Genomic DNA, 72089 nt, shown 5'->3' with positions numbered 1-72089 from the left:
CAGGTGGGTATCCCCCTTGTTGTCGACCTGATTTTTGGGGCTTCAACATATTTGGCGCTAGAAGGAGGGCCTGAACATAGTTTCTATTGGAATGGTTTGAAATCGTAAACATTTGGATTAGGATGGCTGCTCACAAACTTCCCATTTGGAGTTGCATCCATGTTCGTGCCTCTTCCAACACTCCACCTGAAGTGGTAAGACTCTTGTCTCAGGTAAAATTCAATGGTAAGAATAATTCTTCTGCTTTTAATCATGACCTTCAATTTATTCAAATTGTTTCAAGTTCGAACTTTCAAAGAATTGATGAAGGCATTTTATGCAGAATTTTTACTCTCACATTCACGGTGAAAGCTAGAAAATGGTGTAGAACCCACCCAGTTGCCTCAATTCACAGCTGGGACCAATTCGTCAAGGCTTTCATTTGTAAATTTGATTGCTATGATTATGATCAGGTATATGATGAAATTGAGTATCTACAAAAAGAAGATGAATTTGTTAGAGATTTTAATATGCGATTTCATCTTGATTGTCTAAAATATGATCTTGAAAATGAACTCATGAATGAAGAATCTTTAGATTATGCTGAGCATTCCCTACCTCCTATGTCTGATCCATCAGAAATTAGTCCAAGTCTTGTTTTATTTTCTTCTAATAGGAATGAAAATTCCAATTTGAATGTGCAAATCGCTCATGATGAAGAAACTTCCCAAAGCTTAGGAAACACGCCTGCTCTAATGCAAGAAGACAAAAGCGAGAACGTTGAAAGAAAGCCTGCCTTGGAACCAGAAAGCAACTTGGAGACAAGGTTAGATAATATCATCGCAAGTCAACAAATGCAGATGCCAAGGTTAGAACAACAAATTAATTCTCTTTTGGAAAATACAAACACGCAAAGGTATGATCTAAAGGCCGATGTCTACAATGAATGTGATGAACAAGAATTTTTTCACGGTGATATTTTCAAATGCATTGTTTCGGAATCACATTTTTCTCTTTATCCTGATGTATTTAGTGATGATAATTTTTTCCCCCTCAGTATTAATGATATCTCAAAAAGTACAGAGGATTATTCAAATGAATCACCATTAGGTTTTCAAGATAAAGAGGCAGCTATAGAACATCCTTTGGTCATTTACAAACAAGAATGACTTGACCTTTCATTTCTGAAAATATTGGATGAAAAAGAAAAATCTAGAGAAACCTGTAAAATCATTTATGATAGCTACTATGATGATGATGATGATGTTGATTTATCTCAAGTAACTCAATAGAGCTCAGATAATGAGAGATATTCTAATTCGAGAATCATATCAGTCGATCCTCATTCCAGAGTGACAGATCATTTGCATGATTTTACTATCCAAAACAATATCCCGATCTATGATTCGTATCATGAGCAAACCCCCATGCCGTCCCCAATCATAACTTGTTTTTTGATTCACAAGACGTAATTCGAAATTACTCGGATCCCATAATTCTGGCCAGTTCTTGTGAAAAATAAGATATTTCAAGTCAATCCCAGTTGTGCTGTAACATTAGTTGTACAGATAATCATTGCATTCTTTTTCACTTACACTCATTTTGTATAAAATCAGACTGTATTTTAAATTTTTAGACTTTTGATAGATTACTATGGTATATTGAGCACCTTATCAAAGAACATTCGAAAGATGTATTACCATTTTGGAAAAATAAATTGTGTCAAGGAAATACAAAACTTTTTCAATTCCACGATCAATCAATATCAGCCTTTCAGAAGAAACTTCTATGTCATCCAATTCGTCATCAACGAAAGAAAGTATTTTTGGAAACTTACCAGCAATTCACGTTAATTGATAAATCTGTTTCCAAAAATTTCCATCTATTCTTCATTGATTTATTTAGTGATTTATATGTGGAAACTTTCCTTTTACGAGAAATTGCTAAAAGCTTGACTTTAACACATAGTAGATTACAGGCCATTAAAACTAAAAAATCATATCCGCAATCTGGCTTGTCGTCTTTCGTATTACATGATCACCAATCCATAACAGAAATTCATCCTGATTTTTATGATCCAATAGGTATCCAATTGGATAGAAGATTTCATAAGAAAGAAATTTTAGGCGGAATTCCTACTGAAGTTACACTTTCTAATCCTAGATTCAATATTCACAGTCCAAGAAAAGTTTTATTCTTAACACTGATGTTTAAAAGGTACATACGTGTAGGAATAAAAATGAAAAGATGGTTCCATTGGAAATATCATTTTACCTAGTTAATTTTTCTGTGTATAGTTAGAATAGGAGTAATTTAGTTTTTAAATATTGGTAGGCAAAATAAGAGAAGAAATTATCCCTATCATGTACATAATCCAAGGGAATAGTTACCTCTCATTTCTTTACATATTTTCCTCCCTAATAAAATTTGCCTCTGGTTAACAGAATTTGACATTTACTAAAGACACCATTTCTCTATCAGGTTTTGAACTTCTGCTTGTATAAATATCAAATCTTTTGGAAACTTGATCTTTATTATTAATAGATACATTTACAAACTTTAAACCAGATATGATACTAGTTTCAACTTCAAAAAATTTTACGAAAGCAATCTTAGTGAAGAAATTGTTTTATATCAATACAATGAAAGGTATCGGTAACAAAATGAGGATTCCCTGTAGAACAGCCATGTCCAAAAAACTCTATTATTGTCGTCCAGGGCTTTCTTAAGGAAAAAAATGACTTCCTCCCTGCTAAAGAAAATCGCAGCATTTAAAGAAACGACCCAAGGATACACTATATCTTGAAGAATAAGAGGTCTCATCACGAGCCGGCTTATCATGATCACAGATATTACAACTTTTCTGACTTTGCCAAACACTGTCCATCAAAACAGGGCAATGAATCAAGATTGTTGAAATCAAAAGACAAGGGGTCTCATCACGAGCTAGCTTGTTCATCGAAAGTGTAAATCAAGTGAATGACTGTGTCATAATTTGGCTACCAAACCAAGACATTGTTCTTTAAGAATAAAAAAGGGAAAAGTGTCAATATGAGTTTTTGTTTGAAAGTTGTAGATCACCTTCAGCAGGATAAAGGATCATTACTGGGTAATAGGTAACCCTGTGAAGGCTATGAATGCCTGCTGGCAGCAGAGGCTCTACATACGACAAATGAGCATATTTAAAAAATTGGTACATAGGGAAGACCTTATTTTATCTTTACAAGACCAAGTAATGGCTGATGTAAATGCAAGGACAAGTTGAGGAAGCAAATAATTAAAATAGAAAGAGGTTGGAACAAAATGTCATTGACAGTTTAGGGTATAATGCACTTTATCTTTTTATAATAAAGTTTAATTTTCTAAAAGTTTTGTTTTGGAAATTTGAAAATTTCAATAGAAAATCAGAGATAACTGGTTTTCCCAAGTGAATCGCCAATTGTTGTGGCCAGCAACAACCCCCAACTTTTTCATTTAAGTGTTGTCAAAAATACTAAATGAATGGGGACCCTTGATTAAAATTTATGAAAAGCAAGATTTTCCTTTCTTCAAAATAAGGTTACCATCGTAAGCTTGGGAAGATCTTTTGAATACTTTAAAACCTAAGTTTATGATAAGAAAAATCTTTAAAAAATTGCATCATAAAATGATAGAAAAACACCTCCATTTGGGTATAATCGTGGTATGTGCAAGAATTCTCGTACTAAGCAATATATCGCATCGCAATAAGGTAATGCCAATGAGAAAGACTTCAAGATTTTCCGATTTGTGATAACCGCGATCGCAAGATCGCATATCGTAGGGAATGGGCTAACAAAATATGGCAAGCATAAAACTTCTGCGATCTGCGATGTTGCGATATTGCGATAAAGCGATGGTTGCGATATTAAGCCAAATCAAATCTGTGATGTTATATTTGTGAGTAGGTGCGAGAGCACGATAGTGCAATAATGCGATGTCGCGATCTGCGACGATTGCAAACCAAATCACAAAATCACTCCATCACGAATCCTTCAGGCACGCTATTCAAGAAAATCCACTTACCATAATCTGACTCAAGATCATGCGCTTTTAATGATAATACAAGAATTAGTTGTCATCTATTAAATGTAGACGCGTGCTTTTGCAAAGAATTACTTCACGTAAGGTGGCATATTTGATATATCTGTTGCATTTAAGACTCTCCCATCACCTTTCTTGATCAGTCATTTCCATTTGTGAGCTGCAAGAACGAAGAACAAAGGGCGATACCAAGCCATACGGAGCAAGAAATGGGAAAGAAAAATAAAGCTCAGGGCTCTGAAGTGAAGGAAATGGCACCTTTATATACGAACACAACTTGTAGAAGAGACGCAGGGATATCAACACGAGAAAGCATGTACAGACTGCTTGAAGAAGAAAACCCCAGAATAATGAAGGTTACCACTGTCACAGACTCACAGGGCTCTTCCGAAGCATCCTTAGAAGAGCTAGCATGCTCATTCCTTCATCGGATAGCAGCAAGGCCTAAAATTCTCCCATATACGGATATGATAGAGTGGATACTTGAAAATGCAGAAATGAACGACAGAAAGTTCAAGATTCAAGGACATGGGCTCATCGGGTCATTCGCTGCACAAGACTTCATGCTCATCTATCATCTTCCTGAACCACAGGCGACTTACAATGCACAATTCATTAAAAAAAAATTGGCAGAAAACCCAAACCTATCAGAGACCACCAAAGATTGGTCCAGAAACGATGAACCGCTCAAGAAAGATAAAAACGGTATGTACAACACTGGTTTCCTCACCTCTCCGTATTGTTTTGCTGCGGCCATGCTTTGTAGATTATTTGGGATGCCAGATTTCAATAAGTTTTCATCTGAATGGTTACCATTGATCGATGCTGCCACAAATGTCATTATTATAGATTGGGACAAGATATTTTTTGATAACCCATTCACGGTTATTATCAATTAACGGTCTAAAAGATCCATGTCTCAAAGGATCTATCCTCCTCTTTACCTATCCACATATGTTATGGATTCTATTTGTTATGTGTCTAAATTTCCCGCTATGGGTTGGAAATGGACAACTCAGGACCCATTACCCATCCATGTTTATCATAATATATTATGGGATTCTCAGTTCATTCCACATTTCTACCAAATTTGTCACGGGCTTATCTTACCCATGTATAGAATGATGTATGATAAAGAACCCCCGAGGTGCTCACCTGAGGCACAGATAGATATCATCCCCATCGCAAGATGGTTTGGAGAAGAGTGGTTCACCTATATTAGAGTATTTGGAAGCACCGTCCCCCCTCATGTCCTGCCTTTGTATATTCTTGACAAACTTCTGGCTCGAGAAATTGCATATCAAACCTTTTCAGAAGGTGGCCTAACTAAAGACCTAAAAGATAAAAAGAAGGCCATATGGCCTCAGTTTCCTGTAGCTTATGGGGCATTTTCATTGTTTGATGTAGGTCACGTGTTCACCGAAGTAGAGAATATGACGTGTCTACAATTATTTAAATTCCCGGCAAGGCCATTTGACCCAAATGAGGTTGCCCAGGATTTCACAACGACATTCAAGATAAAAGTGTTCGTTGGAAAGAAGGATCTATTTGTTGATTTATTTCAGAGTAAAAGCTCAATCCAGGAAATTTTGCGTGAAGCTCAATCGCGATTGTCTCCAGATGACCTCCAAAGATTCATGGTATACAGGGAAAGAAGACTAGCTAGTGTTCCTCTAGAAAAGCTGCAACTACCTGCCAGAGAACCTACTCCAAGCATTAGCCTTAGTGGGAATTCAAGCGCTTCCGGATCTAAATCTAAGACTGGACAAGAGATGCCTGAGCATTCTAAAAGATCCAAAAACAACCAAGATATAGGCGAAGATCAGCTAAGGACACCACTCAGTCAATGGAATTTCCACAACAGCAAGTTATTACCTCCTCGTCAAGAGATGTCCCCCCTCTCGTCATTGAAGCACCACCCGTCACAACAGAATTAGATAAAGAATGGGAAACCTTCAACGAACTGATCAATCTTGAAGGACAGGCCCCAAAAACACCTGTGGGCAATACACAGGTAACACAAGAAGTGTGCTCAACCATAGTTAGCAATGTCACAGAAACGGAGCATATTCCTATCGCTCCATCTTCTGAGCTTCTACTCAATGTAGAAGAAATTCCCCCATTGGATATATTTTATAGTCCCCAACATAAAGAAGTTGTAAGAAGACAAAGAAAAAAGAGAAAGTTAGAAAATACACTTTCTCAAGATGTTGAGCAATTAGACGTCCTGTGGAAAGATCCTGTCAGTAATCCAACTGAAAACCTCACCAAACTGTCTTAGATCGCAGGGGCGTATGCCTCTGTGACTATTGACAAAGCGTCAGAAGTACAACAATTGTTGAAAGAGCAATAAAATCAGATACAGGTACTGCAACTACAAATGCAACAAGCCAATGCTAATAATCAGGTACGCAAACAACTTGAAAAGTTGCAGGAAGACTTCCAGCAAATGCAAATAAGTTATCAAAGAAGTTTGGACGAAAAGGGAAAACAGTTGCAGGATGTATAAGAGATGCACAGAGACGACCCCAAACTTACAAAGTTTATTTCAGAGTCTATTGCCTTGAATGAACAACTACTGCAGCAACAGGAAGAGTTGGACAAAAGATATCACAGTGGAATTATTATTGCGAACTGATTGATAAAATCGCCAATCAAGTGGTAGACTTGCAAAGTGACTATGATCAGATTGACAAACGAGTGACAGAGTACTTGGCTTGGCAGGAAGAAGACGAGGGAAAAAGAGCAGGCGCACCCAGGATAAATGAGAATCATAAAGAGTTGCTCTTCAACAAGTGGGACGATCAAATCAGGGAAGCGGAACAAGCAGCATAAACAACGGCCACGATAGCAAGCATTCTTGTCGACTTTTTAAATGAAAATTTGCACAGAGAAAACTTAATTGTAGAGACCACCTCGAGGTATTTACTAAATAAACTACAACTAGAAGCAGAATGGAAGCAGAAGGTGCAAGAAAAGAAAAAAGAGGTACAAGCACTAAACAGGTTAAATTGGGAGTGTTATTGGGCATACTTGGTGAAGCCACAGAGTCAGTAGATGACTGTGAAATGTATCATAAATGCGGCCGAGAAAGCGGTGCCAACTCTCATAGATTCTGTTTTCTCAGCCCAGCTCAAAGAAGAAGTCAGCCAGCCGACTCTCCTCAAACCAATGATGAATGCATGTAGCTTTAAAGATCAGATTCAGAAGTAACTTAATTTAGAATGTTGTTTTTTCTTAAAAAATAGATTAGAAAAAGGACGGTCATTTGAAAACCGCATCCTAAATTTTGTAAATAAACTATTATTAGAATTAGGAAGTAGTATTTAAACCCTTCTCATGCATTTAGAGAATGGTCCAGAAATTTGTCAAAAACTTGTCCTCAGAACATGCACTTTTGCACCCTCAGAGGAGGTTTTGATGAATGAATGGATCGAGGTTTATTAATGTTTGCATTTGATATCTGCTACTGATGTTGCACTTCAATACTCTTAGTAGATATTAGAACAAGTAGAAATAAATCATTGTTGCTTGAAGCTTATGAGTAGGACCAGTCATAAATGGTACTTTTATCTCTTGGCCATTTCTGCTTATATTCTTAAAGTGATATACAATTTTTAGTTGTTTATATGTTATTGCATGAATGTTTGAGTTACCATTTGGCACTTTTGTATGGTGGAGTCATTTATTTATGTTTGATATATGAATAACTTATTATGCGATATGTTGTTCACAACTGTTTTGCCTAACTTTTTATGCAAAGTGGTTCATCTTAATTGATTTCCATTCTTATAATAGCTGAATGATATTTATTACCAGTTATTATTTGAAATCTCTTTAGATCGCATAATATAAGAAATACACCCTGGGTTAGCATAGATTAGATGTGTTGTTTTCATTATATTACAATATCATAGAATTAGATTAAAGTAGCTTAGATTAAAACCCTTAGATCAGCATCATCCAACTCTGCACACACACACACCCTTAGATTGGGAAACTTGTCCCGTTATCCCCAATCGGACCCACTATACCAAATGGATAAGGAGCTCCCAACCAAGGTCTGGACCGGGTGGGTATCCCCCTTGTTGTCGACCTGATTTTTGGGGCTTCAACATATTTGGCGCTAGAAGGAGGGCCTGAACATAGTGTCTGGTAGAATGGTTTGAAATCGTAAACATTTGGATAAGGATGGCTGCTCACAAACTTCCCATTTGGAGTTGCATCCATGTTTGTGCCTCTTCCAATACTCCACCTCAAGTGATAAGACTCTTGTCTCAGGTAAAATTCAATGGTAAGAATAATTCTTCTGCTTTTAATCATGCCCTTCAATTTATTCAAATTGTTTCAAGTTTGAATGTTAAAAGAATTGAAGAAGGCATTTTATGCAGAATTTTTACTCTCACATTAACGGCGGAAGCTAGAAAATGGTGTAGAACCCTCCCAGTCGCCTCAATTCACAGCTAGGACCAATTCGTCAAGGCTTTCATTTGTAAATTTGATTGCTATGATTATGATCAAGTATATAATGAAATTGAGTATCTAAGAAAAGAAGATGAATCTGTTAGAGATTTTTAATATGCGATTTCATCTTGATTGTCTAAAATATGATCTTGAAAATGAACTCATGAATGAAGAATCTTCAGATTATGCTGAGCATTCCCTTCCTCCTATGTCCGATCCATTAGAAATTAGTCCAAGTCTTGTTTTATTTTCTTCTAATAGGAATGAAAATTCCAATTTGAATGTGTGAATCACTCATGATGAAGAAACTTCCCAAAGCTTAGGAAACACGCCTGCTCTAATGCAAGAAGACAAAAGCGAGAACATTGAAAGAAAGCTTGCCTTGGAACCAGAAAGCAACTTGGAGACAAGGTTAGATAATATCATCGCAAGTCAACAAATGCAGACGCCAAAGTTAGAACAACAAATTAATTCTCTTTCGGAAAATACAAACACGCAAAGGTATGATCTAAAGCCCGATGTCTACAATGAATGTGATGAACAAGAATTTTTTCACGATGATATTTTCAAATGCATTGTTTCGGAATCACATTTTTCTCTTTATCCTGATGTATTTAGTGATGATAATTTTTTCCCCCTCAGTATTAATGATATCTCAAAAAGTACAGATGATTATTCAAATGAATCACCATTAGGTTTTCAAGATAAAGAGGCAGCTATAGAACATCCTTTGGTCATTTACAAATAAGAATGACTTGACCTTCCTTTTTTGAAAATATTGGATGAAAAAGAAAATCTAGAGAAACCTGTAAAATCATTTATGATAGCTACTATGATGATGATGATGATGTTGATTTATCTCAAGTAACTCAACAGAGCTCAGATATTGAGAGATATTCTAATTTTAGAATCATATCAGTCGATCCTCATTCCAGAGTGACAGATCATTTGCATGATTTTACTATCCAAAACAATATCCCAATCTATGATTCGTATCATGAGCAAACCCGCCTGTCCCCAATCATAACTTGTTTTCTGATTCACAAGATGTAATTCGAAATTACTCGGATCCCATAATTCTGGCCAGTTCTTGTGAAAAAGAAGATATTTCAAGTCAATCCCAGTTGTGATGTAACATTAGTTGTACAGATAATCATTGCATTCTTTTTCGCTTACACTCATTTTGTATAAAATCGGATTGTATTTTAAATTTTCAGACTTTTGATAGATTACTATGGTATATTGAGCACCTTATCAAAGAACATTCGAAAGATGTATTACCATTTTGGAAAACTAAATTGTGTCAAGGAAATACAAAACTTTTTCAATTCCACGATCAATCAATATCAGCCTTTCAGAAGAAACTTCTATGTCATCCAAATCATCATCAACGAAAGAAAGTATTTTTGGAAACTTACCAGTAATTCACGTTAATTGATAAATCTCTTTCCAAAAATTTCCATCTATTCTTCATTGATTTATTTAGTTATTTATATGTGGAAACTTTCTTATTACGAGAAATTACTAAAAGCTAGACTTTAACGCATAGTAGATTACAGGCCATTAAAACTAAAAAATCATATCTGCAATCTGGCTTGTCATCTTTCCTATTACATGATCACCAATCCATAACAGAAATTCATCCTGATTTTTATGATCCAATAGGTATCCAATTGGACAGAAGATTTCATAAGAAAGAAATTTTAGGCGGAATTTCGACTGAAGTTACACTTTCTAATCCTACATTCAATATTCACAGTGCAAGAAAAGTTTTACTCTTAACACTGATGTTTAACAGGTACATACGGGTGGGAATAAAAATGAAAAGATGGTTCCACTGGAAATATCATTTTACCTAGTTAATTTTTCCGTGTATAGTTAGAATAGGAGTAATTTAGCTTTTAAATATTGGTAGGCAAAATAAGAGAAGAAATTATCCCTATCATGTACATAATCCAAGGGAATAGTTACCTCACATTTCTTTAAATATTTTCCTCCCTAATAAAATTTTCCTGTGGTTAACAGCATTTGACATTTACTAAAGACACCATTTCTCTATCAGATTTTGAACTTCTGCTTATATAAATAGCAAATCTTTTGGAAACTTGATCTTTATTATTAATAGACACAGTTAAAAACTTTAAACCAGTTATTATACTAGTTTCAACTTCAAAATTTTGACAAAAGCAATCTTAGTGAAGAAATTGTTTTATATCAGTACAATGAAAGGTATCACTAACAAAATGAGGATTCCCTGTAGAACAACCATGTCAAAAAAACTCTATTATTGTCGTCCAGGGCTTTCTTAAGGAAAAAAATGACTTCCTCCCTGCTAAAGAAAATTGCAGCATTTAGAGAAATGACCCAAGGATACACTATATCTTGAAGAATAAGAGGTCTCATCACGAGCCGGCTTATCATGATGACAAATATTATAACTTTGCTGACTTTGCCAAACACTGTCCATCAAAACAGGGCAATGACTCAAGATTGTTGAAATTAAAAGACAAGGGGTCTCATCACGAGCCAGCTTGTTCAGCGAAAGTGCAAATCAAGTGAATGACTGTGTCATAATTTGGCTACCAAACCAAGACATTGTTCTTTAAGAATAAAAAAGGAAAAAGTGTCAATATGGGTTTTTCTTTGAAGGTTGTAGATCACCTTAAGCAGGATAAAGGATCATTACTGGGTAATAGGTAACCCTGTCGAGGCTATGAACACCTGCTGGCAGCAGAGGCTCTACCTACGACAAATGAGCATATTTAAAAAATTGGTACACAGGGAAGACCTTATTTTATCTTTACAAGACCAAGTAATGGCTGATGTAAATGCAAGGATAAGCTGACGAAGCAAATAACTAAAATAGAAAGAGGTTGGAACAAAATGTCATTGACAGTTTAGGGTATAATGCGCTTTATCTTTTTATAATAAAGTTTAATTTTCTAAAAATTTTGTTTTGGAAATTTGAAAATTTAAATAGATAATCATAGATAACTGGTTTTCCCAAGTGAATTGCCAATTGTTGTGGTCCGCAACAACCCCCCACTTTTTCATTTAAGTGTTGTCCAAAATACTAAATGAATGGGGACCCTTAATTAAAATTTAAGAAAAGCAAGAGTTTCCTTTCTTCAAAATAAGGTTACCATCATAAGCTTAGGAAGATCTTTTGAATACTTTAAAACCTAAGTTTATGATAAGAAAAATATTTAAAAAGTCGCATCATAAAATGATAGAAAAACACCTCCATTTGGGTATAATCCTGGTATGTGCAAGAATTCTCATACTAAGCAATATATTGCATCGCCAATAAGGTAATCCCAATGAGAAAGAATTCAAGATTTTCCGATTTGCGATAACCTCGATCGCAAGATTGCATATCGCAGGGAATGGGCTAACAAAATATGGCAAGCATAAAACTTCTGCGATCTGCGATGTCGCGATATCGCGATAAATCGATGGTTGCGATATTAAGCCAAATCAACTCTGCGATGTTATATTTGTGAGTCGGTGCGAGAGCGCGATAGTGCAATAATGCGATGTCGCAATCTGCGACGATTGCGAACCAAATCACAAAATCACTCCATCACGAATATTTTGGGCACGCTATTCAAGAAAAGCCACTTACCATAATTTGACTCAAGATTATGCGCTTTTAATAATAATAAAGGAATTAGTTGTCATCTATTAATTGTAGACGCGTGCTTTTGCAAAGAATTACTTCACATAAGGTGGCATATTTGATATATCTGCTGCATTTAAGACTCTCCCATCACCTTTCTTGATTAGTCATTTCCATTTGTGAGATGCAAGAATGAAGAACGAAGGGCGATACCAAGCCATACACAGGAAGAAATGGGAAAGAAAAATAAAGCTCAGGGCTCTGAGGTGAAGGAAATGGCACCTTTATATACAGAAACAACTTGTAGTAGAGACGCAGGGATATCGACGTGGGAAAGCATGTACAGACTGCTTGAAGAAGAAAACCTCAGAATAATGAAGGTTACCACTGTCGCAGACTCACAGGGCTCTTCCGAAGCATCCTTAGAAGAGCTAGCGTGCTCATTCCTTCATCGGATAGCAGCAAGGCCTAAAATTCTCCCATATATGGATATGATCAAGTGGATACTTGAAAATGCAGAAATGAACGACAGAAAGTTCAAGATTCAAGGACATGGGTGTTAGATGATCCAAAAATACTTTATTATCATAGGTTATAAAATTGAAATAAAATAATTATTAATTTAAGAAATTAAATTAATAATTATTCTAGAATGATTAATTATTTTATAGACAATTACAATTAGTATATTGTTGTAACAAGATATGACTCTCCAAATGAGTCGTATCTTAGGCTCTATTATAGGAGATTAGTTAGCTAGTTGGTTTGAATAGCATTTATTGTAAATGGACACTTGTAAGTGATCCATAATTAGAGGTAGTTAGGACATGGAGCTTATAAATAGCTCATTGCAAGAGTGTTTAGTTGTTCGGGTGTAAGCTCTTGCAAATCAATTATGTAATTTTTTTTTCCGATTAATAAAATTACGTGTCTGAGGACACTTCTGCCATTATTGTGGTATCAGAGCTCCAGTAATGCTGCAGTGGATTTGAGGAGATTCTAGCTCTACAGGCACATGGAAAACTCCATTAATTTGGTCAGTTAATATTTGGTATGAAATTTATTGATTTGGTATCAATTTTTTTCCTGGAAATGAACTTTATTGAACTTTAATTTATATCATTGATTTTAGATTTTTAAATCTAAAAATCATTCTCTGTATTATTCCCCCTATTGTGCATTTGCTTGGTTGCCACGGATTAAAATTCATTTTCTTTATTATTCTCTCCTATTGTTCCAAAGAATGTATTTTCTCTTTGCCTTAAGACTGATTCAAGGACGCACATAGCTTTGAACTGTACCTGCCATACATGTGACTGGATTTTCACGTTAAGAGCTTGACTTAAAGAGGTAGAATCCAATTTTGAAGCCATTGCGAGGAAGTTTTGAATAGTTTCACAACCGGGTTGAAGGCGCACTCTGCCAGCTGTTGTTATAGTGGTATTTCTTCCCTTCCATTTCCTCTACAGTGATATTTCTGATCTGATATTACTAAGTGCGTCTCCAATGTCCTGCTGTTGTTCCAATCTTTGCTACTTTCACCGCTGATCAGGTTCTAGTTCAGATGGTCTAGCATGTGGCTTTTGGACCTTGCCTTTATCTTCATTTCGTTATGACTGTCTGCCCCTTGCATCCCTACTCTGCAGAATTCTATTTGCAGCTTCTACGTGACAATCAGTACTGTATCCTATATCTGAGAACCCAATTTCAAATCTATGACTGAAGATTGCTGTAACCCAGATAAGGCAGACATGTTGTGTTTATTTGATCTGAACTGAGCTCTTCAGATATGAAACAAGGAAATTTTAAATATACGTTATGGTAAACCGTAAAACAGGTGGAGGTAGCTTCAATTGCTTAAAGTTGTTCAATTTTGATGTCATTAGGGACAACAGAGTAAGAAATCGGTATCTTGTGATTGACATCAACTATTTTCTCGGCTATGCAAAGATGCCGGGCTTTGAATTGGCATTAACAAATTTCTTCTGTAATTTGTTCCATGAAAAATCCCAGGCTTCAAAGGAAAGGGTTACTTTAGATTGCCACTAAATTTGATGTCGAGGTTTTCCTGGTCGAAAGGGTAGAGGATATTTGAATGTTACCGACAGTATTATACATGATGTGGTACCGAGAGAGACAAGTAGAAGCAGCGTTGGCGATGTAATGCATTCATACCCATTTGTGTCATTCAAACCGAGAGGACCAGTCCATCAAGAAAGTGCAAGGCTGAACTTATGGAAGCCGAATCAAATTTGTAAATTTTGTGCTGAAATAAGGAATATTGTATTTTGCAGAGATATGGTGATTTTTTTTAATTTTGGGAATTTATTGTTAGTGGAGAAATAAGGTGCAATAGAAATTTGTAATTTTTGGAGCAATAAGGAGTTTTATTTGTAACTTGGAGAGATAAGGTGTGTTTGATAATTTGAAGCAATTTTTTTAATTGGGATCATCATATTTGTAACTCAAAGTAATTTTACTTTGAGGGGGGGTAATTTTTTTTTACCAGATTGTGCAAAAGCACCGTTGTAAAAAGTCAAATTTTGAAAGTTGCCCTGTAAAAATTTGAGAAATTGACTAGAGCCAAGTGCAAAGCTCAGTCAATATTCTCCTGTTTTGACAACTATTCGAGGGTCAAGGCCAAGCCCCGATAGCTCGTGTTTTTTGCGTGGTGTGTTGTGTTGACTATCTTGTACCTTCTGTTATGCTTCTTGGTGCGTCTCTTCAAAGATAAAATGTCTAAGTTGATTAACTTATTTTCTGATTCCGACAAACTTGAGGGCACTAAATCTTATAAAACGTGGCATCGTCTTATTGAAAGCACACTCATTTACAATGAATTATGGCAAGGAATATGTGATGGAGATGTAAAGCCAAATAAACCCACAGATGCAGATCCACTGGCAAAATGGGAAATCAAGAATGCTAAAGCCTTAGCTCTTATTAAATCGTCTGTGAATGATGAAATGTATGTACATATAGAGAATGCCACCGATGCATGGACTGCCTTGAAAACTTTTAAAGACCTCTTTGATACTCAGCCAGAATCAAAGAAGGTTGATCTACAGCTAAAATTGTTGCAACAAAAATTAACTGAAGATGGTGATATTCTTGAATATCTCTCCAGACTTAAGAATATTAAGCAGGAAATTATTAATGTTGGTTTTCCCGCAATTGATGATAGCTTTATGGTCACAGTTGTAATTGCTGGGCTTCCTATACGCATTTTATAGAAACTTTACAAGTAACTGGGAAATTAGAAAAACTAAATTTTGATGAACTTTGTGAAATGTTAAGTCAGCATGATAAAACTTTTGGGAAAAAGAAGAAAGTTGGTGAAGATGTTTTTCTCACAGAAGCCAGCACAAGTAAGTCTTCAGCAGATAGTTCTCGAGGAAGAGGCCGATGGAATCAGAATCAAGCAACACATAATCGAGGTCGAAGCCAAAGTAGAGGCAACAATTTTAACAGAGGAGGAAGAAATAATTTTCAAGGTAGAGGAAACAACCAAGGAAGAGGCAATTTTCAAGGACAAGGATATAATAGTCAAGGTAGAGGACAATCTCCAAATAGAGGTCAAAGCAGAGGTAGAGGACAATCTTCAGGACGAGGAAGAGACTTTAGTCAAATTGTGTGTCGAAGATGCAACAAAGTTGGCCATTATGCTGAAGATTGTCGAACTTCACTTAATAAAATTCCCAAGTTTCAGCAGCATTCAACGCAATTTGCAAATGATCAAGATGAAGATAGCTCAGAATATGTTTTTACTTCCTCACCAGCATCACAAATTTCATCTCATCTTAGAAGTGACTATGAAGATGCCTGGATCTTGGATTCCGGGGCAACTCAGCACATGACATGTCGACGTGATTTTTTCTGGAATTTTCAAGAATGCCAACTTAATTCAATTTTTCTTGCTGATGATACAAAACATACTCCTTATGGAAAAGGAGTCATAAAAGTTTTTCTCCCTGACATTGGAGAAAAATTGATTTCCAATGTATGGTATGTACCCAGTTTCAAGAAAAATTTGCTCTCTTTAGTCACGATTCGACAAGCACGACATCAGGTGATTATGGAAGATGGTTTAGTGAAGATTAATTCAGTGAAACAGAACTTGAAAACAGTTATGACAGGTTATGAAGATGGAAAACTGTTACAGATAAAAGGGACAGTTATTCCAAGGAATTCTGATTTTGCAGGGGCAGTGACTACAGGTATTTCACCTATCAGACTATGGCATGTAAGATATGGACATTTGAATTTTGAGAGTCTTTCTCAATTGAAGAAACAAGGAATGGTTAAAGGGCTTCTCACATTCAAAAGGGAAAATGCAAAATGTGAAGCTTGCATTTATGGAAAACAAAATCGAGAAATTTTTCCAACAAGTTCATGGCGAGCAAACAGGCGGCTACAACTAATTCACAGTGATGTTTGTGGTCCCCTACAAACTTCATTTGGTGGTTGCAAATATTTCTTACTATTCATTGATGATTTCAGCAGAATGACTTGGGTTTACTTCTTGAAGAACAAGTCAGAAACATTCGATAAGTTTAGAATTTTTCGCCAACTTGTTGAAAATGAAGTCAAAGAAAAGATAGGTACTCTCAGGACGGATAATGGGGGAGAATTCACTTCAAATGAATTCAAAAATTATTGCAGTGAAAATGGCATAAGTTTTGTTGGGAAAAGTATCCAATACGGAATGGCCCTATCCCACTCTAAGGGTGATAGTACCTCAGCAACAACCGAATGCAAAGCTATTCAAAATTACTTCTTTATGAGATGTAAGAGAGAGGAGGAAGAGATCCACTAACCGTTATCTTCCGCTAATGATTGATCCAATCTTCCCTCTTTGCTGCTTTCTCCCAGCTCCTTGCTCTTTCACTGGCCCAGCTACACAAAGATCCTGCAAAAGCACAAGAAAAGGAAACTACAAGAAGCATACATATATAATTGATTCAAGGATTAGAATAAATCAAATATACAAGCATCAATACGCCATTGAGACACATGCATATAGAAGAACCTCAAATGCTTTATTAATGGAAGAAGTAAAGTTCTGAGAGTGTTACAACCATAAGAGGCCCAATCCAGCAACACCTCCCAGCAGAAACAAATCTCCTCTTCACCTCCTTCAAGCAAATCACCCAATAGTTCTACACTCAAACCAACAGCACTTCCTTACATTCACAAGATTCCAGCCTCCTTAGACCTCATGAGATAGCTCTATATATAGGAGATTTGGAGAAAGGATGAGTCAGCTTGAGCTTGGCATGGAGCTGACTAGTGTCCTCTCCCACTTTAGTTGTTCTTCAGTTCTTGAGTCCACTTGGAGGTTCTTGCTTCCACTTGGAGATCTAGACCCTCTTACTCATCACAAGGCGAATTCCTTGATCCAAGTGTCATTTTGGAAGCTTCCTGGGCATTTGACACATTGAGGAATGACTGTGCCACTTGGCCAAACTCGCCCAGCGCAGGTAGCCTTCATTGCTTTTGACATTCAGCGCAGGTACAGAGTGGAGCAGTTGACATTCAGCGCAGATGCTCAGTGGAGCAGTTGACATGATCCAGAATTAGCTTGTTTTTTAGTGTTTTCAGGTGGAGAACTGATATTTAGTGTTGTGGTTTGCTGACCTTGTTCCTCTAGGGGTAGGAACAACATGTTTAGGGACTTTGGATCCCTTAGATTATTGACATTTCATGCTTCATGCTGTAAGGCACAAAAATGTCTATAACAGTTTCCCCCTAAAGTATGAGGTCGTTTATCGGGTGAAATGCTTTATCAGGAGGATCCGAAGTTCATTCAATCGCTGAGAGGTGCCCTGTAATAAAATACAATACAATACATTATTTTTCATTCTGCTTTCATGGTCTAGCTGAGGCGAGCATTCCCATGCTCAGCTTTATAAATTCATTTTGGTACATAGAACAGACGATCGTCTGATGGTAGACAGATAATTCTCTGCTGAAATTATCATCCTTTGAGTAGGATGATCATCTATTGTAATAATGTACATATCAAATGTCTTTATATTTCCTGAATATATATCGCAGCCCGGATGGATGAAACTAGATCCGGGGTCTTCAAACTCGTTCGATCTTCACTCTAAGTACAGGTCGATCCATGTGAGAATTGCGCTGAAGTCGAACATGGAAAGACATCGCTTGATTACCGGTCAATAATGTAAACCGTTAACAAGCGCGAGAGGAATCACCGATAATGATAATGACCCTCAAGGTACTGCAGTACAATTCACGTGGTGTGAATAAAGGACTTGGCGTCGAACACCAGGCAAAATCTTCTGGTCGAAGGTCATTGATGTATACCTGTCGCCGGAAGTGAGAAACTTGCCATTGAGGCATGCAAGCTTCAAAGTACTGGGGGGGTGTTCCTAGATCAACTTCTTGGATAATGAGCTGAGGTCGACAAGAAGCGATCCGTCAAAGGAGGGCCTTAATGAATCCCACATCAGTGACACAGAACGGAGCTAATGATTTTAGTGGAGGTGAAAACAATCTGTGAAATATGATTCAGGGCGGCGATCATGGGTGGATGAAGGATAATGTATGGCAGTGGATGGGACACGGTTGACTCTTTCTGAACAACATCTCTTGAACATATCATGACACTGATGTGATGGATCGGTAGCATTACCCAAATGTGGATGGTGTTGGATACCTATACCAATAGGTTTCATATTTCATGATTGGCAAGAGAAAAGCCAAATATGCTCTGCTCTGGTATCCCAAAGATCCCATATTTCCTAGAAAGCAAGAGCTGGGTAAAGTGTTTCAAGTATTGAGGACCTTATTTCAATTTTGTGGATGATTCAACAGTCTAATCTGGATCATGCCATGTGTTCAATTTTGAGTTATAGAATAGAGAAAGAAGTCTGTCCAAACTGTTTAATCTTGGCAGACAAGTAGTTTAGGTAGAGAAGCAAAGGTTCCCAACAGCTTAATCTGGGACCTTGGAAGAGATAAGGGTAGAAGTAGATAGAAAAGAAAAAAGAAAAAGCCAAAGAAAAGAAAAGGCAAGTAAGGGTTTGCAAGTCCAAATGCACCCTCTATGGAGAAACAAAAAATGCTAGGGAAATAGCTGGGTAGGCAGTTGTGGTTGCAGAAAGGGTGTTTTCACCATTACACATATGTCAATAGGTGTTTTGCCAAGGCAAAATCTATCAATAGAAAAAGTGGTTAATTCCATCATATTACAGCAAGGAGCATGACTAACTTCCCTCTTCCCCTTTATTCCATTACTAACACTCCCTTTCTTTCAGCTGAGATTTATGAAGAGAGATCATGGTTTTATGGTGGTTCTAGTTCATTCAGAATCCACATTTCTTGTCTAAGATCTTTTCATTTTGATCTACTCTCAAAACCAAGTCAATTTCAGATAAACTCAGTAAAATCCCTTTCATTTGCTCCCTTCATTCATATTAACCTCTAATTTTACTATATAGCTCCCCTATTTTACCCCTTCCCCTAATAATACTAACACTAAGGTGTATAAAGCCCCAAATCTTATATATACTCCCTCCCCTTGGCATTATAGCCATATGGTCTTCAAAAGGGACCAAAGTGACATCTGGTCACTTTGGTGAACCTGTCCCATCTCATTCCCCCTTGCTGCAAGTCAAACAGCTCCTCAAACCACCATTTGCATTGAAAAACCCTTACAAAACCCTATTCCGCCTTCAAATCCTTTGCAAAAGTTACCAAAGTTAAAAAACCCGCCTCTGGCGCATTTCCAAAGGGTTAACGCATTATGGGTTTAATGAAAAACATTCGAAAACCAACAAAAAACCCATAAAACCTAAAGTTCCCCGCCCGCATATAACCCGCGCACCTCCATACTCCGCCCACCGTCGGATCAAGGCCTGAAGATCTGACGATCCACGTCAATATCGGAGCGGCTCCCACTGCTGTACTTTACCGCCCGAGATGCTGACGTTGCGTCACGTCAGGGCCTCTCCACGCGTCAAACACTGAGGTATCTCGGAGCCGGGCCTGACAATTTCCGCGCCGTACCCAAACCGCCCCGAGAAACCGTAGCGGTCAGCTTTAACCGTAACCGCTACGGTCCTAACTGCCACCTATTTTCCGCTAATTCATCGCCACGTCGCGTCCGCTCGTACTCACCTCTGCTATTCGTCCACCTGTCCGCTGACGTGGTTGTCACCTCATCGCCCCTTGGACCAATAATCTACTGCCACGTCACCCGACGACGTCAGCTGACGTCACCTCACCGTGACCCACCAATGACGTCATGCTGACGTCATCATGAAAAAGCGCCAAAATGGTAAAAAACCCATATTTACCAAAAAAGCCGTGTTTTTCTCACTTTCGCTCCTGTCGCTATTGTTCTCCCTGCATGGCTGTTTACGTCCGAATTTCCGCCAACCTGTTGATTTAACCCGGGCGACCTCCTCAGCAGCAAACGTACACACCTGCTCGACCTCTGCTCGCCAATTTATAGGTATTTACAGTTGTCTTGCCCTCCATACCACTGTTATCGAACTTTAATTTGTTCAGAAGGATAAAGGCACCTCAAAAACTATATTTACACCGCCCATTTCCCTCTGCAAGTCCACATTTGCCACTGTGAAGTCGAAAAACACCAGCCGACCCATAATTCCGGTAAATTCACCCAAAAGCAATATTCACTGTGTATTCTCGGAAAATTCCTTGTTGGTCTCAATTTACCCACAACAAGAGGACATAGTCAGACCTTAAGAGGAGCTTTGCTCCTAAAAACAAACAGTATTTCAATTGCTGTTGAGAAATTTCCCCTCTGGTGTCCAAAATACAAACTGTCTTTACAGAGAATCACCTCTATTCTGTGTTGCTTCCACTTTGACTATTTACCTACAATTGTTGCACTTTGAAGAACTATGGAGACTCCTATTGCTCTAAATATCAAGCCCCTCAATGCTCCTCACCAGGAATTAGCATGGAAACCCCTGGGAGACATGGATTACCAAATGCTGGACTGGTTCCCTATGGGAACCAAATACAATATCCAGATGATGAATGAGTTAAAAGCCCAGCACCTGAGTGGGGCAGACATCTTGGGAATTTGGGACTCAAATTTACCCATCTTCAACCTTCCCCAAGTAAATCCTATGCCAGAACTCATCTACAGCTGCCAGGAATGTTATGACCCAACCCAAAGAGCTGTCATCAGCCCCACAGGCTCAATCCTGTTCCAGATTACCCCAGAAAGTATAAATGGAATGCTGCACTTCCAAACTGCCAAGCAATTGACTCCCCTCTCTATGCAGAATTTGATAAACAAAGGGACCAAGCTGTCAAATGACCAAATCATTAAAATCAATCAGTTGTTTGTAAGACCAGGCTCTGAATCAGTCAGAACCCCTCCTATTGGGTATCACTACTTGAATGATTTGGGCAGGATGTTAGTGGATTTAATCAGTTATGTCCTAGGATTCAGGGGGATAGAGGATGTGGATGATAGCCTAATGGCAATGCTGTCTATATTCTCTCCTGGTAAACCCCCAGCTGTACATTATGACTATGCAACCTACATTGCAGATAAAATCCATGAGCAGTTTATGAACTTGAAGAGGGAAAGACTATTCAGGTATACTTCATATATATACCATCTGTTCTTGTTCTATCAGCCAGCCACCTTCTCTGTTCCTTTGAAACCACTCAATGCCCAGGGAATTTCAAGGTCAGTTGTGTTCTCGACTTCTATTTTTCATCATATCTCTGTATCACCTTACACATACACTGAGTTCATTGACTTATTCATCTATCCAGTCATGACAGTATTGCATGGTACTCCTCCTCCTAGACTAACTGATGACATGAGGAGAATTCTCCATCTGAATAAGTCCTACAGCATTGGTAATTGGTACTTCTACCAAAACCACACAGTCATCAGGATATATGGCTGTGAGTTGAACCCATTTAGGTTGCCAAGGTATGTCCCCATGAGGCTTTTTGCCTTGGAATATTTCAGACAGTTTGGGAACTCAAACTATCTTCATTTTCAGAGCAACAACAAGAAGTCACAGTTGAAGGTAAGGAACCAGCTGGGTCCTTTCCTATATAACAAGAAAGAAGAGGGATGGAAAGAGGCAAACACTATCCTGGAAGGCCTCAGACTGCAAACCAGCTTTGAATGGATATCCTATGACCCCAATCATGCTATCTCCCTCAGGAGGATTAGATACAAATTGGGTAGCTATGCACACAAGAGACAACCTGAGATTGAACAGTATGCCAATGCATCAAATTGGGAGGAGGGTACCCTAGAGGAGGAAATTACTAATGAAGAGTTACTTGAGAGAGAGGCTAGAAATATGCAAAAGGAAGCTGACTTGGAAACTTGTGCACAGGTGCCTCTCTCCTACAAAAAGCAACTTGGAGCAGCTGCTACACCACAAACAGCACAGCAGCAAACTGCCGAGAAAGCACCACAGACAGCAAGCAGAGATAAAGGGAAGCAGGTGGAACAACCACCTCCATTGACAGAAGAACAAGTGGACACATTGGTACAGCAGCAAGAAGAGATGGAGCAGCAGGAATTCGGGCAGCAACAGGAAGAGGAACAGTTTAGTGAACAGCAGCCCTTGCAGCAAGAAAAAGTGACTGATCCTCCAAGCTCCACTGAGCAACAGGCTCAGACAGTGGTGCCTCCTAGAGCAGAAACCACTGTTGATACCTCGGTCCTCCAAACCCCACAAAAGGAGGACTTCACCAGGAAAAGGGATAGAGAGACTCCCCTGACTTCATCCATTAATCGGGGAGAGAAAAGACAAAGACTAAATGACTCCCAAGAGGATGACATAGCAGTGAGGAAAGCAATGGGCATGGGCCCACCCAGTGGAGAAGTTTCAGCCAGTTCATCTCAGCATGAACATGATAGAACTATAAGAGGAGAGGTCAGCTCCTCCAGCCAGCACAGAGAGGGACAGTCAAGCATCAAGCAGCAATTTATTGACATCAAGAGGAGGAGTGATCCTATTAAAATTCGGCTGTACGATCATTTGCTGAACCTGGCTCCTACAAATCAGCAAAGACTCATGTCTGCCTTTGATGTAAGTGAAGGCAAGATGATCATGAGTCACTTCATGCCCACAACACTGCATCCTCAATCCACCTCGGATTACCTAAGAACCAACATGGAGGTGCTGGCCAAAGACATACACCCTATGGATAAGATTGAATTACATAAACAAACTGGTGAAATGGTGTATGCCTCCTTGGCAGGTGAGACATTGGAGAACTACAAATTGAAGAGCAGCCTTGATAATACAGCCTCTCAGCTGGAATTGGAAAGAGCATCATCACAAGCCAAGGACAACCGGATCAAGTCCTTGGAAGAGGTAATTATCGAAATAGGACATGATCCTAAAGATGTTAAGGGTATCCAAGAACTCCTGAAGATAAGGGATGCAGACATGGCAGCTTTAAGAAAGAAAATCAAGCTCCCAGCTACCATCCATCCACAAACAGATGAGGTTGCCCAGCAAAGGCAGGAAAAGGATGCTACAGACCTGCTGGTATCCCTGTACAAGGAGCTGGTTCGAACTCAAGACCAGCTAGGACAATCAGAAGCTGCAAAGGCAGCACTACAAACAGCAATGAAGCAAAGAGAAGAGGGCCAACCCTCCCAGCCTCCTCCTGTGATAATTAATCTTGAGGAAGTCCCTCCAACAACTACTCCTCCTCCTCAGCAAACGGGAACTACAGCACCATCTACAGCAACGACTACACCAACACCAGGACAGACTCCCAGTCTGGATATGCAGAAGCTACAAGCTGAGATCCAAATTCTTGAATCCCAAATGAAAGAGCTTGATGAAGTCAAGAAGACTTTGGCCAAGGTAAATGATAAATTTGACAAAAGCAAGCAGAATGAAGCAACAAAGGAGAGAGAGATAAAAGCTCTAAAAAAGAGAATAGCTGAACTAGAAAAAGAGCTTGCACTAGAGAAGGTAACAGCAGAACTAAAGGCAGTCCTCTGGAGTAACATCGGTCGATCCATCACCAATCAGTGGCAGTACATTGAGACTATGGATGAGCAAATAGCACTCATCACCAAGGCAAACAAGGAAATACACAGAGCAAGAGCAAGCCTTGGCCACATGCCAGATGCTGCCAACAGAATGGTCAATGTTTTAAATAACAAAACTAGCTCTCAACTAGCTGCCATGGGAATTACTAACAGGACTGAAACAATCTCAGTAGTTAAACGAGTCCTGACACTAAGAAACCTAGTTGGAACACTGGAGAGGAGAACACAGGACATGCAGACTGAAATCAACAAATTCCTGGACAGATTCCTGGCATTACAGAACAGAGGCCTCCCCAGCATTTTAAGCAGTGTAGGAAGACTGCTCACCCTAGAAAATTACAACAAGAGGATTGATGCCTGTGCGGTAGCACAAATTGCAAAACAGCCCAGTACTTCAGCAGACACAGGGCCAGCATCGGGGCAGAATCTGTATGATAGGGTGGATAGTCTGTTTTTTATTATGAATGAAATTGATCATCTGTTTGATACACCACCGAATTTCTTTAAGTATACTGAGGCAGATGAGACTATGGGGGCAATCATAAGACACCAATTGCCCACACAGGAAGAGTGGAGGAATCTGACATAGGTAATCTTATCAGGTCCGAACCCGTGAGGTTAGTTTTTCTCCAGCACATGAGCAGTCACAATCACAGGTGACAAACACAGCATACAGCGTACAAGCCATAAAGTCGGGTTCTCCAGCATTCAATCAAAATATCTCAACCGACTCAGCAGATCCCAAAGGCCAAAATATCTTCTGACAGAACATTAAAGCGCCTTTATTTTGTATTCAATGCTGTAATAAATTTCTGATAATAATATCTCAAAGTTGGTACGAGCATTAAATCTGAGATAACTCAGGACTCAGATATTTTTGTAAAGAATCGCTAGTATATATTCGCCCCTCATAGAAGCTTAAGGGGTTGTTGTAATTTTCCTTTGAAGAGCTCTCACTCGCTGTAAAAATTCTCAGAGAAATAATACAAAAGGAGAATGGAATTTCCAAAGCTTGGTGTACTTTGATGCATTGTGGTGAATGGTGAATGTTGCAGGATTCCAGAGTGTTTCATAAAACAATAAGTTTTCTCAAATCTCTGTATTACATGTTTTCGAGTCTTTTGTTCTCTTTTATTGTCCAGATGTTTTACACTTAATAGCAAAGTAGAAGAATAGTTCCAGGACTTAATCCATGATTACCCTGAACTCAAACTGAGCTATTATCCATGTTTTCCTCAGATACAGTAACAGAAGTGTAATCCTTAGTTGCTGCACTTTGAAACTATATCTTTCGCTGTGATAGACATTCCCAGGGATTCAAGTTTGCCCCTGTGACATCTGTCTTTTCTCATAACCAGTTTGGTGGAAACAGTCAACAACGAGTGAAAATTCTTGAATGCTTTCATTGTTTGTCTTACCTGTTCCCTGTTATTAATCAAAATTTGTTCTATGAAGCATCCAAATGGCCCTGTAAGTTTCACCGGCTCATCTCAAAGTTTCTAGACACCTACAGCCACTGACTCCATTGCCCAATGATACTTGACTCTCTGAATATCACATCACAAGAGATCTGAAGGAAATTCTTCAACCAAAACATAAACAAAACCTGTGCATAATAGCTAGCCTAAAACCCTATCATAAACAGTTACAAATCATAAAGAGAGAGCCCTCTCTGATCACAGTTTGGCTAGAAACAGTGATCCAAAGATTGGTTAGTGGTTACCCCGGCCGTATTCCCTTGGGAGTCACAGGGAACAACCTGGGTGTTAACATAATTGGCGACTCCACTGGGGACTTCTTAAAAGTTTTTTAGATACTATCTATCTTCCAAAGCTACCATCAAGCCTGAAACTAGCCAAGAGGCCTTAGGACTGTTTCTGGAAACACAGGGACAGCTTTAGGGAAGAGCTAACTAGGGAATCTTCATCCTAGCTTTGAAACATATATAGTCATTCCAGAATTCTTACCTAGTCCTTGTACATATAAATCCTCCTGTATAAAGTTCTAAAAGAACACTTAGAAGCTGGCTCCCAAAAGAAACCCAAGGCACACTAGGGCAAACCCTGACCCTGATCAACCCATCATTGTTGATAACCCAAATATCATTCCAAAGAACATAAGGAGACAGCAAAAGCAGGAGAAGCCTGCTGATTCAGATATAAGTTCAGACCAACCTATCCTCATTCCAACTCCTTGCAAAGTCCTTTTTCGGTCCACCCCTAGTTCCCCTAGTTCATCATCAACACCTCAAAGCCCTCCTCTCCCATCTTCACCATCTGCACATACTCTTTCAACCAGTTTCCCGCTTGTTACCCCTGTTACACCTGTAATCCCAGCTGTCCCATTTGTTCCTATTAACCCTATAAACCCCATAAACATGGCTAACAGATATGCTCCTCTGCAGATACCAGCCAATGCACCGGCTCTACCTCAAGACTACCAAACCAAAATCTCATTTTTTGACTCCAATGGCCCTTTGACAGCTGTCCAGCATGCTAAGAAGATGCAAGATCACTTTGAGACCTTTGAAATAGATGATGACAGTGTCAGGATGAGAATTTTTGTTCAAAGCTTAACCGGGGATGTCAGAACTTGGTTTAGATCCCTGAATGCAAATTCCATTGCAACCCCTGAGTTCCTGTACCAAGAGTTTACCAACAGATGGGAGAAGAAGAAAGATCCTCTACACATACTCTGTGAATATAACACTATCAAAAGAGGTCCCCAAGAAACAGTCTTGGAATATTGTGCTAGGTTTAACAATGTATATAATGCTATTCCCCAGAACTTAAGGCCCCCTCCTGATTTGGCCCTGTATAACTTCCCTGACGGTTTTGACTCTGATATGGCCTATCAGCTGAAAGAAAGAGATCCTCCAACCCTTGCAGAAGCTCAAAGAGTTGCAGTCACTGTAGAGGCCAACCTAATTGCCAAGAGAAACAGGGCAAAGCTGGAAAAGAAGGCTGGTTTGAGAGAAGAGCCCTCAGGCTTTGATCAAAAGTTGGATGCAATATTAAACAGCATGAAGAGATTGGGTGAAAGAGTGGAATCAGTTGAAAGAAAGTCATCATGGGAGGCACCACAAAGCAATCCTCCTAGAAACCCAAATTTTAGGAGAACACAGAACCCAAACATAGGAAAAACAAGTGCAGACCAAGATATCAGACCCCCTTTTCAAGAAAATTATGCAGAAACTTCCTCAGCCAATCAGCTCAATGAAGATCCTGAAATCAACTTAATGGGTCTGGATGGTAAAAGCCATGTTTTCTTAACACAAGAAGACCATGAGGAGGATGAAAGCAAAACATTCCAAACAAAATCAGGAGAATCCTTTGACTTTAAACAAGGGTATGACACTGCTGTCTATGAAGTCCATAAACAATACAAACTAAGGAGTCGGACTGTAAATGTAAATCAGCCTGAAAAGATAAAGGAGAAACAGCAATCTAAAGAAACCTTAGTCACTGAACCTAATGACAAAACAAACTTGCCTACAAAAGAAGTAGTGGTTGAGGAAGTCACTGAATTACTGTCCCCACTACAACAGCCCACGGCAACCTCATCCTCCCACCCAAATCCGAACATTACCCCTCAAGACATGGGTATGAGGGGCAGGTTCCAAAATCAAGATGAAGTCCCACAAGAAGATTTAATGAACAGAGAAAGGACTGCTATCCGTGACTCTAAAATCCAAGTTGACAAACCCTTTGACCTAGGAGCAGAGATTGGCAAGTTAAAGATAACAATTCCCCTTTCAGAGCTAGCCAAGCATGACATATATAAGCAACAGATCAAAAAATCTCTTCAGCTCACCAACAGCAAAGATGATGTAAATGTGCTAGATGACACTCCAGAGTTACTGTTTGGCCCAGAGGTAGATGGAAAAACAGTAATCACAGGGGTTTTACCTTTTTATGTCAGCCTGCATGTTCATGATAAAATACTGCATAATGCAATGTTTGACTCAGGTGCCTCTCACAACCTTATGCCAAAAGCTGTCATGGAAAGATTAAACTTGGATATAACAAGACCATACAAAGACCTGTTTTCTTTTGATTCTAGTCAAGTCAAATGTTTGGGCCTAATAAAAGATTTATGTGTGTCCCTGGTTCAATTTCCCAACAAAACCATACTAATGGATGTTGTAGTTGCTGATATCCCACCCAAATATGGGATGCTCTTATCAAGATCATGGGGAGCCAAACTCCAAGGCTCCCTGCAATTAGATATGTCATATGCAACCATCTCTGTATTTGGGCAACCAAAAAGACTTTATAGGGAAACACTCATGAAGTATATGGTCAGCAGTGAAGAAAAGCCTCAAAATTTTCCAATATATGCTGTCCATTCGGACATAGACTCCTTCATCCTCTTCAATGACAGTGCAAGCCTCTCAAACAATGATATCAAGACCGAAACACTCATACAAGAACAAAACATTGATCAAACAAGTAGCACCTGCCAAACTTCAATCAACCCAACAATACACATAAACCCTCCTCTAATTGTCAAAGATTGTCAAACAAATGATGAAATTATCCTAGGAAACAAATGGGAAAAGAAACCTCAACTCATGCTCACATTGCCATCCCATGAACAGAATGTTAAATCTCTTATTCAGCAAGATATTCTGTGGGTCCTAGAGTTTGATGGCTCAGTTAACAAGTTAGGGGCAGGAGCTGGAGTATGGATACATAACAAAGAGAAAGGCTATGCAGAAGGCAGGGCTTACAGATTGAAGTTTAGATGCACTAACAACATAGCAGAATATGAAGCTCTGCTGTTGGGCCTAAAGCTAGCAAAATCACTACAAGCCCCTAAACTCTCCATCATGGGAGACTCTGATCTAGTGATTCAACAAGTGAAAGGAAATTTTGTTACCAATGACAAAAGATTGAGGTCCTATAGGTCTGCTGTAATTGAAATACTAGAGACTTTCTCCGAGTTTGTTATCACAAAAATTCCAAGGGGCCACAATCTCCATGCACACAGCTTGGCAACATTTGCCAGCACCTTCAAATTCCCATTAGAACCCAACAATTGTTTCACGGCAGAGGTCAAATATAGGCCTTCTATTCCAAACAATGTCAAAGAGTGGCAAGTATTTGAGAATGACATGCAAATAAACAACTTTTTAACCTTGCAACAAGAGTTTACAGGATTAAATATTGACCTTGAGACAGCAAGTCAATCACAAATGCTTGAGACAGCAAGTCAATCACAAATGTTTGATGGAGCAAGTCCATCACAATTACAGTTTCAACAGTCTGCCAACCCAATGTCACCTAGAACAGCCAAACAATTACTCAGTCCAACCATTTTCAACAAAGAAAACATTCAGCAAATTCACCAAATTGACTGTGAAGAGGTGAGCAACGCTGAAGATGAAATCATACAACTCAAAGACAATCTCCTTCCAGCAGGCCTTACCCCACTAGAGGACATTTTTGACTCAAATGATGTCCCCAGGAAACCAAAGATGCAGCCATTAGATGCAACAATTGAAGAATGTAACATTGGTACCACTGACAAGCCTAAAATAATAAAGCTATCTGCTGCTTTGCCCCCTGATCAAAAACCCAAATATATTGATCTCTTTAAAGAGTTCCAAGATGTCTTTGCTTGGGGTTATGAGGACTTGAAGTCTTATGATACCTCTGTTATCCAGCATACCATTCCCCTCAAGCCTAATCAAAAACCATTCAAACAGAAATTGAGAAGAATCAATCCTGTGCTCCTTCCTTCCATTGAAAAAGAATTACAGAAAATGTTCAAAGCTGGTATCATAGCACCAATCAGGTTTTCTGAGTGGATTTCAAATTTGGTCCCTACAAGAAAGAAAACTGGTGAGATTAGACTTTGTGTAGACTTAAGGAATTTGAACCAAGTGTCACTCAAAGACAACTACCCCTTACCCAAAATGGATCACATTCTTCAAAGAGTAGTAGGAGCTTCAAGAATATCATTGCTGGATGGTTTCTCAGGTTTCAATCAAATCCTGGTACACCCTGATGATCAAGACAAAACTGCATTTACTACCCCATGGGGCACTTTCAAGTATGTGAAAATGCCCTTTGGATTGAAAAATGCAGGGGCAACATTTCAGAGAGCAATGGACATTGCTTTTGCAAAAGAGATTCATGACTTCTTGGTCATTTACTTAGATGATCTAACACCCTTTTCAAAATTTGACCAAGAACACTTGAAACATTTAAGACAGATCTTCATAATATGCAGGAAATATGGTATTTCCTTAAACCCCAAGAAATCATTATTTGGCTTGGAAGAAGGGAAACTTCTAGGGCATATTATTTCAAAAAATGGCATAAGAATTGATCCAGATAGGATACAAGCTATCCTACAAATGCCTCACCCAAGGAATGTCAAGGAGCTGCAAGGATTTTTGGGAAAAATCAACTTTTTAAGAAGGTTTATCCCAAATTTAGCAGAATTAATCAGATTACTAAACAATATGCTAAAGAAAGATTCAAAGGTCAAATGGACTGTTGAAGCAAAACAAGCTTTCGAAAGTATAAAATTGGCCTTGACTCAAACCCCAGTGTTAACTAATCCTCAGTTTGACAGAGACTTCATCATTTTCTCCTTTGCCTCCCAGCATACTATTGCTGTTGTTTTATTACAGAAAGATGACCAAGGGAATGAGAAACCTATTGCCTTTTTCAGCAGAGCTCTTAGAGATGCTCCCCTAAAGTACCAAATAATGGAAAAACAAGCCTATGCCTTGATCAAAGCTATTAAAGACTTTAGGATTTACATTCTCTACTCCCATGTTGTGGCTTATGTACCAAGTCCTATTGTCAAAGACATTCTCACCCAAGAAAACTTAGAGGGTAGGAGAGGAAAATGGATTGCCAATATACTAGAATTTGACATTGAAATAAAGCCTACAAAGCTGATAAAAGGACAAGGTTTGGCCAAGTTAATGACAGAAGCAAATTTCCAAGCCTTAGACATTAACCAACTGGACAGTGAAACAGAGCTGGCGACTCCAAAGATCAATGTAGCCTTTGAACAATCTCCTTGGTACTCTGATATCTGTTATGTGTTACAAAACCTGTGTGCTCCCCCAGGACTGTCCAAAACTAAGTGTAGGTTCCTAAAAATGAAAACATCTAGATTTTGTGTGATGGATGAAAATCTACTGTGGAAAAACCATGAAGGTATTTTGCTGCACTGTCTAATAGAGAATGAAACTAACAAAATCATGCAAGACTTCCATGCTGGAGACTGTGGTGGACATTTGTACTGGAAGTCCACTGTGGACAAGATATTGAGGGCTGGTTATTACTGGCCTACTATGTTCTCTGATGTGAAGAAATTTACAGCCTCATGCCACAAATGCCAACTGTTTGAAGGCAAAAGACAGCTGCTGCCACTTCCTTTGAAGCCCATTGCAACAGAGAGACCTTTTCAACAATGGGGCTTGGATTTCATTGGGGAAATTCATCCCTCATCTTCAGGGCAACACAGATGGATTCTAACAGCAACAGACTACTTCACCAAGTGGATTGAAGCTGCCCCATGCAGACAAGCAAATGATTCAGTAATCATTCAGTTTTTGGAAAACAATATACTGGCTAGATTTGGCTGCCCAGACAAGATAATAACAGACAATGCTGCTGCCTTCAGATCCAAAAAGATGGTAAACTTCTGCCATAAATTTCACATTACTTTGGGCCATTCTACAGCTTACTATCCTCAAGGAAATGGCCTTGCTGAATCATCAAACAAAAGTTTGATAAATATCATAAAGAAAGTGCTGGAAGAGAACAAAAAGAACTGGCATAAGAAACTAGTAAATGCCTTATGGGCAGACAGACTAACAACTAAAAGATCAATTGGGACCAGCCCATATGAGTTAGTTTATGGATTAGAGGCCAGATTTCCTTCATCACTAGGAGTGCCGGTTATGAAACTTCTACAAGAAAGCCAAGCAGAGCCAAATGATATGCAAAGAAGGATTAACCAGATAATTTGTTTACAGCAGACCAGAGAACAAGTTTTCAGCAGAGTGCAGATACTACAAGAGAAACTGAAAAAGGCCTTTGATAGAAGAACCAAAGCAGAAGATTTCAATGTAGGGGACAAAGTTCTAAAGTGGGATGCAAGAAGAGAAGAGAAAGGGAAACATGGAAAGTTTGACTCTTTATGGAAAGGACCATTTGCTGTCCAAGCAGTACAAGGTAACAACACTTATTTCCTCAAAAGTCTTACTGAAACTGACTTGGATGAAGGTCCTGTTAATGGCAGGATGCTGAAGCACTACTTTGACTATTCCCCATGAGTAGAACCTAAGGATTCTTTGTATATATGCATTTGTACATATTGTTTTCTGTTTTAGATTGTAAAGAGCAGTTTTCCCAAGTAATTCACCAAGCAGCAAGAGGCTGATAGAATCAGAGGTCTTCCAAGAAAGAAGCACACTATTTTGACACATTCATGCAGCAGATTTCAAAGACAAAGATGGGCAGTCAAGGAACAAGGCAATCTGACCTGCTGTTCTTGGTCTTTCAAAAGAAAAACCATCCCCATGTGGAGCCACTGTTGGATACCTATACCAATAGGTTTCATATTTCATGATTGGCAAGAGAAAAGCCAAATATGCTCTGCTCTGGTATCCCAAAGATCCCATATTTCCTAGAAAGCAAGAGCTGGGTAAAGTGTTTCAAGTATTGAGGACCTTATTTCAATTTTGTGGATGATTCAACAGTCTAATCTGGATCATGCCATGTGTTCAATTTTGAGTTATAGAATAGAGAAAGAAGTCTGTCCAAACTGTTTAATCTTGGCAGACAAGTAGTTTAGGTAGAGAAGCAAAGGTTCCCAACAGCTTAATCTGGGACCTTGGAAGAGATAAGGGTAGAAGTAGATAGAAAAGAAAAAAGAAAAAGCCAAAGAAAAGAAAAGGCAAGTAAGGGTTTGCAAGTCCAAATGCACCCTCTATGGAGAAACAAAAAATGCTAGGGAAATAGCTGGGTAGGCAGTTGTGGTTGCAGAAAGGGTGTTTTCACCATTACACATATGTCAACAGGTGTTTTGCCAAGGCAAAATCTATCAATACAAAAAGTGGTTAATTCCATCATATTACAGCAAGGAGCATGACTAACTTCCCTCTTCCCCTTTATTCCATTACTAACACTCCCTTTCTTTCAGCTGAGATTTATGAAGAAAGCATCATGGTTTTATGGTGGTTCTAGTTCATTCAGAATCCACATTTCTTGTCTACGATCTTTTCATTTTGATCTACTCTCAAAACCAAGTCAATTTCAGATAAACTCAGTAAAATCCCTTTCATTTGCTCCCTTCATTCATATTAACCTCTAATTTTACTATATAGCTCCCCTATTTTACCCCTTCCCCTAATAATACTAACACTAAGGTGTATAAAGCCCCAAATCTTATATATACTCCCTCCCCTTGGCATTATAGCCATATGGTCTTCAAAAGGGACCAAAGTGACATCTGGTCACTTTGGTGAACCTGTCCCATCTCATTCCCCCTTGCTGCAAGTCAAACAGCTCCTCAAACCATCATTTGCATTGAAAAACCCTTACAAAACCCTATTCCGCCTTCAAATCCTTTGCAAAAGCTACCAAAGTTAAAAAAACCCGCCTCTGGCGCATTTCCAAAGGGTTAACGCATTATGGGTTTAATGAAAAACATTCGAAAACCAACAAAAAACCCATAAAACCTAAAGTTCCCCGCCCGCATATAACCCGCGCACCTCCATACTCCGCCCACCGTCGGATCAAGGCCTGAAGATCTGACGATCCACGTCAATATCGGAGCGGCTCCCACTGCTGTACTTTACCGCCCGAGATGCTGACGTTGCGTCACGTCAGGGCCTCTCCACGCGTCAAACACTGAGGTATCTCGGAGCCGGGCCTGACAGTTTCCGCGCCGTACCCAAACCGCCCCGAGAAACCGTAGCGGTCAGCTTTAACCGTAACCGCTACGGTCCTAACTGCCACCTATTTTCCGCTAATTCATCGCCACGTCGCGTCCGCTCGTACTCACCTCTGCTATTCGTCCACCTGTCCGCTGACGTGGTTGCCACCTCATCGCCCCTTGGACCAATAATCTACTGCCACGTCACCCGACGACGTCAGCTGACGTCACCTCACCGTGACCCACCAATGACGTCATGCTGACGTCATCATGAAAAAGCGCCAAAATGGTAAAAAACCCATATTTACCCAAAAAAGCCGTGTTTTTCTCACTTTCGCTCCTGTCGCTATTGTTCTCCCTGCATGGCTGTTTACGTCCGAATTTCCGCCAACCTGTTGATTTAACCCGGGCGACCTCCTCAGCAGCAAACGTACACACCTGCTCGACCTCTGCTCGCCAATTTACAGGTATTTACAGTTGTCTTGCCCTCCATACCACTGTTTTCGAACTTTAATTTGTTCAGAAGGATAAAGGCACCTCAAAAACTATATTTACACCGCCCATTTCCCTCTGCAAGTCCACATTTGCCACTGTGAAGTCGAAAAACACCAGCCGACCCATAATTCCGGTAAATTCACCCAAAAGCAATATTCACTGTGTATTCTCGGAAAATTCCTTGTTGGTCTCAATTTACCCACAACAAGAGGACATAGTCAGACCTTAAGAGGAGCTTTGCTCCTAAAAACAAACAGTATTTCAATTGCTGTTGAGAAATTTCCCCTCTGGTGTCCAAAATACAAACTGTCTTTACAGAGAATCACCTCTATTCTGTGTTGCTTCCATTTTGACTATTTACCTACAATTGTTGCACTTTGAAGAACTATGGATACTCCTATTGCTCTAAATATCAAGCCCCTCAATGCTCCTCACCAGGAATTAGCATGGAAACCCCTGGGAGACATGGATTACCAAATGCTGGACTGGTTCCCTATGGGAACCAAATACAATATCCAGATGATGAATGAGTTAAAAGCCTAGCACCTGAGTGGGGCAGACATCTTGGGAATTTGGGACTCAAATTTACCCATCTTCAACCTTCCCCAAGTAAATCCTATGCCAGAACTCATCTACAGCTGCCAGGAATGTTATGACCCAACCCAAAGAGCTGTCATCAGCCCCACAAGCTCAATCCTGTTCCAGATTACCCCAGAAAGTATAAATGGAATGCTGCACTTCCAAACTGCCAAGCAATTGACTTCCCTCTCTATGCAGAATTTGATAAACAAAGGGACCAAGCTGTCAAATGACCAAATCATTAAAATCAATCAGTTGTTTGTAAGACCAGGCTCTGAATCAGTCAGAACCCCTCCTATTGGGTATCACTACTTGAATGATTTGGGCAGGATGTTAGTGGATTTAATCAGTTATGTCCTAGGATTCAGGGGGATAGAGGATGTGGATGATAGCCTAATGGCAATGCTGTCTATATTCTCTCCTGGTAAACCCCCAGCTGTACATTATGACTATGCAACCTACATTGCAGATAAAATCCATGAGCAGTTTATGAACTTGAAGAGGGAAAGACTATTCAGGTATACTTCATATATATACCATCTGTTCTTGTTCTATCAGCCAGCCACCTTCTCTGTTCCTTTGAAACCACTCAATGCCCAGGGAATTCCAAGGTCAGTTGTGTTCTGGACTTCTATTTTTCATCATATCTCTGTATCACCTTACACATACACTGAGTTCATTGACTTATTCATCTATCCAGTCATGACAGTATTGCATGGTACTCCTCCTCCTAGACTAACTGATGACATGAGGAGAATTCTCCATCTGAATAAGTCCTACAGCATTGGTAATTGGTACTTCTACCAAAACCACACAGTCATCAGGATATATGGCTGTGAGTTGAACCCATTTAGGTTGCCAAGGTATGTCCCCATGAGGCTTTTTGCCTTGGAATATTTCAGACAGTTTGGGAACTCAGACTATCTTCATTTTCAGAGCAACAACAAGAAGTCACAGTTGAAGGTAAGGAACCAGCTGGGTCCTTTCCTATATAACAAGAAAGAAGAGGGATGGAAAGAGGCAAACACTATCCTGGAAGGCCTCAGACTGCAAACCAGCTTTGAATGGATACCCTATGACCCCAATCATGCTATCTCCCTCAGGAGGATTAGATACAAATTGGGTAGCTATGCACACAAGAGACAACCTGAGATTGAACAGTATGCCAATGCATCAAATTGGGAGGAGGGTACCCTAGAGGAGGAAATTACTAATGAAGAGTTACTTGAGAGAGAGGCTAGAAATATGCAAAAGGAAGCTGACTTGGAAACTTGTGCACAGGTGCCTCTCTCCTACAAAAAGCAACTTGGAGCAGCTGCTACACCACAAACAGCACAGCAGCAAACTGCCGAGAAAGCACCACAGACAGCAAGCAGAGATAAAGGGAAGCAGGTGGAACAGCCACCTCCATTGACAGAAGAACAAGTGGACACATTGGTACAGCAGCAAGAAGAGATGGAGCAGCAGGAATTCGGGCAGCAACAGGAAGAGGAACAGTTTAGTGAACAGCAGCCCTTGCAGCAAGAAAAAGTGACTGATCCTCCAAGCTCCACTGAGCAACAGGCTCAGACAGTGGTGCCTCCTAGAGCAGAAACCACTGTTGATACCTCGGTCCTCCAAACCCCACAAAAGGAGGACTTCACCAGGAAAAGGGATAGAGAGACTCCCCTGACTTCATCCATTAATCGGGGAGAGAAAAGACAAAGACTAAATGACTCCCAAGAGGATGACATAGCAGTGAGGCAAGCAATGGGCATGGGCCCACCCAGTGGAGAAGTTTCAGCCAGTTCATCTCAGCATGAACATGATAGAACTATAAGAGGAGAGGTCAGCTCCTCCAGCCAGCACAGAGAGGGACAGTCAAGCATCAAGCAGCAATTTATTGACATCAAGAGGAGGAGTGATCCTATTAAAATTCGGCTGTACGATCATTTGCTGAACCTGGCTCCTACAAATCAGCAAAGACTCATGTCTGCCTTTGATGTAAGTGAAGGCAAGATGATCATGAGTCACTTCATGCCCACAACACTGCATCCTCAATCCACCTCGGATTACCTAAGAACCAACATGGAGGTGCTGGCCAAAGACATACACCCTATGGATAAGATTGAATTACATAAACAAACTGGTGAAATGGTGTATGCCTCCTTGGCAGGTGAGACAGTGGAGAACTACAAATTGAAGAGCAGCCTTGATAATACAGCCTCTCAGCTGGAATTGGAAAGAGCATCATCACAAGCCAAGGACAACCGGATCAAGTCCTTGGAAGAGGTAATTATCGAAATAGGACATGATCCTAAAGATGTTAAGGGTATCCAAGAACTCCTGAAGATAAGGGATGCAGACATGGCAGCTTTAAGAAAGAAAATCAAGCTCCCAGCTACCATCCATCCACAAACAGATGAGGTTGCCCAGCAAAGGCAGGAAAAGGATGCTACAGACCTGCTGGTATCCCTGTACAAGGAGCTGGTTCGAACTCAAGACCAGCTAGGACAATCAGAAGCTGCAAAGGCAGCACTACAAACAGCAATGAAGCAAAGAGAAGAGGGCCAACCCTCCCAGCCTCCTCCTGTGATAATTAATCTTGAGGAAGTCCCTCCAACAACTACTCCTCCTCCTCAGCAAACGCGAACTACAGCACCATCTACAGCAACGACTACACCAACACCAGGACAGACTCCCAGTCTGGATATGCAGAAGCTACAAGCTGAGATCCAAATTCTTGAATCCCAAATGAAAGAGCTTGATGAAGTCAAGAAGACTTTGGCCAAGGTAAATGATAAATTTGACAAAAGCAAGCAGAATGAAGCAACAAAGGAGAGAGAGATAAAAGCTCTAAAAAAGAGAATAGTTGAACTAGAAAAAGAGCTTGCACTAGAGAAGGTAACAGCAGAACTAAAGGCAGTCCTCTGGAGTAACATCGGTCGATCCATCACCAATCAGTGGCAGTACATTGAGACTATGGATGAGCAAATAGCACTCATCACCAAGGCAAACAAGGAAATACACAGAGCAAGAGCAAGCCTTGGCCACATGCCAGATGCTGCCAACAGAATGGTCAATGTTTTAAATAACAAAACTAGCTCTCAACTAGCTGCCATGGGAATTACTAACAGGACTGAAACAATCTCAGTAGTTAAACGAGTCCTGACACTAAGAAACCTAGTTGGAACACTGGAGAGGAGAACACAGGACATGCAGACTGAAATCAACAAATTCCTGGACAGATTCCTGGCATTACAGAACAGAGGCCTCCCCAGCATTTTAAGCAGTGTAGGAAGACTGCTCACCCTAGAAAATTACAACAAGAGGATTGATGCCTGTGCGGTAGCACAAATTGCAAAACAGCCCAGTACTTCAGCAGACACAGGGCCAGCATCGGGGCAGAATCTGTATGATAGGGTGGATAGTCTGTTTTTTATTATGAATGAAATTGATCATCTGTTTGATACACCACCGAATTTCTTTAAGTATACTGAGGCAGATGAGACTATGGGGGCAATCATAAGACACCAATTGCCCACACAGGAAGAGTGGAGGAATCTGACACAGGTAATCTTATCAGGTCCGAACCCGTGAGGTTAGTTTTTCTCCAGCACATGAGCAGTCACAATCACAGGTGACAAACACAGCATACAGCGTACAAGCCATAAAGTCGGGTTCTCCAGCATTCAATCAAAATATCTCAACCGACTCAGCAGATCCCAAAGGCCAAAATATCTTCTGACAGAACATTAAAGCGCCTTTATTTTGTATTCAATGCTGTAATAAATTTCTGATAATAATATCTCAAAGTTGGTACGAGCATTAAATATGAGATAACTCAGGACTCAGATATTTTTGTAAAGAATCGCTAGTATATATTCGCCCCTCATAGAAGCTTAAGGGGTTGTTGTAATTTTCCTTTGAAGAGCTCTCACTCGCTGTAAAAATTCTCAGAGAAATAATACAAAAGGAGAATGGAATTTCCAAAGCTTGGTGTACTTTGATGCGTTGTGGTGAATGGTGAATGTTGCAGGATTCCAGAGTGTTTCATAAAACAATAAGTTTTCTCAAATCTCTGTATTACATGTTTTCGAGTCTTTTGTTCTCTTTTATTGTCCAGATGTTTTACACTTAATAGCAAAGTAGAAGAATAGTTCCAGGACTTAATCCATGATTACCCTGAACTCAAACTGAGCTATTATCCATGTTTTCCTCAGATACAGTAACAGAAGTGTAATCCTTAGTTGCTGCACTTTGAAACTATATCTTTTGCTGTGATAGACATTCCCAGGGATTCAAGTTTGCCCCTGTGACATCTGTCTTTTCTCATAACCAGTTTGGTGGAAACAGTCAACAACGAGTGAAAATTCTTGAATGCTTTCATTGTTTGTCTTACCTATTCCCTGTTATTAATCAAAATTTGTTCTATGAAGCATCCAAATGGCCCTGTAAGTTTCACCGGCTCATCTCAAAGTTTCTAGACACCTACAGCCACTGACTCCATTGCCCAATGATACTTGACTCTCTGAATATCACATCACAAGAGATCTGAAGGAAATTCTTCAACCAAAACATAAACAAAACCTGTGCATAATAGCTAGCCTAAAACCCTATCATAAACAGTTACAAATCATAAAGAGAGAGCCCTCTCTGATCACAGTTTGGCTAGAAACAGTGATCCAAAGATTGGTTAGTGGTTACCCCGGCCGTATTCCCTTGGGAGTCACAGGGAACAACCTGGGTGTTAACAGATGGTTTGGCGAGGACCATGGTGATGAGACCGGTGAATGAAACAACCCAACCTGATGTGATACGGAGGACAAAGTGTCATGTTCAAGAGCGACTTGCTACCATTAAAGCTTTGAGGTTCTCCCAATTTTTCCCCAGTCATTTCTGACCAGTACCTCTTTATTTTTGGCAAGCTTGAGGAGGATAACATATGCTTGTTCTATAACCTTCCCTTTGGGCAAGCCCATCGCTATGTTTTAACGAGCCTAGCGATAGGGAAACTCGTTCTCGTCTAAAGACAAGTTTGTCGCTATTTAATCATTTTAACGAGTCTAACGACAAGGAAAACTCGGTCCTTTTCATTTTTAGAGAGTCTGAAAAGGTACAGAAAGTTAACTCCAAAATTCCTTTTTCGTCATCTAATCCCTTAAGTCTGAAAAAGTATAAAACAACACAGAAGGGATGAGTTTTCGATAACTTTAACGAGCCGAATAAAATAAGCGCTCGACCTTTTTGTGTAATAATCCCTCAGGTCCAAAAAGATTAAAATCTAGAGGAGGGATAGCTCTTCCGGTCACTTTAACGAGCTGGAAGGCCAAAACTCGGCAAACTTTTCATATTTTACGAGTTAAGAGAAAAGAGCTCAAAGAAGACTCGTCTTTTGAGGAACGAGTGATAAACAGGGATAGCAGCAGATTCCAGGTACAGGTTGGAATTTTCCAATCACGGCAGTGTCACAAGGATGGCTAAGTGAAATCACTCTTCGCAGTTGTTCCTCAAAATGGGTAAACAATCATATGGGGGTAAACGATCGGCCAAATGAAATGGAGGTGGCAGGTGCAAACACGACCAAGGCTTTTTATGGCTAATAAATTTACGATCACAATGGTTATTTACCGGAATAGGTTCATTTTTTAATGAGCTTAAACTCTGGAGGAAACTCTTGCCCACGCTTTTCTATTTTTTAACGAGCATAAATTCCACGGTAAAACTTCTCAATCTTATGTTTATTTTTTAACGAGCATGAACTATGTGCTAAAACTGCTCGGATCTCGCTTTTCTATTTTTTAACGAGCATAGATTCCGCGGTAAAACTGCTCGATATACCAGTCATAAGATAAGAAATGTCTCCTGTCAGATCTCTATTTTTTATAGAGCTTCATCTTCACTAAGCTTTGCTCCCTCTCATCCTTTCTTTATGCAAGTTCAAAAACGGCTAATCCCAAAAACAGATAAATAACCGCTCCTAGCTTGCACTCCAAAAGGTTTTCATGCCCCCAGGTATAAAGTACAATTTCAAGGCTGACCCTACTTATCCGATAAAACATTTGTTTTAAAGGGTGAGGCTTGCCTCTTTCTGGTTACCCAAAGATTGTTTTGTTAACACCATCAAACGAAAACACTTCCTCGGCACTGTCTACCGAAGTAGACAATGGTGAATGACCCTCGTCAAACAAGTAACCTTATCAAAAGAATCATGTTCTAGAACAACCCCTCTTCCATCCACGGACGGGGTACGGACTAGTCATATTCTTTCACGGAAATTCTACCTTATACCCAAGGTTTCCTCTGCCCGAAGCAGACCAGGATGCATGCCCCCTGGGTTCCAGTCCCATCTTTCCGAATCACTCGCACTCATCGGGAAGGAGGACTGGGGGTGGAGACATTTCTTGGGTGAATAGACCATTGAGGGTTGGTATGTGACTATTTGCGATGCGTGATCCTGGAAATGAAAGTTGGTCTACGAGCTTGACCATTCTTCCTTCGCGTGGAAAACACATTACTCTAAAGAGTGAGGAGACTATAGCTCCCATGCAATATATATAGTCTCGTCCAAGGAGTAGGTTATAATCCAAGGGTCCTTGAACGACCATCACGTTCATCTGAACGGTCTTCCCTTTCAACGTAACAGGTACATTGGGGAGGATCCCTAATGGTCGACTCGTTCCTTTGTCAAAACCCGAGAGATTTCTTATCTCAGGCAAAAGCTTCGGGGAACCCAGTGCTTTCCAAGCAATAGAGGAAAGGATACTCACAGATGCCCCTTCATCAATGATAGTTCCAACCATTACCATTCTATAAATTTGGACGATGATTCTGAATGGTATACTGGCTGGCAACCGGGGACTGCCTAGTTGGTTACAATCAAAGGACACAACCAAGTTGCTTGGTGGTGGGACCGAATACACGGCCGGATACGATCCTGACGATGTTCCTTCCTGCGATAAAGGAATGGGTGCATTGCCCTGATGCTCATCAGAATCTGTGTTGATGAAAAGAATCTGGATGGTTTCATCCTTATTCTCTTCAGTGAGGGTGCCATTTGAAGATGAATCTTCAGTGACGGTGTCATTTGAAGATGAAACCTCTGAAGGCGGAACCTGGTCAACTGCCGTTTCGACCTTTAGACTTTCGTCTGGTCTGGATTCAGTAGGTTCATTTTCAATGACTGACGCTTCAGCTGACCACTTGAGCGGGCCAACTGTATTTTCAACCAACGAAGGACTTAGCACGAGTTTTTTGTATCCAGGAGGAAGTCTCAACGGTGAAACCGGGCAATCTTCCAAAACTCTCTTCACTTCATCTAAGAAGGGACAACGGTGGATGGCGTGATCGCCTTTACACAGTTTGCAGGGGGATCTTGCTCCCCCTCTTTGTCTTGAACCTTCACTTTTGCTGGTTGATGGTAAGCAATCAACATGGCTATCAGAGGTTGATGCTCCCGAATTGTGCAACCGAGGGGACCAGTCCCTTACTATCCGGGGAATACAGGGACAATCTCTATGGAAGTGGTCTCCTCTACATATGACACATGGCGATTTAGGCCCGGTCTGTGCTGTGTGTGGATTTTTGTTAGATGTCTTTTGCTTGCCCCCAGGCGCCTTAGGCTCCTTCTTCTTCTTCTCCTTCTTCTCCATGGGAGCTTGGCTTTTGCTGGCTCTACCTTGTGAAGATGAAGGATTGGAGGAAGAGTTATAGGAAGTTGAAGGCTGGTGGGCAACTCTAGACTCATCTAACTGTTGAATCGACTGTTCAGGAACCATGGTGGTCTGAACTACATTGGTTGAGAATAGCCAAATTGGCAGGCCAATTGTCAGTCCTGGAAGCGACAATGTGGCCATGTGGGGCGCACCAACTTCTCCCCAAGAGGAGAAAGGACTAGGATTCCCATCATGTGGAATTCCTTGGTTGGGGCGTTCCATGTTCTCAACCTAAAGATCAACGCAGGAATAGGAGGTGATTATGTTCCGATTAAAATAATTTTTATAACGACGCTTTAGACACAACTTGCTTTTTCACTTTTTAAGAGTCGAGAAAAAGCTAAAGATGACTCTAGTCTCCTTCAATGTTTTAACGAGCCCGAAGTGACAAATGCTCGGATGGACTTTTTCAGTTATAGAGTTTGAAAAAGGCCAAAAGAAACTGCTCTGGAGTTCTAGGCAGAGGGTGTGCCAAACTTTTCGCAAAACCACAGAATACGTTTTACGGTACGAGTGGTCGATCTTCGTGAATGTTGTGTTCACTGCATTGCGATCAGTAGGGCGGCCAACACGGTTTCCTATGGATAAAGGCTTTATTCCTGTAGGGGTCTCCCAATATATACGCGACGGTACGTGGGAGCACAAGTCCGTATTGATACTTATCGCTTCACCGTGGAGGAATCACCCAACCACTCAACGCTAAGATATCACGTTTAACGACGCTGGAACATGTCTCTAGCTTAGACCTCTATGTGTTTGCGTTATGTTTCAATGCGTTGTTATGTAAATTCAATTTATTTTAAGGTTTATCTTGTTTAGCAGTTTGCCTTTATGGATCACCACGAGATGTATAGTAACACTCCTAAATGCAATCTAAGATGATAAGCAAGCTTTTCAATCTTTCAACTTTTCAATCTTAACTACTGAGGGAAAAGAAAGATAACATCTTTTCACACAGATCATAGAGCACACACTAATGCATTTTTCCATAAATCAACATGTAAACTGTCATAATGCACATGCACAATGCAAGTATTTCTTTTCTCTTTCTTAATGTTTGTGCGACACAAAAAGAAAGTTGTTATATAACTTTGAATTCAATTTCAAGTGAAAGCAAACAAGCTTGTCCAAAATCAAAAGACACCTTAAGATTTACTTGTTTCGACACTAGAAATATATAAATCCAAACCATATGACGAAAGAAAAAGCTAAATCAGCTATGAACAGCAAATAAACTAACTCTCAAGATCAAAACGACACTTAATCACAGGTCTAGATCTAAGAGGCCACAGCAAGACTAGTTCACTTTCGTTATGGGAAACTGTAAATGATACAAGAAATACACAAAGAACAAACACAGTTTCTTTATACAACCGAGGCGGAATAGTGGCAAGGAAAGTTGGTTTCAGATAGGTACATTGACTGGTAACAGGCAGCAAAAACAAGAGTGAAAACAGGGCAAGAAACAGCAGGAAACCCCAGTAGCACTAGGCAAAACTGGTCCAGCGCAGGTAGTACACAGGCAGTTTGACCTTCAGCGTAGGTAGCCCCTTCGGGAACTGCGCTGAAATGCAGACAGCCTTCACACAGCCTGCACTGAAGAACGAAACTTTCGTTTCTCTTGGTTTCCGGGTCACAGTTTTCTCAAAAATTCACAGTTTTTGGCCAAATCAGAAGCTATCAGTCAAGTACACACTAAGGGATGAAAAGGAGGATGAAAAGCTATCACTAAGAGCTTATTAGAGTCCTTGTGGATCAGCTCTTCAAATCATAAACTTACCCAGAAACTGAGCTAGAGTAGCTGCCCTCTACTTTGCATTTGAAAGATCCAAATGCAGTTCGATTCGGTACTCCCTGTGTTTATGAAATGAATAGCAAAAACACAAACAACCAACAAGATACGATCCCCAGCGGAGTCGCCAATTTGTTGTTGGGAAAAGTATCCAATACGGAATGACCCTATCCCACTCTAAGGGTGACAGTACCTAAGCAACAACCGAATGCAAAGCTATTCAAAATTACTTCTTTATGAGATGTAAGAGAGAGGAGGAAGAGATCCACTAACCGTTATCTTACGCTAATGATTGATCCAATCTTCCCTCTTTGCTGCTTGCTCCCAGCTCCTTGCTCTTTCACTGGCCCAGCTACACAAAGATCCTGCAAAAGCACAAGAAAAGGAAACTACAAGAAGCATACATCCATAATTGATTCAAGGATTAGAATAAATCAAATATACAAACATCAATACGCCATTGAGACACATGCATATAGAAGAACCTCAAATGCTTTATTAATGGAAGAAGTAAAGTTCTGAGAGTGTTACAACCATAAGAGGCCCAATCCAAGAACACCTCCCAGCAGAAAGAAATCTCCTCTTCACCTCCTTCAAGCAAATCACCCAATAGTTCTACACTCAAACCAACAGCACTTCCTTACATTCACAAGATTCCAGCCTCCTTAGACCTCATGAGAGAGCTCTATATATAGGAGATTTGGAGAAAGGATGAGTCAGCTTGAGCTTGGCATGGAGCTGACTAGTGTCCCGTCCCACTTCAGTTTTTCTTCAGTTCTTGAGTCCAGTTGGAGGTTTTTGCTTCCACTTGGAGATATAGACCCTCTTACTCATCACAAGGCGAATTCCTTGATCCAAGTGTCATTTTGGAAGCTTCCTGGGCATTTGACACATTGAGGAATGACTGTGCCACTTGGCAAAACTTGCCCAACGCAGGTAGCCTTCATTTCTTTTGACATTCAGCGCAGGTACAGAGTGGAGCAGTTGACATTCAGCGCAGATGCTCAGTGGAGCAGTTGACATGATCCAGAATTAGCTTGTTTTTGAGTGTTTTCAGGTGGAGAACTGATATTAGTGCTGTGGTTTGCTGACCTTGTTCCTCTAGGGGTAGGAACAACATGTTTAGGGACTTTGGATCCCTTAGATTATTGACATTTCATGCTTCATGCTGTAAGGCACAAAAATGTCTATAACAATAAGACGACATCTTACTAATGTTTACACTCCACAGCAAAATGGAGTAGTCGAAAGAATGAACCACACTTTGTTAGGAATGGCGAGATCCATGTTAACCTTCAAGAGGTTAAGTCCAACATATTGGGTGGAAGCAATACATACAGCTGTCTACTTAAGAAACAGATCTCCAACTGCTTCTTTAGACGGAATCACACCTTATGAAGCTTGGTTTGGTTTCAATCCTCGAGTTAAACATCTTAGAGTTTTTGGGTCAGTATGTTATGCCTTAGTTCCGAAAGAAAAATGAACTAAGCTTGACTCAAGAAGCTTAAAATGCACAATGATTGGCTATTCTGATGAGAAGAAAGGGTATCGTCTTTTGACCAATGGAAAATTCATTGTGAGCAGGGATGTCATTTTTGATGAAACAGAGAGTAAGAGTGCTGAAGAAATTGAAATTCTTCTTTACAAATTGGAAACTAAGGGAAGTAAAAGAAATGGCAAAATGCAAAGTCAACCAACTTCACCAAATTGGTATGAACTTGATTTTCCTTCCTCTGAAGATGAGTCATCCAGTCCATCTACATCAACAACATCATCCGGGTCTTCTAGCAGTTCATCCGCATCTCCAAGCAGTAGCAGTTCTTCAGACAGTGAGTCTCCACATTCTTCACCTGAACGACGTACATCAGTTTATATTAATCCTCTTTATAATTATGGGGACTTTACAGAAGCACAAACAAGTGAACACCAACTTCCGAAATGGGCAGTTCAACTTTTGAAAGATGTAAAGCCTGATGAATAGAATAAAACTGGCACCAGAAGAGCACATAGAAGTGAAGGAAATTTTGCCTTGATAGCAAATGATTTTACTGAACCTTCCACATACAAAGAGGCAGTAAAACATAAAGAATGGCAACAGGCTATGGTTGACGAATATAAAGCAGTAATTGATAACAACACTTGGAAACTTGTTGATTGTCCAGCAAATGTTAAACCCATAGGATGCAAATGGATTTACAGAATTAAGTATAATCAGAAGGGTGAACTTGATAAGTATAAAGCACGACTTGTCACAAAAGGTTTTGCACAGCAGGAAGGCATTGATTATGAAGAAACCTTTGCTCCAACAGCTAAATGGAACACCATCCGATTAACACTTGCATTGGCCGCTCAAAAAGGATGGAAAGTTCATCAAATGGATGTGAAAAGTGCTTTTCTCAACGGGGATTTACAGGAGGACATGTATATGACCCAACCACCAGGTTTTGAAGTGGAAGGACAAGAACATAAAGTCTGCAAATTGATCAAGGCTTTCTATGGGTTAAAACAAGCTCCCCGAGCCTGGTATGCAAAGATGGATGACTACCTTAAGAAAGTTGGTTTTCATCGCAGTGAATCTGATGATACTTTGTATGTGCGACAACAGGGAAAATATTTGGTAATTCTTGTCATGTATGTAGATGATTTGATCATCACTGGCAATCATGATGATCATATTGCGCAGGTAAAAACAGAGTTACATGCAGGTTTTAAGATGACAGATTTGGGATTACTTCACTACTATCTTGGAGTTGAAGTCTTCCAACGTCCACATCATATTTTCATTTCTCAGAGCAAGTATGCCGCAGAGGTTCTTCAGCGATTTGGCATGCAAGATTGCAAGCCCATTCTCACCCCCATGGAGCAAAACTTGAAACTTTCAAAATTTGAAGGGGGGGAAAAGGTGGACAGTACAACTTATAGACAGTTGATTGGTAGCTTGATTTATTTGACAACTACTTGTCCTGATCTATCTTATGCAGTCAGTATTCTTTCACGTTTTATGCAGGAACCACGAGACAACCACTGGAATGCAGCCAAAAGAGTTCTTCGCTATATCCAAGGAACAAAATATTTTGGTCTTCTTTACACAAAGACTAAAAATTTTGTACTTGGTGGATATTCTGATGCCGACTTTGCTGGGAGTATTGATGATCGAGCATCAACATCAGGTTATTTAATGAATATGGGGTCAACAACAGTATCTTGGAGTTGTAAAAAACAAGCTACAGTGGCCACTTCTTCAGTAGAAGCAGAGTACATTTCAGCATGGGAAGCAGCATGTGAAATTGTTTGGTTGCGCCGAATTTTGCAGGACTTGGGCATTTCTCAGGGAGAAGCTACATCATTGTTCATTGACAGCCAGTCAGCCATCAAACTTGCTAAGAACCCAGTTTTTCATTCAAAGACAAAGCATGTGGACACCAAGTATCATCATATCAGGTCTCTCATTGCCAAAGATGTCCTCAAACCAGTTTATTGTCCTTCCGAAGATCAGATCTCCGACATTTTCACAAAACCCCTTGGCAGAATAAAATTTACTAAGTTCAGGGATGAACTTGGTATCTGTTGTAATGTATCTTTGGATCATAGGGGGGAATGTTAGATGATCCAAAAATACTTTATTATCATAGGTTATAAAATTGAAATAAAATAATTATTAATTTAAGAAATTAAATTAATAATTATTCTAGAATGATTAATTATTTTAGAGACAATTAGAATTAGTATATTGTTGTAACAAGATATGACTCTCCAAATGAGTCGTATCTTAGGCTCTATTATAGGAGATTAGTTAGCTAGTTGGTTTGAATAGCATTTATTGTAAATGGACACTTGTAAGTGATCCATAATTAGAGGTAGTTAGGACATGGAGCTTATAAATAGCTCATTGCAAGAGTGTTTGGTTGTTCGGGTGTAAGCTCTTGCAAATCAATTATGTAATTGTTTTTTCTGATTAATAAAATTACGTGTCTGAGGACACTTCTGCCATTAATGGGCTCATCGGGTCATTCGCTGCACAAGAATTAAAGCTCATGTGTCATCTTCCAAAACCGCAGGTGAATTACAATGCACAATTCATTAAAAAATTTGTGCAGAGAACCCAAACCTATCAGAGACCACCAAAGATTGGTCCAGAAAAGATGAACCGCTCAAGAAAGATAAAAACGGTATGTACAACATTGGTTCCCTCACCTCTCAGTATTGTTTTGCTGCGGCCATGCTTTGTAGATTATTTGGGATGCCAGATATCAATAAGTTTTCGTCTGAATGGTTACCATTGATCGATGCTGCCACAAAAGCCGTTATTATAGATTGGGCCAAGATCTTTTCTGATAACCTATTCACGGCTATTATCAATTACCGGTCTAAAAGATCCATGTCTCAAAGGATCTATCCTCCTTTTCACCTATCCGCATATCTTATGGATTCTATTTGTTATGTGTCTAAATTTCCCGCTATGGGTTGGAAATGGACAACTCAGGACACATTACCCATCCATGTTAACCATAAGATATTATGGGATTCTCAGTTCATTCCACATTTCTACCAAATTTGTCACGAGCTTATCTTACCCATGTATAGAATGATGTATGATAAAGAACCCCCGAGGTGCTCACCTGAGGCATAGATAGATATCATCCCCATCGCAAGATGGTTCAGAGAATAATGGTTCACCTATATTAGAGTATTTGGAAGCATAGTCCCCCCCCATGTCCTGCCTTTGTATATTTCTGACAAACTTCTGGCTGGAGAAATTGCATATCAAACTTGTTCAGAAGGTGGCCTAACTAAAGACCTAAAAGACAAAAAGAAGGCCATATGGCCTCAGTTTCCTATAGCTTGTGGGGCCTTTTCATTGTTCGATGTAGGTCACGCGTTCACTAAAGTAGAGAATATGACGTGTCTACAATTATTTAAATTCTCGGCAAGGCCATTTGACCCAAATGAGGTTGCCCAGGATTTCACAACGACAGTAAAGACAAAAGTGTTCGTTGGAAAGAAGGATCTATTTGATGATTTATTTCAGAGTAAAAGCTCACTCCAGGAATTTTTTTGGGAAGCTCAATCGTGATTGTCTCCAGATGACCTCCAAAGATTCATGCTATACAGGGAAAGAAGACTAGCCAGTGTTCCTCTAGAAAAGCTACAACTACCTGCCAGAGAACCTACTCCAAGCATTAGCCTTAGTGGGAATTCAAGTGCTTCCGGATATAAATCTAAGACTGGACAAGAGATCCCTGAGTATTCTAAAAGATCCGAAAACAACCAAGATAGAGGTGAAGAGTCAGCTAAGTACACCGCTCAGTCAATGGAATTTCCACAGCAGCAAGTTATCGCCTCCTCATCAAGAGATGTCCCCCCTCTCGTCATTGAAGCACCACCCGTCACAACAGAATTAGACAAAGAATGAGAAACCTTCAACGAACTGATCAATCTTGAAGGACAGGCCCCAAAAACACCTGTGAGCAATACACAGGTAACATAAGAAGTGTGCTCAACCATAGTCAGCAATGTCACAGAAATGGAGCATATTCCTATCGCTCCATCTTCTGAGCTTCTACTCAATGTAGAAGAAATTCCCCCACTGGACATATTTTATAGTCCCCAACATAAAGAAGTTGTAAGAAGACAAAGAGAAAGGAGAAAGTTAGAAAATACACTTTCTCAAAATGCTGAGCAATTAGACGTCCTCTGGAAAGATCCTGTCAGTAATCCAACTGAAAATGTCACCAAACTGTCTCAAATCGCATGGGCGTATGCCTCTGCGACTATTGAAAAAGCGTCAGAAGTACAACAATTGTTGAAAGAGCAAGAAAATCAGATACAGGTACTGCAAATACAATTGCAACAAGCCAATGCTAATAATGAGGTACGCAAACATCTTGAAAAGTGGCAGGAAGGCTTCCAACAAATGCAAATAAGTTATCAAAGAAGTTTGGATGAAAAGGGAAAATAGTTGCAGGATGTACAAGAGATGCACAGAGACGACCCCAATCTTACAGAGTTTATTTCATAGTCTATTGCCTTGAATGAACAACTACTGCAGCAAAAGGAAGAGTTGGGACAGAAGATATCACAGTGGAATTATTATTGTGAACTGAGTGATAAAATCACCAATCAAGTGGTAGACTTGCGAAGTGACTATGATCAGATCGAGAAACGAGTGACGAAGTACATGTCTTGCCAGGAAGAAGACGAGGGAAAAAGAGCAGGCACACCCAGGATAAATGAGAATCATAAAGAGTTGCTCTTCAACAAGTGGGACGATCAAATCAAGGAAGCGGAACAAGCAACAGAAACAACGGCCACGACAGCAAGCATTCTTGTCGACTATGTAAATGAAAATTTACACAGGGCAAACTTAATCACATATACCACCCCGGGGTATTTACCAAATAAACTACGACTAGAAGCAGAATGAAAGCAGAAGGTGCAAGAAAAGAAAAAAGAGGTCCAAGCACTAAACAGGTTAAATTGGGAGTGTTACTGGGCATACTTGGTGAACCCGCATAGTCAGCAGATGACTATGAAATGTATCATAGATGCGGCTGAGAAAGTGGTGCCAGCTCTCATAGATTCCATTTTCTCAGCCCAGCTCAAAGTATAAGTCAGCCAGCCAACTCTCCTCAAACCAATGATGAATGCATGCAGCTTTAAAGATCAGATTCAGAAGTAACTTAATTTAGAAAGTTGTTTTTTCTTAAAAATTAGATTAGAAAAAGAACGGTCATTCGAAACCCACATCCTAAATTTTGTAAATAAACTATTATTATAATTAGGAAGTAGTATTTAAACCCTTCTCATACATTTAGAGAAGGGTCCAGAAATTTGTCAAAAACTTGTCCTCATAACATGCACTTCTGCACCCTCAGAGGAGGTTTTGATGAATGAATGGATCGAGGTTTATTAATGTTTGCATTTGATATCTACTACTGATGTTGCACTTCTGTAATCTTAGTAGATATTAGAACAAGTAGAAATAAATCATTATTGCTTGAAGCTTATGAGTAGGACCAATCATAAATGGTACTTTATCTCTTAGCCATTTCTACTTATATTCTTAAAGTGATATACAGTTTTTAGTTGTTTATATGTTATTGCATGAATGTTTGAGTTACCATTTGGCACTTTTGTACGGTGGAGTCATTTATTTATGTTTGATATATGAATAACTTATTATGTGATATGCTGTTCACAACTGTTTTGCCTAACTTTTTATGCAAAGTGGTTCATCTTAATTGATTTCCATTCTTATGATAGCTGAATGATCTTTATTACCAGTTATTATTTGAAATCTCTTTAGATCGCATAATAGAAGAAATACACCCCGGGTTAGCATAGATTAGATGTGCTATTTTCATTAGATTACAATATCATAGAATTAGATTAAAGTAGCTTAGATTAGAATGCTTAGATCAACATCATCCAACTCTACACACACACACACACCCTTAGAATGGGAAACTGGTCCCGTTATCCCCAGTCAGACCCACTATACCAAACCGATAAGGAGCTACCAACTAAGGTCCGGACCGGGTGGGTATCCCTCTTATTGTCGACCCGATTTTCGGGGCTTCAACATATTTGGTGCTAGAAGGAGGGCATGAACATAGTGTCTGTTGGAACGGTTTGAAATCGTAAACATTTGGATTAGGATGGCTGCTCACAAACTTCCCATTTGGAGTTGCATCCATGTTCGTGCCTCTTCCAACACTCCACCTGAAGTGGTAAGACTCTTGTCTCAGGTAAAATTCAATGGTAAGAATAATTCTTCTGCTTTTAATCATGCCCTTCAATTTACTCAAAGTGTTTCAAGTTCGAACGTTCAAAGAATTTATGAAGGCATTTTATGTCGAATTTTTACTCTCACATTCACGGCGGAAGCTAGAAAATGGTGTAGAACCCTCCCAGTTGCCTCAATTCACAGTTGGGACCAATTCGTCAAGGCTTTCATTTGTGAATTTGATTGCTATGATTATGATCAGGTATATGATTAAATTGAGTATCTACGAAAAGAAGATGAATCTGTTAGAGATTTTAATATGCGATTTCATCTTGATTGTCTAAAATATGATCTTGAAAATGAACTCATGAATGAAGAATATTCAGATTATGCTGAGCATTCCCTACGTCCTATGTCTGATCCATCAAAAATTAGTCAAAGTCTTGTTTTATTTTCTTCTAATAGGAATGAAAATTCCAATTTGAATGTGCGAATCGCTCATGATGAAGAAACTTCCCAAAGCTTAGGAAACATGCCTGCTCTAATGCAAGAAGACAAAAGCGAGAACGTTGAAAGAAAGCCTGTCTTGGAACCAGAAAGCAACTTGGAGACAAGGTTAGATAATATCATCGCAAGTCAACAAATGCAGATGCCAAGGTTAGAACAACAAATTAATTCTCTTTCGGAAAATACAAACATGCAAAGGTATGATCTAAAGCCCAATGTCTACAATGAATGTGATGAACAAGAATTTTTTCACGATGATATTTTCAAATGCATTGTTTCGGAACCACATTTTTCTCTTTATCCTGATGTATTTAGTGATGATAATTTTTTCCCCCTCAGTATTAATGATATCTCAAAAAGTACAGAGGATTATTCAAATGAATCACCATTAGGTTTTCAAGATAAAGAGGCAGCTATAGAACATCCTTTGGACATTTACAAACAAGAACGACTTGACCTTACTTTTATGAAAATATTGGATGAAAAAGAAAAATCTAGAGAAACCTGTAAAATCATTTATGATAGCTACTATGATGATGATGATGATGTTGATTTATCTCAAGTAACTCAAAAGAGCTCATATAATGAGAGATATTCTAATTCGAGAATCATATCAATCGATCCTCATTCCAGAGTGACAGATCATTTGCATGATTTTACTATCCAAAAAAATATTCCGATCTATGATTCGTATCATGAGAAAACCCCCATGCCTGTCCCCAATCATAACTTGTTTTCTGATTCAGAAGACGTAATTCAAAATTACTTGGATCCGATAATTCTGGCCAGTCCTTGTGAAAAAGAAGATATTTCAAGTCAATCCGGGTTGTGATGTAACATTAGCTGTACAGATAATCATTGCATTCTTTTTTGCTTACACTCATTTTGTATAAAATCGGATTGTATTTTAAATTTTCAGACTTTTGATAGATTACTATGTTATATTGAGCACCTTATGAAAGAACATTCGAAAGATGTATTACCATTTTGGAAAACTAAATTGTGTCAAGGAAATACAAAACTTTTTCAATTCCACGATCAATCAATATCAGCCTTTCAGAAGAAACTTCTATGTCATCGAAATCGTCATCAACGAAAGAAAATATTTTTGGAAACTTGCCAGTAATTCACGTTAGTTGATAAATCTCTTTCCAAAAATTTCCATCTATTCTTCATTAATTTATTTAGTGATTTATATGTGGAAACTTTCCTTTTACGAGAAATTGCTAAAAGCTTGACTTTAACGCATAGTAGATTATAGGCCATTAAAACTAAAAAATCATATCTGCAATCTGGCTTGTCATCTTTCCTATTACATGATCACCAATCCATAACAGAAATTCATCCTGATTTTTATGATCCAATAGGTACCCAATTGGACAAACGATTTCATAAGAAAGAAATTTCAAGCAGAATTCTGAGTAAAGTTACACTTTCTATTCCTACATTCAATATTCATAGTCCAAGAAAAGTTTTATTCTTAACACTGATATTTAAAAGGTACATACGTGTAGGAATAAAAATGAAAAGATGGTTCCACTGGAAATATCATTTTACCTAGTTAATTTTTCTGTGTATAGTTAGAATAGGAGTAGGGGTAGTTTAGGTAGGTATTAGGTGGATAATTTAGTTTTTAAATATTCGTAGGCAAAATAAGAGAAGAAATTATCTCTATCATGTACATAATCCAAGGGAATAGTTACCTCTCATTTCTTTAAATATTTTCCTCCCTAATAAAATTTGCCTGTGGTTAACAACATTTGACATTTACTAAAGACACCATTTCTCTATCAGATTTTGAACTTCTGCTTGTATAAATAGCAAATCTTTTGGAAACTTGATCTTTATTATTAATAGATACAGTTAAAAACTTTAAACCAGATATGATACTAGTTTCAACTTCAAAAAATTTGACGAAAGCAATCTTAGTGAAGAAATTGTTTTATATCAGTACAATGAAAGGTATCAATAACAAAATGAGGATTCCCTGTAGAACAGCCATGTCCAAAAAACTCTATTTTTGTCGTCCTGGGATTTCTTAAGGAAAAAAATGACTTCCTCCCTGCTAAAGAAAATCGCAACATTTAGAGAAACGACCCAAGGATACACTATATCTTGAAGAATAAGAGGTCTCATCACGAGCCGGCTTATCATGATCACAGATATTATAACTTTGTTGACTTTGCCAAACACTGTCCATCAAAACAGGGTAATTACTCAAGATTTTTGAAATCAAAAGACAAGGGGTCTCATCACGAGCCAACTTGTTCAGGGAAAGTGTAAATCAAGTGAATGACTGTGTCATAATTTGGCTACCAAACCAAGACATTGTCCTTTAAGAATAAAAAAGGAAAAAGTGTCAATATGGGTTTTTCTTTGAAAGTTGTAGATCACCTTCAGCATGATAAAGGATCATTATTGGGTAATAGGTAACCCTGTCGAGGCTATGAACGCCTGCTGGCAGCAGAGGCTCTACCTACGACAAATGAGCATATTTAAAAAACTGGTACACGGGGAACACCTTATTTTATCTTTACAAGACCAAGTAATGGTTGATGTAAATGCAAGGACAAGCCGAGGAAGCAAATAATTAAAATAGAAAGAGGTTGGAACAAAATGTCATTGACAATTTAGGGTATAATGCGCTTTATCTTTTTATAATAAAGTTTAATTTTCTAAAAATTTTGTTTTGGAAATTTGAAAAGTTCTATAGAAAATCAGAGATAACTAGTTCTCCCAAGTGAATCGCCAATTGTTGTGGCTAGCAACAACCCCCCCTTTTTCATTTAAGTGTTGTCCAAAATACTAAATGAATGGGGACGCTTAATTAAAATTTAGGAAAAGCAAGAGTTTCCTTTCTTCAAAATAAGGTTACCATCGTAAGCTTAGGAAGATCTTTTGAATACTTTAAAACCTAAGTTTATGATAGGAAAAATAGTTAAAAAGTCGCATCATAAAATGATAGAAAAACACCTCCATTTGGGTATAATCCTTCTGTGTGCAAGAATTCTCGTACTAAGCAATATATCACATCGCAATAAGGTAATGCCAATGAGAAAGACTTCAAGATTTTCCGATTTGCGATAACCCCGATCGCAAGATCGCATATCGCAGGGAATGGACTAACAAAATATGGCAAGCATAAAACTTCTGCGATCTGCGATGTTGCGATATCGCGATAAAGCGATGGTTGCGATATTAATCCAAATCAACTCTGCGATGTTATATTTGTGAGTCGGTGTGAGAGCGCGATAGTGCAATAATGCGATGTCGCGATCTGCGACGATTGCGAACCAAATCGCAAAATCACTCCATCACGAATCTTTCGGGCACACTATTCAAAAAAAGCCACTTACCATAATCTGACTCAAGATCATGCACTTTTAATGATAATAAAGGAATTAGTTGTCATCTATTAAATGTAGACGCGTGCTTTTGCAAAGAATTACTTCACGTAAGGTGGAATATTTGATATATCTGCTGCATTTAAGACTCTCCCATCACCTTTCTTGATCATTCATTTCCATTTGTGAGCTGCAAGAATGAAGAATGAAGGGAGATACCAAGCCATACGTAGGAAGAAATGTGAAAGAAAAATAAATCTCAGGGCTCTGAGGTGAAGGAAATGGAACCTTTATATACAGACACAGCTTGTAGCAGAGACGCAGGGATATCGACGTGGGAAAGCATGTACAGACTGCTTGAAGAAGAAAACCCCAGAATAATGAAGGTTACTGCTGTCGCAGACTCACAGGGCTCTTCCGAAGCATCCTTAGAAGAGCTAGCGTGCTCATTCCTTCATCGGATAGCAGCAAGGCCTAAAATTCTCGCATATACGGATATGATCAAGTGGATACTTGAAAATGCAGAAATGAACGACAAAAAGTTCAAGATTCAAGGACATGGGCTCATCGGGTCATTCACTGCACAAGACTTAAAGCTCATGTATCATCTCCTGAACCGCAAGCGACTTAGAATGCACAATTCATTAAAAAAATTGTGGCAGAGAACCCAAACCTATCAGGGACCACCAAAGGCTGGTCCAGAAAAGTTGAACTGCTCAAGAAAGATAAAAGCGGTATGTACAACACTGGTTCTCTCACCTCTCCGTATTTTTTTGTTGCGGCCATGCTTTGTAGATTATTTGGGATGCCAGATATCAGTAAGTTTTCGTCTGAATGGTTACCATTGATCGATGCTGCCACAAATGCCATTATTATAGATTGGGCCAAGATCTTTTCTGATAACCTATTCACGGCTATTATCAATTACCGGTATAAAAGATCCATGTCTCAAAGGATCTATCCTCCTTTTTACCTATCCACATATCTTATGGATTCTATTTGTTATGTGTCTAAATTTCCCGCTATGGGTTGGAAATGGACAACTCAAGACCCATTACCCATCCATGTTTATCATAAGATATTATGGGATTCTCAGTTCATTCCACATTTCTACCAAATTTGTCACGGGCTTGTCTTACCCATGTATAGAATGATGTATGATAAAGAACCCCCGAGGTGCTCACCTGAGGCATAGATAGATATCATCCCCATCGTAAGATGGTTCGGAGAAGAATGGTTCACCTATATTAGAGTATTTGGAAGCACCGTCCCCCCTCATGTCCTGCCTTTGTATATTCTTGACAAACTTCTGGCTCGAGAAATTGCATATCAAACCTGTTCAGAAGGCAGCCTAACCGACTCTCCTCAAACCAATGATGAATGCATGCAGCTTTAAAGATCAGATTCAGAAGTAACTTAATTTAGAATGTTGTTTTTTCTTAAAAATTGGATTAGAAAAAGGACGGTCATTTGAAAACCGCATCCTAAATTTTGTAAATAAACTATTATTAGAATTAGGAAGTAGTATTTAAACCCTTCTCATGTGTTTAGAGAAGGGTCCAGAAATTTGTCAAAAACGTGTCCTCAGAACATGCACTTCTGCACCCTCAGAGGAGGTTTTGATGAATGAATGGATTGAGGTTTATTAATGTTTGCATTTGATATCTGCTACTGATGTTGCACTTTTGTACTCTTAGTAGATGTTAGAACAAGTAGAGATAAATCATTGTTGCTTGAAGCTTATGAGTAGGACCAGTCATAAATGGTACTTTTATCTCTTGGCCATTTCTTCTTATATTCTTAAAGTGATATACATTTTTTAGTTGTTTATATGTTATTGCATGAATTTTTGAGTTACCATTTGTCACTTTTGTACGTTGGAGTCATTTATTTATGTTTGATATATGAATAACTTATTATGCGATATGTTGTTCACAACTGTTTTGCCTAAATTTTTATGCAAAGTGGTTCATCTTGATTGATTTCCATTCTTATGATAGCTGAATGATCTTTATTACCAGTTATTATTTGAAATCTCTTTAGATTGCATAATAGAAGAAATACACCCCGGGTTAGCATAGATTAGATGTGTTGTTTTCATTAGATTACAATATCATAGAATTAGATTAAAGTAGCTTAGATTAAAACCCTTAGATCAGCATCATCCAACTTTGCACACACACACACACCCTTAGATTGGGAAACTAGTCCCGTTATCCCCAGTCGGACCCGCTATACCAAATGGATAAGGAGCTGCCAACCAAGGTCCAGACCGGGTGGGTATCCCCCTTGTTTTCGACCCGATTTTTGGGGCTTCAACAGAGTCCAATGGCTACAATCCTTGGGTATAATAGCTTTTAATTTTCAAGAACTTTTCATGAAATTTTCTGTGGAAGGAAAGGAAGTTGAATTAAAGGGTATTGCAGGGAAACCAAGAAATATAATTAGCTCTAACGGTATGACAAAGCTTCTAAAAAGGGAACAAAGTGGTGTAATTATACAATTATGTTCACTAGATGTTTCCACATTGGAATCACCTATTTCTCTAGATCTCCAAAAAGTCTTGGACAATCATTCCAAGGTATTTGAGACTCCAAAAGGTCTCCCACCTATTCATGATCATGATCATGCTATTCATCTGATTCTAAGAAGCGTTCCTCCAAACATCAGGCCGTACAGATATCCCTATGCCCAAAAGAGTGAAATTGGACGTATGGTTGCAGAAATGCTAGAGGCTGGTATAATTCAACCGAGTCAAAGTTCTTTCTCTGCTCCAATAGTATTGGTGCACAAGAAGGATAGATCATGGTGCATGTGTCTGGATTATAGGGAGCTCAACAAGCTCACTATTAAAGATAATTTTCCCATTCCTGTCATTGATGAATTACTGGATGAATTGCATGGATCAATTTACTTCACAAAGTTGGATCTTCATTCAGGATATCATCAAATCAGAATGAAGACTGAAGACATTCTGAAAACAACTTTTAGAACTCATGAGGGTCATTATGAGTTTTTAGTCATGCCTTTTGGCCTTACCAATGCACCTTCAACATTTCAAGGTTTGATGAATTCCATTTTCAAACCATTCCTTACAAAATTTGTGTTAGTATTTTTTGATGATATACTAATCTACAGCAAGTCTTTGAAGGAGCATGTTGAAGATGTTGATAGGGTGCTACAACTATTGGAGGAGAAACAATTATATGCAAAAAGATCCAAATGTTTCTTTATAGTACAAGAGGTGGAATATCTGAGTCATATTGTATCTCATGAAGGGGTTAAGGTAGACCCTAATAAAATTAAAGCCATTAAGGAATGGAAAATCCCCACATCCATAAAGCATCTGCGAGGATTTCTCGGGTTGACAGGGTATTATCGCATGCTTGATGAGAATTATGGGATAAAGCAACACCTCTAACAACATTATTGAAGAAAGATGCATTTTCATGGACTCCAGAAGAAACAAAGACCTTCGAACATCTTAAAGAGGTAATGTGCCAAGCACCAGTCTTAGCTACACCGGACTTCACAAAAACCTTTATTGTGGAATGTGATGCTTCAGAAAATGGAATTGGTGTTGTTTTAATGCAAAATGAAAGACCCAAATTGCTTTTGAAAGTCGTCCAATCAAGGGAAAGTTTTTACACAAAGCTATTTATGAGAAGGAAATGTTGAAAATACTCCATGCACTTAAGAAATGGCAACCCTACCTAATGGGAAGACAATTCAAGGTAAAAACGGATCATGATAGCCTTAAATACTTTTTATAACAAAGATTATCCTCTAAAAAGATACAAAGTGGGTCACAAAGATGTTGGGTTATGACTTTGAAATCATCTACAAAAAAGGGAAGCAAAATGTGGTGGCAGTTGCAATCTCAAGAAGGGATGAGGATGTGGAAGCATTGTTGTGCGCCGTTTATATTATCCAACCAGATTGGATAAACAAAGCAAGGGAATAATGGAAAAATGACGAAGAAGTGTGGGCACTTATTCGAAAGTTACAACAAGATTCCAGTATGTCTAATACATTGAGCTGGCAAAATGATTCGTTATGGTACAAAGATCGCTTATACCTCTGTAAGAATTCCAACTAAAACAAAAGATTCTTATGGAATTGCACACTTCTCCCTTAGGAGGGCACTCAGGATTTTTAAAAACATACCACAGGGTTAAGAAGGAATTTTAAATCGGATATTCAAAAGTTTGTGGCGGAATGTTTGGTTTGCCAACAAAATAAAGTTGAAACAATTAAGACACCGGGTCTATTACAACTTTTATCCATTCCAGGCCAACGTTGGGAGGAGGTTTCAATGGATTTTATCACAGTTTTACCCAAGTCTGAGGGAAAGAGTGTCATCATGGTGGTAGTTGACAGACTTACCAAGTATGTACACTTTTGTGCATTATCACATCCATTCAAAGCCAGTACAGTTTCTACTACATTTATGGAAACAATTCAAAAGCTACATGGAAACCCAAAGATTATTGTAAGTGACAGAGATCCCATTTTCACTGGAAATTTTTGGACAGAATTAATTTCTTATCTTGGTAATCAGTTAGTTCATAGCTCATCTTATCATCCTCAATCTGATGGGCAAACTGAGATAGTAAACAAATGTTTGGAAGGATATCTTCGCTGCTTTGTATTTGATAAACAGACACAATGGGTCAAATGGTTGCCTCTAGCTGAATGGTAGTATAACACTTCCTTCCATACAGCAACACAAATCACCCCATTTATGTCACTTTATGGATATCAACCACCATCCATCACATCATATTTAAGAAAAAATTCTAAGGTTCAAGCAGTGGAACATCACATCGAACATCAACAACAAGTCCTCCAACTCTTAAAGGATAACCTCGTGTTGGCACAGAATAGAATGAAACAACAGACAAATCAACATCGCAGCGAAAAAAGTTTTCATGTAGGTGATTGGGTATTCCTATGACTACAACCATATAAGAAAATGTCCCTCAAGCAAGATAAGAAGGATAATAAATTATCACCAAAGTATTATGGTCCGTACAAGGTGTTGCAAAAGATTGGTACTATGGCATACAATTTGGAGCTTCTCGTAGCTTCTCGATTGCACCCAGTTTTCCATGTTTCATGTTTAAATAAGGTTATAGGCGACAAGCTCCCAGTTCAAACAATATTGCCAGAACTTGACGAGGAAGGAAAACATTATATTGGAACTGGAAGCAGTCACAGAAACAAGAACTCGATAGCTACGAAATCGATCAATTTCAGAGTATCTTATCAAGTGGAAGAACTTATACGCTGAAGATTCCACATGGGAGGATGAGAATTTTATACAGAAGCATCCAGAACTACTCAAGCATTGAGGACAACACTTTTTTGAAGGAGAGGGGAATATTGGGTCCCTATAATACTAGTGATTACCCCATTACTATTGTAGTTGTATCCCTTATTAATATTTTTGTGCCCCTATTGTCCCCAGATTGTTATTATTGTGCCCCATAGAATCCTTCTATTGTTATTTTTGCGGCTTTATATTATTATTGTTAGGTCGGCTGGGTTATATTGTGACTCCTTAGAATCCTATATATAGAAAGGAGGTTTTGTCATTTGAATCATCCAAGAATTGTTCATTTATCTAATGTAAAGGAGGTTGCCCCCTCGAAAGGTTGAATTCTAAGGCGTTGATCTATCTTTTCTATCTTTTTTTGAGCTGGTTTCATAACAGTTTCTGACTGAATAATATTTTTGTTTCTCCATTTGTCTGTCTCTGTGAATTATTCTCTGCTATTGCCATCTAAGTCTCTAAGTATGAATCCACTGTGTGTTGTGTATGCTCTGGTCTAACAACTAGTATCAGAGCTAGGGTCGAATATCCACTGTGCAAGCCACTTAGTGCCATTGCCTTACTCTGGCAACGTTTGCTAAAACATTGGTTGCTACCCTTGAAGTTGTTGAAGGATCTGCCTAGGAAATAGCCGAGGAACGTTGTAACTAAAAGGCAAAAGCTGCAAGAAAAACAAGGTCATGGATCTATGTTGAAACGTGTTGCTGGTGTTTGAAACGTGGAGATTCGTGGACTCTGGAGTTGAAAAGTGGTGTTCGTAAGTTTTTTTTACATCAAGCTTGCACGTATACGTCAAGTTTTTTATCAAACCAACATATATATGTGTGAAATGTGAAAAGGTTAAAACATTATATATGTTTTTATATTTAGATAATTATATGATGGAATTTTGAAAAGTATATTTTAAAAGGAGCAGGAATTTTGAAAAGGGTATTTTAAAAGGAGGAAGGTCATTATTACTAAATTTTAAAGAGTAATAATTAAAGTTTTATTTTTAAGTGGAGTTTTTGTGTTTTGGGGTGTGAATTTGATTGAAAATGGAGACAACAGTTACAGATATGGAGAAGTTGAGCGGGTGTTAGGCCAGGGTAACTGCAGAATGAGCGGAAGAAAAACTGATGACACAGACAAAGGTAAAGCACCTGAATCCGCTCACTATATTGCGGCACAATGTAACATTGGAGTAAATGAAGACTTGTTTAATGCTTCACTTGCTTCTTCGAAAAATGATTGGTTGCTTGATTTAGGAGCAACCTGTCATATGACTCATAGGAAATATTTTTTTGAAGATTTCACTGACAATGTTGATGGAGCAGTATACTTTGCAGATCAGTCAAAAATCAAGCCATCAGGTCTTGGCACAATCAGGCTTAAACTGCCTGTTCTTCTAGACTTTCTTCTGGATCATGTTCTATATCTCCCACAACTCAAGAGAAACTTGCTGTTCTTGGTCCACATCCACCAGCAAGGTCACTCCATTCATATGTTTGATGGAAAGCTTGAGGTAAGAAAGGCATCTGACCACTCACTTGTCATGAGGGGAATAGAAGAAGAAAGACTTCTTAAACTGCAAGGAACCTCTGCTCATGCACAACATTTCTCATATATTTCTCATCATGAAGAAGGTACACTTCCGTCAAGTTTATTATGGCATGCTAGATTTGGACATTTAAACTATGACAGTCTCCACTTATTGAAGAAAAATGGTGTTGCTAGTTTGCCTACAATTCCTAGAAAACATAAGCACTGTGATGCTTGCATTCTAGGAAAGCATAGCAAACAGTCTTTTCATGATTCACATTCAAGAGCACATAGGAAGCTTGAACTCATTCATTCAGATTTATGTGGTCCAATGCCTGTTCCTTCTGCAAATGGAAATAAATATATCATGACATTTATTGATGATTACACCAGAATGTGTTGGGTTTATTTATTGAAGAACAAATCTGATGCTTTTCAAACATTCAAGAATTTTCATAAGTGGATTGAAAATGATGCACAATCTCATATTGGGTCTATTCGCACTGATAATGGAAAAGAATATACATCAAATGAATTTGAAAACTATCTTCGCCAACATGGGATCAAACATCAAACAATTGTACCTTATAATCCCCAACAGAATGGTGTAGCAGAAAGAATGAATAGAACAATCTTGAATATGGTACGATCCATGCTTATCTTCAAAAATGTAAAGACAATGTTTTGGGCTGATGATGCTCTATGTGCTGCATATATAAAGAATAGATGTCCATCTAGTGCTATAAGAAACAAGACTCCTTATGAATTGTGGTATGGACATGTTCCTTCGGTAGAACATCTCAGGATTTTTGGTTCCACCTGTTATGCTTTAATACCAAAGGTACATAGAAACAAACTTGGTGCTAGAAGTCGTAAGTGTATCTTCCTAGGGTATTCAAACACCTCTAAAGCATACCATCTCTATGATGAAGTAAATAAAAAGTTTGTTATATCTAGAGATGTCATTTTTCTTGAATCATCCAAATCTGACAGTGTTGATGAGCGGCAACTTGATCGCTTGGATAGATTCACAAAACCGAAATCATTTCAAGAGTTTGATAATCAGATTCCACATCTTGAAGGGGGGATTACTATACTAGATCAACATGTGGAATCTTCTTCTTCTGAAGAACAATCTCCCCTGCATGACACTCCAACAACGGATGATGCTTTAAGTGATGTAATTGATAGAATTGGGAGACTTAATCTTGATTCAGTCCCAACTCAATCAAAAGAGCAGCCTGGACCATCTCAGAAAGGTCCCCCAAAGTGGCTGACAAAGACACTTGAAAGTGTTCATCTTGATGAAATTGGAAAAACAGGAACCAGAAATACAAACCGACAAGATGGAGGTGATGTAGATAACTCTAATTCACCTGTTGATATGGATGTTACTTATGATTGTGAATTGAACTTGTCTACAGATTTTGAACCAACTTCCTTCAAATAAGTTGCTTCTCATGATGAATGGAAAGAAGCGATGCAGAAGGAGTATGATGCCCTCATAAAGAATGGCACTTAGAAGCTGGTTGATCCTCCATTTGGAACCAAACCAATTGGCTGCAAGTGGGTCTACAAGAACAAGTACAAAGCTGATGGCTCACTTGACAAGCACAAAGCTAGGCTTGTGGCAAAAGGTTTTGCACAGAAGGAAGGGGTCGATTTTGAGGAAACTTTTGCCCCCACAACAAAATGGGCCACCATCTGGACACTCTTTGCACTAGCTGCTCAGAACGGTTGGAAAGTCCATCAAATGGATGTAAAAACTGCATTCTTGAATGGAGATCTAAAAGAGAATGTTTTTATGTCCCAGCCTGAAGGATTTTCTGTGAAAGGACATGAACACAAAGTATGCAAACTTGTGAAGTCCTTGTATGGCCTCAAAAAGCACCACGAGCCTGGTATGAAAAACTAACTGAGCATCTTATGAAACTCAACTTCAAACATTTTGATCTTGATGATGCAACTTTATTTGTCAAGAAAGTTGGCAAAACAGTTGTATATCTTGTGGTATATGTAGATGATCTTTTAATGACAGGGAACAATGAAAGCTATATTGCATCCATAAAGAAAGAATTAGGAAAAAGTTTTGAAATGATTGATTTGGGCTATGTTCATTACTATCTTGGCATTGAAGTAACCCAACATCCAAAATCCATATTTCTTTCTCAAAAGAAATACATTGGAGATTTGTTAAACAGATTTGGCATGACAGAGTGCAATCCTCTTTCTACTCCAATGGAACAAAACTTGAAGCTCACATCTATTGAAGGAAAGGAATTTGAGGATGCAACAAAGTATAGACAGCTTGTAGGAAGTCTCATCTACCTCACTACTACCAGACCAGACATTTCATTTGTTGTTGGAGTCCTCTCCAGGTTTATGCAAAAGCCTTGTGAGGGACAATGGTCTGCTGCAAAAAGAGTTCTAAGGTACTTGAAGGGAACTGAAGACCTTGGAATCAAGTATACACAGGTGGACGACTTCAACTTGATTGGATACTCTGATTCAGACTTCGATGGAGACAAAGAAACTGGGGTATCTACTTCAGGATATGCTATGAGTCTTGGATCAGGAGCTGTCTCCTAGAGATCACGCAAACAATCAGTACCAGCAGATTCCACAACAGAAGCAGAATACGTGGCAGCAGCTGAAGCAACGAAAGAAATTGTGTGGCTCAGGAAAATTCTTGAAGATTTGCAGGTAAAACAAATACAATCAACTCCACTCATGATTGATAACACCTCTGCAATAAAGTTGTCCAAGAACCCAAAGTTCCATGATCGTACTAAGCACATCAATACTAAATATCATCTGATCCGACATCATGTTGAGGCCAAAACAATCCATCTCCGTCATTGTTCCACAAACGAGCAAATTGCAGACATCTTCACCAAAGCGCTTGGAAGAGAAAAGCTTGAAAGATTCAGAACGATGCTTGGACTCACCAACATCCCTTCAGATTAAGGGGGGGAATGTTGACACCTAATCCTCAACGGATGGGTGAACTAGAACGTGAACAATCATCAAGAAGATGAACTGTTCCATCTCCTTCTTGTATATAATCAATAGTTCTCTAATGAAATGAGATATCAGTTTTTCTTCCGCTCATTCTGGAGTTACCCTGGCCTGACAACGCGGCTAATTTTGCCCTATGGAAATCACAAATGGAGGATATACTGATTATAAAGGATCAGTATTTTCCGATTGAGGGCACAACAAAGAAACCCTCATTGATGACAAAGGAAAAATGGAATAAGCTAGATACAAAGGTGATTGCAACAATTCAACAATATTTAGCAAAGAATGTTCATTTCAACGTGTCTCTGTGAATTATTCTTTGTTCTTGTCGTCTAAGTCTCTGAGTATAAATCCGCTGTGTGTGATGTATGTTTCTAGATAAAAGATAGCAAAAGGATTATGGAAGAAGCTCCATGATCTATAAGAGAAGAAAAATGAAGGAGGGTGCTTCAGTTGCTGAGCACTTGAATCCATTTAATATTATTACTAATCAACTTGCTTCTGTTAAAATAATTTTAGATCATAAAATTAGAGCTATTTTGCTAATTTGTTCTACACCAAGCAGCTGGGAAAATTTAATTATATTTATAAGCACTTTAGCAACTACAGGGACCCTGAAGTTTGATAATGTCAACAGTAGTTTAATGAATGAGGAGCTGCGATGCAAGTCAATTGCGAAAAACTAAGGAAGAGAGGCTCTAGCTCTAGCTAATCGTGGTAGGAGAATGGATCAAGGCCGGCAAGGGCGATCAAGATCGAGAGTTTAATCAAAATCAAGGAGAGGAAGGATCATCTGCTTTCATTGTGGCAAACTCAGGCACATGAAGAAAGAATGTTGATTCTAGAAGAAAGGACAAAAGGATCAGAGACCATCTAGTACAAATCACAAGTCATCCAGCATAAATGAAGGTGAGACTACTGCTGTAGCCATAGATGGTGATGTGTTGTTTACTGTTTCAGTAGAGGATGCATGTGTATATACATCTAGCAATAGCTTTGATTGGATCCTTGACTCTAGCGCATCTCACCATGTAACCCCATGCAAAGATATTTTTGTTTCATATAATCCTGGTGATTATGGTAGAGTGCATTTGGGGAATAATCATTTTTGCAGTATTTTTGGAGTAGGAGATGTCCAGATCAAGAAGAAAGATGGACAAGATATATTGTTGAAACAGATCAGGCATGTACCAGAAATGTGCATGAGTTTAATCTCTATGGGATGACTGGATGATGAAGTCTATTCAACAAGATTTGGAAAAGGAGGATGGAAAATTAGCAAAGGTGCATTGGTCGTGGCCAAAGGACCCAAGACAGGAACATTATACATATTGAAGACACTGGTAGAAAAATCAGATTTGGTTGTTGTCACAAAAGAAGGAAATTCAACAGATTTGTGGCATAAGTGTTTGGGTCACATGAGTGAGAAGGGCTTAAAAATCCTTGTTGGTAAAAATTTATTGCCAGGTTTGAAATCCTACAATCTTGATCTTTGTGAGCATTGTATATATGGTAGACAAAGAAGGCTTTCATTCCTTAGAGGTGGCCATGACAGAAAGAAAAATGTTTTAGAATTGGTACACTCAGATGTGTTTGGGCAACACTTTCTGTAGGGGGTGATGATGAGCCTGATCATTGGATAATTATATGGGTCTTTATTCACCTACTAACTTGGTCAAATCAACTCTTCTCACAACTTATAACACGTTTTGATTATATTTTGTTTAATTCGATGAGTTAAAGTGAGATATTATGGCTAGTGGACTAATATGCATTGAATGCAAGTTTGGAAGAGAAAATCAGGGAATTTTGGCAATACTTTGGTTTGAAACTTGAATGAGGCAAGGGAGAGAGATTGTAAGAGGTAAATCCTCCTCATTTACACCACCCCATTTGAATATTCCTTCAACACCGGCTTGGAGTGAAAGCAGCCAAGTCATGAAGATCAAAAGGCAGTCGAGCAAGTGATAGACAAAGAGTTAGTTCATCTCAAGTTTGGGAGTTGAGCCTCCCTATATTTAAGTAAGTCGTTGGAGACTTTAGTTGTATAAGTAGAGAGGCCTAGAGCCTCATTAGGATTCGAATTTTTGTTGTAAAAACACTAGTTATTTTCAAGCTCCAGACTTGTGGAAGACATTAATGTAATTTTCTGTTTTGATAATGAAAATGAGATTTTTCTTGATCCAGCACTGACTTAACTCAGAGGGTTGAAGCTCTTGGGTTAGGGCCCAACCCTAGTAGCAAAGGCTCCTCTTCTTGTATCTATATGCTTAGTTTAGTTTCATAGATTCATGGTTAAATTGTCTCTAGAATTATTTCATTACAAGTACTGTATATTTGATTAGTTGTTTATTAGCTTGCTTCCCTTTGTGCTTTACTTCAGTAGCAGGTTAGAAAAGATGAAAGGAGCACCAAAAAGCTGTGAGTAGGTGTCTTTCCCTCACCTCTTTGCTCAAGGATCATGATTTGAGGAAAAGACCCTTACGCAGCCCCAAAAACACAGATTTATGTTTCCTCATAAGATTTAGAGTTTACTATACTTAAACTAGAATTTTATCATTTTTACAAGTGTAGGATTTAGTTTCAATCTCTTCCATCTTCAGTCTTTCAATATATCTCATCCATGATTCCATTTTGTTCAGAAATTTTCCTCATGCTTGAAGTAGACAGATAGTTCATTAAATTATGCTTTTTTAGCTTGTTAGAATTCTTCTTGTCCACATTACTTTGTGGCAATTATTAATGTTTGATGCAAATTAGGTGCTTCAAAAATCTAAAGGGATCTCATATATGGAAACCGCCTTCCAACTTCATCCATCCATAAGCATTCCTTTCTTTCACCAAGACCTTCACCAATTTCATCATTTTACATAGAAATTCCTCCAAACATGTTGAGCGAATCCAACCATCTCCTAACCTTTGTTTTGAGTTCTGAGTGATCCTAGGTATTTTCTCAATGCATTCCACCCATCCACCACCTTCCCTGAGCCTTCCATCATCTCCGGCAACCATATTTTTTCCTCTCTGTTGTATCTTGTAGAAATATAGGGAATCTTGTAGGTTTTTAGTACATCTTGTAGGTTTTCTTGTAGTGGCCTGTTTTGAGGTCGAATTGAGGGAAAACCTCCAACCCAAGGGTCTCCCAAACCTCCCAATCATATCCTAAACCTCCCAACCATCCATCATCATCACTAAACTTCTTATCACATCACCAAAAGAGATTAGGGTTTACACTTGAATTTTTAGAAAAATAATAAAATGAACAAAACAAATTTATTTCAGTCCTTTACATGTACAATATTGATGTTTGATTTCTTGAACTTCCATGCTTTAGATAGTAGCATTTCATACATATTGTGTTAGGCCCCTATACTACTAGTGTAACCCCTTATTGTTATTAGTACAACCCACTTATTATATTGATGTACCCATGTAGTGCCCATATTGTTACTATTGTGCCACATAGAAGCCCACTATTGTTATTATTGTGCCCTACAATATTATTGTTATGTAGGCTTTGATTGTATTGGGACCACTTAGACTCCTATATATAGAGAGGAGGTATTTTCATTTGATTCATCCAAGAATTGTTCATTTATGTAATGTAAAGGAGGTTTCCCCCTCGAAGAGGCTGAATTCTAAGGCATTGATCTATCTTTTCTATCTTTTGTGAGCTGGTTTCATAACATTTGGTATCAGAGCTTTGGATTCTAGGGTTTCGCAGCTCCAAACAGGTCATTGTGGCATTTTCGCTATAACTTTTTTTCTGTAATGTTTCAGAAGTCGCAAAAAAAACCCATTTGAGAAGAAATCGCACTAAACCTTGGGTCCAAATTTTCGATCTTTTGGCGCGATATTTTCGGAGATATGATCTCAGGAAGTTGGTCTTTTTGCAGACTCCTAAATTACACTCAAAACAGGTGACCTGGGGAAAATCGTCATAACTTTCTTTCTGAGCATCGGATTGAAATTTCGTCAGAAGGTACAGAAAGAGCACGGACTGTAGTTTTCTTTTATATGTGTTTTAGATCCAAAGGTTGAAACAGTGACTCGTGGCACGTCGTACAAGTTCGCTCTACTGAACTAGTCTATAATCAAGTCATTGTGGGCGATTTCGCATAACTCTTCCTTGGATAATCCAATTTGGGTCAGACTTGTGGCATTGGAAAGAGGACACAGAGGGCTATTGCAAGTCACAAATTCAGAACTAGGTGATTGAAAAGTACAGAGTTACTGTTGTTTGAAGGTCGAGCTCCTAAAATCAAGAAAAAGAAAGATGAGGAAGTTTGATGGCAAGGATCCGGTAAATTGGATACTTCAGATGGAGCAATATTTTGATCTAGATGGTGTACAACTGTTACAAAAGGTATGTATTGCATCTTCATATTTAGAACCAGATCAATTTTTATGGTACAAAGGGCTTTGTTCTCGTAAACAACTTGTTGCGTGGTCAATTTTCACGGAGGAAATGATAGCACATTATGAGGATACAAAGAGCAACACCTTCTTTAGAGTAACACCACAACAATTGGAAAGAGTAAAAGGGCTTTGTGACATAGTGGAAAGCAAAATTATGGAAACCAGGAAGTGTACCCCTCACAACTATAAAGATGGAAGTGTTGTTTCTCCTAGCCTTCCACAACCTACAAGGGTTACACCACAACAATTGGAAGAAAAAAGAGAAAAAGGGCTTTGTTACAATTGTGATAGAAAATGCACTAAAGGTCATAAGTGTGCTGAGAAGAAATTATTTTACATAGAATATGAAGAGGAGGAAGAAAAGGATCAAGAAACAACAAAAGAAGAAGATATACGTCAGGACCCCACCCCAGAGAAAGAAGAAATGAATCAGACGATATCTTGTAAAGCATTGGCAAGAATTACCACTCCTCAAACTCTCAAGATAGAAGGACATATCAAGAAGAAAAAGGTGCAAGAATTTAAAGATCACATCGAGCATCAAGAAATGAATCCGAACACATCTTGTAAAGGATTGGAAGATATTACCACTCCTAAAACTCTAGAGATAGAAGGACATATGAAGAAGAAAAAGGTTCAAGCAGTGAAGGATCACATCGAGCATCAACAACAATTTCTCCAACTTTTAAAGGATAACGCCACTTCAGTGCAAAATCAAACGAAACAATAGGTAGATCAACATCGTAGTGAAAAATGTTTTGATGTAGGTGATTGGGTATTTTTACTGCCACATCTCAAGCAAGCTATTTATGAGAAGGAAATGTTGGCAATACTACATGCACTTAAAAAATGGAGACCTTACCGAATGGGAAGACTCTTCAAGGATGAGGATGTGGAAGCATTGTTTTGTACTATTTATATTATCCAACCAGATTGGATAAACGAAGCAAGGGATGAATGGAAGAAGGAAGAAGAAGTATGGCCACTTATTCAAAAGTTGCAAAAGATCCCAATTCAAACAATATTGCCAGAAATTGAAGAGGAAAGAAAAATCATATTGGAACCAGGAGCAGTCACAAAAACAAGAACCCGACAGCTACGAAATCGATCAATTTCAGGGTATCTCATCAAGTGGAAGAACTTACCCGCTGAAGATTCCACATGGGAGGACAAGAATCTTATACAGAAGCATCAAGAACTACTCAAGCGTTGAGGACAACGCTTTTTGAAGGAGAGGGGCATGTTAGGCCCCTATACTACTAGTGTAACCCCTTATTGTTATTAGTACAACCCACTTATTATATTGATGTACCCATGTAGTGCCCATATTGTTACTATTGTTCCACATAGAAGCCCACTATTGTTATTATTGTGCCCTACAATATTATTGTTATGTAGGCTTTGATTGTATTGGGACCACTTAGACTCCTATATATAGAGAGGAGGTATTTTCATTTGATTCATCCAAGAATTGTTCATTTATGTAATGTAAAGGAGGTTGCCCCCTCGAAGAGGCTGAATTCTAAGGCATTGATCTATCTTTTCTATCTTTTGTGAGCTGGTTTCATAAC

The sequence above is a fragment of the Pinus tabuliformis genome, chromosome 9, assembly GCF_031772625.1.
Source record: "Pinus tabuliformis cultivar Carrire ecotype Pingquan chromosome 9, CPIR1, whole genome shotgun sequence".
Classification (NCBI taxonomy): domain Eukaryota; kingdom Viridiplantae; phylum Streptophyta; class Pinopsida; order Pinales; family Pinaceae; genus Pinus; species Pinus tabuliformis.
This window is presented reverse-complemented; position numbering follows the sequence as displayed.